The sequence below is a fragment of the Arachis hypogaea genome, chromosome 5 (assembly GCF_003086295.3).
Source record: "Arachis hypogaea cultivar Tifrunner chromosome 5, arahy.Tifrunner.gnm2.J5K5, whole genome shotgun sequence".
NCBI classification, from domain to species: Eukaryota; Viridiplantae; Streptophyta; class Magnoliopsida; order Fabales; family Fabaceae; genus Arachis; species Arachis hypogaea.
Window position 1 is genome coordinate 50,949,288 of NC_092040.1, and position 72,089 is coordinate 51,021,376.

Consider the following 72,089-nt stretch of genomic DNA (forward strand, 5'->3'; position numbering starts at 1 on the left):
AATTGGCTATTGATCAAGATTTGAGAGATTGAATTGCAAGAAATTGTGATTCAATCACTTAAGATTGCCAAGGAGATCAATGAGTGCATTGATTGAGGAAGAGATGAAAATGAAATTGATCCGGAGAATGCAACATCTCCTAAGCCCAATGAACTCCCCATTTCTGATATTACCCATTCTCTTTAATTTCTGCAATTTACTTTTATGAGCAATTCCCCCATTCCCATTTACAATTCTGCTATTTACTTTCAGTCATTTACTTTCCTGCCATTTTAATTTCTGCAATGATCAACTCTATTCATGGATTCGCTCAACTAGATCATTCCTCTAATTAAAGTTGCTTGATCAATCAATCCCTGTGGGATTCGACCTCACTCTATTGTGAGTTTTTACTTGACGACAAATTCGGTACACTTGCCGAATGGGAATTTGTTGAGAGACAAGTTTTACCCCGATCAATTTCCCATGGAGGTTCTGCATCTCCTAAGTTTGCAACCGCTTCTTCCTCTTCAACAATTATGGCTTCCTTCACTTGTTCCAGTACAAAGTCATGCTCCTTACTGTCCACTGGAGTTTTTAGTGTCTCCTTCATGCTACGTTCTTCATTAGATTCTCCACATGAAGCCATGGGGGTTCCTTGAGTGTCCGAATGTCTAGAAGGTAATTAATTTATTGCTTGCTCCAATTAATGAAGGGTTGCATGAAATTGATCTACTGTTTCCTTGATACTATCCCTTGACTCTTGTTCCATTTCAATAGTATAACTGGGATCATCTTGCTCTTGGATTGATGGATGTGGGTGCTCTTCCATGGATGGTGGTGATGGGATGGGTGGTGATGGAATGGGTGGTGATGGAATGGGTGGATCATTATATGGTTGAAAAGGAAGTGCACTAGAGCTTGAGGGTTGATTGTTGAAGGTATTCGGTGGTCCGATTTGGGTGACCAGAGCTTGTATAGTAGAGTTTAAATCGGCAAATACTTTCTCCATGGAGGTTTGGGGTGGATAAGAGGGTTCATTTTGATAATGATAAGGAGATGGTGTATATTAAGGTGGTGGTTCTCTGTATGGTTCATTTGGCTCATAAGGTGGTTGGTATGGTGGATATGGATTAGGGTCATACGGAGGTGTTTGGTGGAAAGGAGCTTGTGAGTATGGTGGTTCAAAATTATATTGAGGAGAGGGTTCATAGGCATATGGTGGTGGTTGTTGATAGTCCATTGGAGGTGGTTGTTGCCATGAGGGTTGATCAAATCCTTGTGGCTCCTCCCATCTTTGATTGTTACAACCTTAATGCATGTTGTCATTATAATCTCCTCTTCCTGCAACATAATTATACCCAGACTCATAGCCAAAGGAGTGAGAGTTCATAGTAGTGAGAGATAATAAAAACAAAAACTAACAAAAAAAGGAAAATTTTTTTTGAAAAATATTTACAATAACCAATAATAAGGCACACGTTTACAATTCCTCGGCAACGGCGCCATTTTGACGTTAGGATTTTTGCTAGTAAAGAATTTTATAAAAATAGTCGCGTTGTAGATATAGATTCTAAACCAACAGAAATCCCTTCGTGCAAACGTTTTGGTTGTCACAAGTAACAAACCCCTTTAAAATTGATAACTGAGTATTTAAACCTCGGGTCGTCTTCTCAAGGAATTGCAGGGAGGTATGTTCTTATTATTGGTTATGAAAAAGTGTGTTTTGGGGTTTTGGATTAAGGTAAAAAGTTAGTTGAATGACAAGTAGAATAAAATAATAATAGCTGTAAAATAAACTCTTGGCAAGGTATGAGAAATTAAAAGTCCTATCCTAGTTATCCTTATCAATTGTGATGAGAATTGGATTTTCCCCCACTTTGTTAACCTCTAACTATGAAGGTAAGTTAAGTAAATGAATTAATTTGAATCCTCAAGTCCCAGTCTTTCCTTGGGAAAAGTTAGAGTTATTGGATCTCGAATTAATTCTTGAAGAATTTCAATTTTCAGTCAACAATGAGTTTGATAACTCAAGAGTTACCAATTAATCAACCAAAGCCAAAAATATAGAAAGCTAAACTGAAATCATAAATATCTGGAATACCTCAAATTATATTGAATGAAAATGTCAATTCTAACACGGACAATATCCATAAGCCAATTGGGCAACATAAACCAAACACAAATAAAAGCTTTAGAGTAAACAAAAATAAAAGAGAAAATAAATAGTAAAAGAAATATTGAACCTGTGATGAAGAAGTTGAAATCCTAATCCTAATCTTAATCCTAAGAGAGAGGAGAGAGCCTCTCTCTCTAAGAACTACATCTAAACTAAAATTATGAATTATGAGAGCATAATCTGAAGTCCCTTTCATTCCTCCACTTTTCAGCCTTTAATCGGTGTTTTCTGGGCTTGAAATTGGGCCGAAAATAGTCCAGGATTCGCTGTTTGCGAATTCTGCCACGCTGATTTTCGCAGATGTGACGTGTCCGCGTGAATGACGCGTTCGCGTCGCCTATCTGTACGGCCACTATGACAAATTATATATTAAATTGAAGCCCTAGACGTTAGCTTTCCAACGCAAGTAGAACCGCGTCATTTGGATCTCTGTAGCTCAAGTTATGGTCGTTTTAGTGCGAGAGGGTCAGGCTGACAGCTTTGCAGTTTCTTCAACTTCTTGTATTCCTTCCACTTTTGCATGCTTCCTTTCCATCCTCTAAGCCATTCTTGCCCTGTAATCCCTGAAATCACTTAACACACATATCAAGGCATCTAATGGTAATAAGAGAGGATTAATAATAAGCAAATATAAGATCAAAGAAGCATGTTTTCAATCATAACACAAAATCAGGAAGGAAAATGTAAAACATTCGAATTGTATGAATAAGTGAGTAAAGAGTTGATAAAAATCACTCAATTGAGCATAAGATAAACCATAAAATAGTGGTTTATCAGAGTCTCTCTTCCATTGGGCTCCTTCCACACAGATATCCATGAGGACTTGGTCCAACCTTTGATCAAAGTTGACCCTTCTTATGAAAGGATGAAGATCTCCTTGCATTATTGGCAAGTTGAATGCCAACCTCACGGTTTCCGGACTGAAATCGAAGTATTTCCCCCGAACCACTGTGAGCCAATTCTTTGGGTTCGGGTTCACACTTTGATTATGATTCTTAGTAATCCATGCATTAGCATAGAACTCTTGAATCATTAAGATTTCGGCTTGTTGGATGGGATTGGTGAGAACTTCCCAACCTCTTCTTCGAATCTCTCGTCGGATCTCCGGATTTTTGTTCTTTTTGAGCTTGAAGGGGACCTCGGGGATCACCTTTTTCTTGGCCACAACTTCATAGAAGTGGTCTTGATGGACCTTTGAGATAAATCTCTCCATCTCCTATGACTCGGAGGTGGAAGCAATTGCCTTCCCTTTCCTCTTTCTAGAGGTTTTTCTAGTCTTAGGTGCCATTAATGGTTATGGAAAAACAAAAAGCAACGCTTTTTCCCACACCAAACTTAAGAGGTTTGCTCGTCCTCGAGCAAAAGAAGAAAGAAAAGAGGAGAAAAAAAGAAATAGAGGAGATAAAGGGGGGTGAGTGGTTCGGCCAAGGGGGTTTTAGGTGGTTATGATGTGTGAAAATGAAGGAGTGAGGAGGGTATTTATAGGGTAAGGGTGAGAGGGAATCCGTGTGAGAAGGGGTGGATTTAGGAGGGAAATGGTTTGAATTTGAATGGTGAGGTAGGTGGGATTTATTTTGGGAAATAGTGAATGGATGTGAGTGGTGAAGAGATTTTGGGGAAGAGGGTAGAATTTGATAGGTGAATGGTGTTTGGGGAAGAGTGTTATGGAAAGGTGTGAAGAAGAGAGAGAGTGAGTTAGGGTAGGTAGGGATACTGTGGGGCCCACAGATCTTAAGGTATCAAGAATTTCTCATCCCTGCACCTTTCTGGCATTTAAACGCCCACTGTGTGCCATTTCTGGCGTTAAACGCCAGACTGATGGCCTTTTCTGGTGTTAAACGCTAGTTTGGCTGCCAATTCTGGCGTTTAACATTAGTCAGACACCAGACACCTTTTTTCTGGCATTAAACGCCAGTCTGGTTGCCATTTCTGGTGTTTAACGCCTAGAATGCTGCCAGACTGGGCGTTAAATGCCCATTTTGCTATCCTTACTGGCATTTAAATGCCAGTAAGCTCGTCCTCTAGGGTGTGCTATTTTTGATGCTATTTTTGATTTCATTTTAATTCTATAGCTGTTTTTGTGACTTCACATAATCATCAACCTAAAGAAAACATAGACTAATACTAGAAAATAAAAATGAGAAAGTGATTAATATAGATAAATAAGATTGTGTTGTCTCCCAATAAGCGCTTCTTTAATGTCAATAGCTTGATAGTGAGCTCTTATAGAGCTTTACAGACACTCAGAGCATGATTATGGCCTCCCAACACCAAAATTAGAGTTTGAATATGGGGGCTCTGTTTGACTCTGCATTTAGAGAAGCTTTTCATGCTTCTTCTCCATGCTTACAAATGAAGATCCTTGAGTCTGAAACACAAGGTAGTCCTCATTCAATTGAAGGACTAACTCTCCTCTATCCACATCAATCACAACCCTTGCTGTGGTTAGGAAGAGTCTTCCAAGGATGATGGATTCATTCTCATCCTTCCCAATGTCTATGATTATGAAGTCAGCAGGGACATAAAGGCCTTCAACCTTCACTAAGACATCTTCTACGAGTCTATTAGCCTATTTCATTGATTTGTCTGCCATCTCTAGTGAGATTCTTGCAGCTTGTACCTCAAAGATCCCTAGTTTCTCCATTACAGAGAGTGGCATGAGGTTGATACCTGACGTTAGGTCACACAGAGTCTTTTCAAAGGTCATGGTGCCTATGGTGCAAGGTATTAAGAACTTTCTGGGATCCGGTTTCTTTTGAGGTAATGTCTGCTGAATCCAGGTATTCAGTTCATTGATAAGCAATGGAGGTTCATCCTCCCAAGTCTCATTACCAAATAACTTGGCATTTAGCTTCATGATTGCTCCTAGATACTGAGCAACTTGCTCTTCAACAGTGTCTTCGTCCTCTTTGGAGGAAGTATACTCATCAGAGCATATAAATGGCAATAGTAAGTTCAATGGAATCTCTATGGTCTCTGTGTGAGCCTCAGATTCCTTTGGTTCCTCAATAGGGAACTCCTTATTGGTTAGTGGACGTCCCTTGAGGTCTTTCTCACTGGGAATCACTACCTTTTCACTCTCTCCAGGTTCGGCCATTTTGGTTATATTAATGGCCTTGCACTCTCTCTTTGAATACTCTTCTGTATTGCTTGGGAGAGTACTAGGAGGAGTTTCAGTAACTCTTTTACTCAGCTGACCCACTTGTGCCTCCAAATTTTTGATGGAGAACCTTGTTTCATTCATGAAACTGATAGTGGTTTTAGATAGATCAAAGACTATGTTTGCTAAGCCAGAGAGGCTCTACTTAGAATTTTCTGTCTGTTGCTGAGAAGATGATGGAAAAGGTTTGCTATTGCCAAACCTATTTCTTCCACCATTATTGTTGTTGAAGCCTTGTTGAGGCTTCCGTTGATCCTTCCATGAAAAATTTGGATGATTCCTCCATGAAGGATTATAGGTGTTTCCATAGGATTCTCCCATGTAATTCACCTCTTCCATTGTAGGATTCTCATGGTCATAAGCTTCTCCTTCAGAGGAGGCTTCTTTAGCACTGCCGGATGCAGCTTGCAATCTAGTCAGATTCTGAGAAATCATATTGACTTACTGAGTCAATATTTTGTTCTGAGCCAATATGGCATTCATAGTATCAATCTCAAGAACTCTTTTCTTCTGAGTCATTCCATTATTCACAAGATTTCTTTCAGAAGTGTACATGAACTGGTTATTTGCAACCATCTCAATGAGTTCCTGGGCTTCTACAGGTGTTTTCAGATGAAGAGATCCACCAGCAGAATGGTCCAATGACATCTTGGACAATTCTGACAGACCATCATAGAATACACATATGATGCTCCATTCGGGAAGTATGTCAGAAGGACACCTTTTGCTTAATTGCTTGTATCTTTCCCAAGCTTAATAGAGGGATTCACCTTCCTTTTATTTCAAGGTTTTGATGTCCACTCTAAGCTTGCTCAGCTTTTGAGGTGGAAAGAATTTGGTCAAGAAAGCATTGACCAACTTGTCCCAAGAGTTCAGGCTTTCTCTAGGTTGTGAGTTCAACCATGTTCTAGCTCTCTCTCTCACAGCAAAGGAAAAAAGCATAAGTCTGTAGACCTCAGGATCAACCCCATTGGTCTTAACAGTATCACAGATCTGTAAGAATTCAGCTAAGAACTAATAAGGATCTTCCAATGAAAGTCCATGAAACTTGCAATTCTCTTGCATTAGAGAAACTAATTGAGGCTTAAGCTCAAAGTTGTTTGCCCCAATGGTAGGAATTGAGATGCTTCTTCCATAGAAGTTGGAAGTTGGTGCAGCATAGTCACCAAGCATCTTTCTTGCATCTCTAGCATTGTTGTTGGGTTCGGCTGCCATGTCTGCTTCTTTTTCGAAATTTTTTGTAAGGTCCTCTCCGGAGTGTTGTGCTTTAGCTTCTTTTAGCTTCCTTTTTAGAGTCCTTTCAGGTTCAGGATCAGCTTCAACAAGAATATTTTTATCCCTGTTTCTGCTCATATGAAAAAGAAGAGAACAAAGGGGGTAGTGGAATCCTCTATGTCACAGTATAGAGATTCTTTGAGGTGTCAGAAGAAAAGAAGAATAGAGGAATAAGGTAGAGAGAAAATGAGAAGAATTCGAACACAGAGGGAGAGAGAGGGTTCGAATTGTTAGCAAATAAATAGAAAGAGATGAGAGAGAGAGAGTATTGAAAAAATTAAAACTAAAATAATTAGTTAATTAAAAAGATTTTTGAAAAAGTGGTTAATGATTTTAAAAAATTGGAAGTGAAAAAGTGGTTAGGTGGTTTTGAAAAAGATAAGAAATAGTAATTAGTTGAAAAAGATTTGAAAATAATTTTGAAAAGAGAAGAAGTTAGAAAAAGATTTTGAAATTAAAATTTTTAAAACAAGATATGATTGAAAAAGATATGATTTGAAAAGATATGATTGAAAAAGAAATTAAAAAGATTTGATTTTTAAAGTTGATGACTTGACTAACAAGAAACTAAAAGATATGATTCGATAATTTAAAGATTGATCATTTCTTAATAAGAAAGTAACAAAGTTGAATTTTTTTTTAATCAAAACATTAATTGTTAGCAAGGATTTTTGAAAATGTGATATGAAAAAGATAAGATTTTAAAATTATGAATTAAAACAATGAAAATTTGAAAGAATTTGAATATAAAAAGAAATTACCTCCCTTGTGTCATCCTGGCGTTAAACGCCCAGACTGCTATCCATTCTGGCGTTTAACGCCCAAAGTGCCTCTTTACTGGCGTTTTATTGCCAGTGAGCTCTTTTTCTCTATGATTCTTCTGCTTTATGTTTTGAATCTTCATTTCTCTATTTTATTTACTTGAAAAGATATATATTTTTGATTTTTTTAAATCTTTTTATGAGGAGTGAGAAAAACAACAAAATGAATCACAACAGAAAACTTAAGATCAAAACTAATAATGCATGCAGGAATACTTTGAATGTCAAGATGAACATCAAGAACACTTTGAAGATCATGATGAATATCAAGAACATATTTTTGAAAATTTTTAAGAAGAGAAAAACATGCAAGACACCAAACTTAGAAATTTTGAATGTTTAGACACTATGAAGTCAAAAATGCATATGAAAAACAACATAAAATACAAAACAAGAAAATCATGAGATTGAACAAAGGAAATCATCAAGAACAACTTGCAGATTACAGAAGAACACAATGCATGTATTTTCAAAAACTTAGGAAAATTAAAAACATGCAATTGACACCAAACTTAGAATTTGACACTAGACTCAAACAAAAAACACAAATTTTTTTGTTATTAATTTTTTTGTATTTTTCGAAAATAAAAATAAAAAACTTAAACATAAAATAAAATTACCCAATCTAAGCAACAAGATGAACCGTTAGTTGTACAAACTCGAACAATCCGCGGAAAAGGTGCCAAAAACTTGGTGCACGAAATTGTGATCACACTTTTCACAACTCCGCACAACTAACCAGCAAGTGCACTAGGTCGTCCAAGTAATACCTTACGCGAGTAAGGGTCGATCCCACGGAGATTGATGGCTTGAAGCAAGCTATGGTCATCTTGTAAATCTCAGTCAGGCAAATTCAAATGGTTATGAGGTGTTGATAATCAAAAGGTAAATAAAACAGAAAATAACATAGAGATACTTATGTAATTCATTGATGGGAATTTCAAATAAGCATTTGGAGATGCTTTGTTGCTTCTGAACCTCTGCTTTCCTATTGTCTTCATCCAATCATGCGTCCTCCCTTCCATGGCAAGTTGTATGATCCTTTTAGTGAAAATGGTCCGGCTACGGTTTCTGTACGGCTAATCAACTGTCGGATTTCTCGTCTCAGATGAAAAATACCAGGCACAGCTACTGCATGGCTAATCATCTGTTGGTTCCCACTTGTGTCGGAATAGGATATTTCTATCCTTTTTCACACTATCACCGTGCCCAACAATATTATTGGTTATGGAAAACAATATTTTGGGTTTTGAAAAGGATTGAACAAGAAAAATAGATTGCAGGAATTGATAAATCAATAGCAAAGAAAAACTCTTGGCAAGGTATGAAATCTGGAATTCCTATCATAGTTATCCTTATCAGATGTGATGAGAATTGGCTTTTAATCTCACTTAGTTATCCCTTATTAAATAAAGGAAATTCAAGTGGAATAATTAAATTGATCCTCAAATCCTAGTCAACCTTTATAGCGATCCAAATCAATTAGCAATTTGCCAATTTCAACTACTGCTGAGTTTGATAACTCAAGTATTACCAATTAATTAACCAAAGCCAAAAGGGAAAATAAATCATAAATAGAGCAGAACAATCATGAGTCTGAAATACCTTAAATTATATTAACTAAGAAAATCTTAACATGAATGGTTCATAAGCCAATTGGGCAACATAAATCAAATACACATAAAAGCATCAGAGTAAATAAAAGTAGAAGAGAAACATAGATGATTGAACCTAGTATGAAGAAACAATCCTAATGACTAAAAAAATCCTAAATCCTAAGATAAATCATAATCCTAAGAGAGAGGAGAGAACCTCTCTCTCTAAAAACTACATCTAAATCCTAAAACTATGTATGAATGTATGTTCTGATCATCTCTTGATTAATGGATGGATTCCCCAATTTATAGCCTTTAATCTGTGTTCTCTGGGCTTGGATCTGGATCAAAATACGGCCCAAAAATCATCTTCAGTGCATTTTGTAATTTCTGTAGATCGCGTAGGTCACGCGTCTGCGTGGGTCACGCGGTCGCGTTGTCTGGAGTTTTGCTCTTTCACACGGTCGTGTCAATCACGTGTCCGCGTCAGTTGTGTTTCGCGCGAGTCACATGTTTGCGTCATCCATATGCTCGCGTCGATGCTCTTTGTGCTAAGCACGTATCCGCGTCATCCACGCATTCGCGTCGCTGCCAGTTTCTTCAAAAACTCTATTTTGTGCTTTCCTTCCATTTTTGTATGTTTTCTTTCCATCCTCTAAGTCATTCTTGCCTTAAAAAGCCTGAAAGTACTTAACACAAAATCACGGCATCGAATGGTAATAAAGGATAATTAAATTTAATATTTTTAAAGCATAGGGAACATGTTTTCTCATATATCATAAAACAAGGAAGGAATAGTAAAACCATGCAATTTACATGAATAAGTGGGTGAAGATCTGATAAAAACACTCAATTTAAGCACAAGATGAATCATAAAATAGGGGTTTATCAACCTCCCCACACTTAAACAATAGCATGTCCTCATGTTAAATCCAAGAGAAAAGAGTAAAGGTAAAATGGTGGAATCTTATGTAATGCAATCTATTCAAAATGCAACTACCTAAATGAGTCATGCAATTCTAGTTATTATTCACCCATATATAAAGCACACATGTAGTTAAATTAATTGATATCTTCAAGGGATCATATATGCACAATTAGGGCCAAATCATGTTAAAGCACAGTCACAATTGAGTTGAGTTAAGATAGTTCACAGCTTGCAAGACAATTAATAATTAAACATGGATATATGAGAATGAGCTATTGAACACTCACTGGATTTTGTGTTTACTCTCTAATCACTCAGTGTTTGGGGTTAATCACTCTCTTCTCTTCTAGTCATATTTTCTAAGACCTTATTTTTTATCTAACCAATCAACAAATATGGAATATAGACATACAAAAATTATGAGGTCTTTTCTCAGGTTGTAATGGGGCTGAGGTAAGGGTAAGGATGTATATATAAGGCTAAGTGAGCTAACAAAGTGAATCCTTGACTAGTCTAAGATCTCACCTAACATATACATATTTTATATAATTTCATAATTCTTCACCTAGCTACCCAAACCTTTCCACTTTTGTGTTACATGCTCATGCATCAAAATTTATTTTTGACTTTTGTCCCATGTGCATTAATTCTTTGTAATTGCATTTTGGGTAATTTTTGTATCCCGTTATTTAAATACTAAAAATATTTTTTTTTCAACACACATGGTAATTTAATTGTTTTGATTTCACATGAGCATGCTTCCCAAATTTTTGAAACATCTTATTTAATACAAATCCCTACTTTGTTTCTGTCATCCCATGTTCCCATAAAATTTCCCATTCTTAAATTTTACAAAATATCTATCTTAAGCTAACCAAGGATTCAACTTGGGATTTTTATTTTGTTTTTCTGCTTAAGGCTAGTAATGTGGTTATAAAATAGAAGATGATTAAAAAGCTCAAGGGGGCTAACAAGGATGGCATAAAAGGTAGGTTTATTTGGGACAAGTGGGCAAAAAATACAAATAATGGCCTCAATTATCTCTTGCTATGCATCTATATTCTATAATTGGACATATAGATTAAAACAAAATAAAGATTGCAAGTATAGAAAAGAAGTGCGAAACACACAGGAATGAAATTTATGGTTTGATGTAACCATACAATTAAGCTCAAAACTCACGGGCTGTGTGTTCTCAAGCTCATAAATCATATATCAGTTATGTATGTCATGCAAGTCGAAATTAAGAGTTTCCATTCAACTCAATGTAAATCTTAAGGTGCCCCTTAAAATCTTAGTGTTTCTCCTTGAAGAACTAACTAACATGTAATGCTATATATACAAGGTGTGTGGATTGTTTTATTCTGTTATGCTAAAGTCTCTAGTTTACTCCTTTTTATGTTCAATTAAACCAAACGATCATATACTAAAAGGGGTAAACTATACTAATTAATCCACTTAATATATAACTAGTAAACTAAAAGTGCAAATTAAGCTAAAATATCTAAGATATATATAGCCCAAAGTGCAAAATACAAAAAAATAACATAAAAATGTAGGAAAAGCAAAAGAAAAATACAGAAAATACAGAAAATGAACAAAATAAGACAAAAGACTTATAGTGGTTCACCAAAAAATATGCCAGAGATGGCAACCTCCCCACACTTAAATAATAGCATCCTCCTCGATACGCACTCAAACTGGGTGTGAGGAAGTGTCATCTCCGGAAGGATGGGCTGCTGGTGTCTCGGTAGTAGGCTGAGGGTCTGCAGTCTCTGTGAGTGTAGGAGGAGCGATCTGCTGAAGCGGAGGCTCTGTCTGTAGAGGAATCTCCGGATCTGTGGCCTGTAGGTGGTGGTGCTCCTCAAGGTATGATGCAGTGTGCTCAAGATGAACCGTCAGTTGTCCATACTCGAACAATCCCCGGCAACGGCGCCAAAAACTTGGTGGACGAAATTGTGATCACATACTCTTTGTATTTGTATGAAATTTAATAATTGGCTCTATTTGAAGTCACAACTCCGTTCAACTAACCAGCAAGTGCACTGGGTCGTCCAAGTAATACCTTACGTGAGTAAGGGTCGATCCCACGGAGATTGTTGGTATGAAGCAAGCTATGGTCATCTTGTAAATCCCAGTTAAGTGGACTCATAAAGTCAAATGTGATTAGATTGGATAAATAAAGATAAATAAAATAAAAAGGGATAGAAATACTTATGTAAATCAATAGTGGGAATTTCAGATAGGCATATGGAGATGCTGTACTCCTCTTGGATCTTTACTTTCTTATTGCATTCATCCAATCCTTCTTACTCCTTTCCATGGCAAGCTGTATGTAGGGCATCACCGTTGTCAATGGCTACATCCCATCCTCTCAGTGAAAACGTTCCTATGCTCTGTCACAGCACGGCTAATCATCTGTCGGTTCTCAATCAGGTTGGAATAGAATCCCTTGATTCTTTTGCGCTTGTCATCACGCCCAGCCTTCAGGAGTTTGAAGCTCGTCACAGTCATTCAATCCCAGAATCCTACTCGGAATACCACAGACAAGGTTTAGACTTTCCGGATCCTCATGAATGCTGCCATCTATCTAGCTTATACCACGAAGATTCTGTTGGGGAATCTAAGAGATATGCGCCCGGCCTAAGGTAGAACGGAAGTGGTTGTCAGTCACGCGCGTTCATGGGTGAGAATGATGATGAGTGTCATGGATCATCACATTCATCAAGTTGAAGTGCAACGTATATCTTGGAATAAGAATAAAAGAGAATTGAATAGAAAGTAATAGTAATTGTATTGAAACTTGAGGTACAGCAGAGCTCCACACCCTTAATCTATGGTGTGCAGAAACTCCACCGTTGAAAATACATAAGTGAAAGATTCAGGCATGGCCGAATGGCCAGCCCCCAAAACGTGATCACAGGATTCAAAATACAATCCAGGATGATAATATGATAGTAAAAAGTTCTATTTATAATAAACTAGCTCCTAGGGTTTACATGAGTAAGTAATTGATGCATAAATCCACTTCCGGGGCCCACTTGGTGTTTGTTTGGGCTGAGCTTGATCTATCCACGAGCTGAGGCTTCTCTTGGAGTTGAACTCTAAGTTATAACGTGTTTTGGGCGTTCAACTCCGGATCATGACGTTTTTCTGGCGTTTAACTCCAGACAGCAGCATGTACTTGGCGTTCAACGCCAAGTTACGTCGTCAATTTCCGAATAAAGTATGGACTATTATAAATTGCTGGAAAGCTCTGGATGTCTACTTTCCAACGTCGTTGAGAGCGCGCCAATTGGAGTTCTGTAGCTCCAGAAAATCCATTTCGAGTGCAGGGAGGTCAGATTCCAACAGCATCAGCAGTCCTTTTGTCAGCCTTTTTCAGAGTTTTGCTCAAGTCCCTCAATTTCAGCCAGAAATTACCTGAAATCACAGAAAAACACACAAACTCATAGTAAAGTCCAGAAATGTGAATTTAACATAAAAACTAATGAAAACATCCCTAAAAGTAGCTTAAACTTACTAAAAACTACCTAAAAACAATGCCAAAAAGCGTATAAATTATCCGCTCATCACTGGGGCAGTAGATGCTGAAGGGGCAGCAAAAGATGTAGCTGCCTTAGCAGAGTCAGTGAGAAAAGGAGGTTGGTAGCCAAGAGCCTGAAACTTCCTACTGTGAGGGATAATCTTCCTGCAATCCACGGTGGATGACTTTTCATCAGCAATTTCCCAAGGTACCTCAGCTCGACGACCCAACTGAGTAATCAGGAATGGAAATGGGAGGGTGCTTCTGACATGGACCCTGGTCATGTAATGCCAGATGAAGCGGGGCAGATATAAGTCCTTACCCTCCATCACACACCAGATAAGGGTAATTATAGCAGCTGGCACCTTTGTCTCATGAGTGCTTGGCATTACGTAATTACTCAAAATCTGCTACCATAGTCGAGCCTCATCATTTAGTTATATTATCCAGATTCCCTTGGGTACCACTGTGCTTTTTCCCATAACCCATGGAACAGTAGGATCAAGAGCTATAGCCCGTTTCACCGCATCCCAGTCAAATATCAGGAATCTCATATCCTCCTCAGCCCTTTGGTAACTGTCTGGCTGATCTGATTTGGGTGGGAGCTACAGGATGTCTTCAATTGCTTCCTCAGTAACCAGAATTTGCTTGCCTCTGAGCTATACTGCATCTAGGGATGTCTTAAAGTAGTTACAGTAGAATTCTCTGACCCGGGATGAGTTGATCTCAGTCAAGTTTCTCTCCAGGAAGAACCAACCTCTCTATTTAATTTGGTCTGAAGTGTACTGCTTGAGTTCTTCTGGAATTTTGAGTGTCCTTTCCAGGTATAGGTTCCTGGATGTGGCAAAAATGGGGTACTTCAACTCACAGTATTTGTTTACAAATTTTACCGGGTCAGCCGGAGGTACCAACTGATAAGCTTTTTTCCTGTGGGGTAAAGTTCTTCTCCCACCAGGAATCATCATGTAAGATGCCATAGATGGACATAAATAATTTGCCTATTTTCCTTTTGCCAGTGGTTGCTTTGCTCTTTCCTTTGCTTTGAGGGTTAAACATCCTAAAAAACAGAAATCCAGGATATAATGGAAGAATAAAAGCAGGAAAACAAGTAGGCAAATAGAATAATAGCAATATCAGCACAAAGTGGCAAAAGAGCAAGAGAAGCATGAAATGAGTTAAATGTATATGCATTGTGGATTGTATGCAAGTGGAAAAGTCTGAAAAATAGAAATCACAATCCAAAATATATAATAAGTGGAAGTCATGTTAATTAGGAAAAACAATGATCATGCCCTGAGTTAGAAAGTTAAAGTAGTCAGGTAAAAATAGAAGTTGGGAAGTTAAAATGGTTAGTAGGTAAAAAGGAAGTTAGAAAGTGAAAATAGAGAGTTAGTAAAAAGACAGTTAAGGTAAGTGGCATGATGATGGGTTTCCTAGTTGACAAGAAATCCAAAAATTTAAAGAACAATCAACTCAAATTCAAGCAAAAATATCAGTTTATTAATGACAATACAGATATGTGCGAAAGTTGCAAGATAGAGATGAAATCATCAATAATGCAATTTGAATAACTAGGGAATCACAAGGGATAAGAATGCTAGCCCATGCAATCATGAATTGGTTTGGTTGTAGCCAAGTAATGCAAAATTCAAAATTTCCAAAACCAATACATGAATGGGAAAAAATGAAATAATTTGCAAAAAATTAGGTAGCATTCCGGCTAAAATGGATGGTCCCAGGTAATAAATAGCAAGAAAAACAGTTCATATAAAAGTTAAATAATGCTGCAAAGAATCAAAAATATAGGAACAGTAAATAACAGCATGAAATACGAAGAACAGTATATGAACAGAATTATTATCACAGCCATATCAAAATTGCAAAATAGATAAAATAGGTAATCAAGAACAGCGCAATTATCATGCCTAAATCCACTAACCACATCCTAGCTACCTAACCACCTAGAATCCACTACAATCATGCATCTCTAACTATCCTAATTTGAACAGAATCTGAAAAAATATGCAACTAACTATTGATGAAAGAGATATCGGTGTTTGGCGGAACCTGGTGTGGGTAGGATCAGAATACGAGATAGAGAGGGGAGTAGTGGCACTGGTGGCTGCACGGCAATGGCACGGTGGTGGCACGACGGTGGCCGAATGGGGGCAAGGGGAATGTAGTACTAGGTTAAGTTGAGGGAGGGGTAAAGAAGGAGGAGGGGGGCGAAGGTTATTGGGGGCGGTGGTGGTCTGCGGGGATGGGAGGCGGCGCGGTGGTGCTCTGCTTGAGGAGGCGGCACGGCAGTGGAGGAAGTGAAAAGGAGGAAGAATGGGGAGAAGAAAGGAGAAGAGATGAAAGAAGAAATAAGAGAGGGGAGTGTCGCCGGGTGTTCTGGGTGGTTGGGGGTGTTGGGTGCGGCGGTGGTAGTGGCTGGTCGGTGGAGGTTGCAGAAAAGGAAGGAGAATGAGGGGGTAATGGGGGTGCGATGGGCTAAGGTTCGCGTGATTTGGGTTTAGTGGATTCAAATCCATGCGAACGCGTGGAGCACGTGATCGCGTGATGGACGCGATCGCGTAGGTTGGGTAAAAGATGAGTGACGAGGACGCGTGAAGCACGCGAACGCGTCGCTGCGAATTGTGCTAGACGCACAGTTCTATCATATTTTAGTGCAACTCTCTGTTTCCATTTAGGGGGCCATAATATTCATGCAACGCGGACGCGTCGCTCATGCTTTCTCGTGGGATGAGTGTTATGCAATTGACGCATTCGCGTCAGGGACGCGAACGCGTGGGCCGTTTTGTGCTAAACGCACACCAGTCGCACGATTCTAGCCCAACTTTCTGGGCGTTGGATCTTTACGCCAATTTCCATACCACGCCCACGCGTGGCCCATGCGCTCACGTGGGGTGATTTTCTCTCTCTTTTTTTATGCAGTATGCAGAATGCAAAATGCCATGAATGTCATGCAAAAATTTCAGGTTCAATCAAAATTCAAAAACAGATTGAACTAAAAAAGGAACGATCATACCATGGTTGGTTGTCTCCCACCTAGCACTTTTAGTTAAAGTTCTTAAGTTGGACATTCTGGTGAGCCTCCTGTTATGGTGGCTTGTGCTTGAATTCATCCAGGAATCTCCACCAATGTTTAGAATGCCAGCATCCTCCGGGGTCCCAAACAAGGCACGTAAAGCCTTTGAGCAGTTTCAAACAGGGTTCCAGAATCCCGGGGTGTTGAATGTCAGAATAGATTCCAGGATCCCAAACCTTACTTTTACATCCGTCCTTGTCTTGATCTGCATTTTTCCAACCGGGTGGTAAGTAATCTGAATTCCCACTGTAGTGACCAAACAGCTCCCGAGACCCATACAATTGAGCTTGACGCCAATCCTTGCACCTCTAATTGAACTGGGAAACCTCATTGAATCTCGCATACCAGCTCTGAGTGCGAGTCATTTCCCTTTTACTCATAAAGGCACAAAGAGCTCTAAGCTGGCCATTTGTTTCAAGTAAACCATATTCAAGTGGAAAAGTAAAGATAAAAGCTAAGGAGTTTACCCACTTGAAGTTTGTATTGGGCAGGGGATAGGTGTTTCCAGTGGTTTTGCAAGCTCTACTCCCTTGTGGTCTTCTGTGAATTCCTCCACTTCCTTGCAAACTTCTTCAATTTCAACCATGTCTGGATCAAAGTCTTCGATATCTTCCTCATCACTTGAGTCATAATTAGGAGGTTAAGAGAAGTCTACCTCTACATCATCTTCGTATTCACTTGGGGAAGATTCTTCTATATCAAAGAATTCACTTGCGGGTGCAAGTTCATTACTAAAAGAACATGACTTGTGATTATCATCATCAAGGAAACTTGCGTCTTGGGTTGTTCCGTTCAGTTCCTCATAAGATACCTACTTTGGGGGTTGTGCACTATCCTCCTTAGCATCAATTGTAACGTCCTTGAGGGAATTCTCCAGAACTCTGGATTCCCATAGCGGTTCAACATCTCCTAAATCTTCAACCAACTGTTCTTCTTCTATAATGACAGCTGCCTCTACTTGTTCCAGTATGAAGTTATGCTCTATACTGTCCACTGGAGTTTCTCGTATCTCCTTCATACTACGTTCTTCATTAGATTCTCCATATGAAACTATGGGAGTTCCTTTAGTGTCTGAATGTCTGGAAGATAATTGATTTATTGCTTGCTCCAGTTGATGAAGGGTTGCATGAAATTGATCTACTGATTCTTCGAAGCAAACCTATGATTCTTTGCTTGATGGATGTGGACATGGTACATAGGGAAGTGGTGGTTCTTGGGAGTGATTAGATTGGAATTGGGGTGGATAAAGATCATACGGTGGTGAATGGTGAAAAGGAGCTTGTGAGTGTGGTGGTTCGAAGCTATGTTAAGAGGATGGTCCATAAGCACAGGGTGGGGCTTGTTGATAATTACAAGTGGGTCCACCATATCTATCAGTTTGGCATGCATTGTAGAATGGTCCTTGTCCAAGATATCTAGGAAGGTGTTGTTGCCTAAAGGGTTGATCATATCCTCTTGGATCCATCCATCTTTGATTGCTTAGACCGTGATGCATAGTCCTGTTATAGCTTCCATTCCTTTCAACAAAATTAGAACCAAACTCAAAGAGAGAGGGGTGAGAACTCATAGTAGTTGAGAGAAATAAGAAGGGAAAAGAAAAACAAATAAACAAGTAAAAGAAAAATATTTACAATAACCAATAATAAGGCACACGTTTGCAATTCCCCGGCAACGGCACCTTTTTGACGATCGGATTTCCTGTCGGTAAAGAAATTCACAAATATAATCGCGTTGTAAGTATAACTTCTAAACCAACAGAAAATTCTTTCATATAAACGTTTGGTTGTCACAAGTAACAAACCCAATAAATTTATAAACCAAAGTATTCAAACCTCGGGTCGTCTTCTCAAGAAATTGCAGGGAAGTATGATTTATTATTGGTTATGGAAAATAATATTGGGTTTTGAAAAGGTTTGAACAAGAAAAATAGATTACGGGAATTGATAAATCAATAGCAAAGAAAACCTCTTGGCAAGGTATGAAAACTGGAATTCCTATCCTAGTTATCCTTATCAGATGTGATGAGAATTGGGTTTTAATGTCACTTAGTTATCCCTTATTAAATAAAGGAAAGTCAAGTGGACTAATTAAATTGATCCTCAAGTCCTAGTCAGCCTTTAGAGCGATCCAAATTAATTAGCAATTTGCCAATTTCAACCACTGCTGAGTTTGATAACTCAAGTATTACCAATTAATTAACCAAAGCCAAAAGGGAAAATAAATCATAAATAGAGCAGAACAATCATGAGTCTGAAATACCTCAAATTATATTAACTAAGACAATTCTAACATGAATGTTTCATAAGCCAATTGGGCAACACAAATCAAATACACATAAAAGCATCAGAGTAAATAAAAGTAGAAGAGAAACATAGATTATTGAACCTGGTATGAAGAAACAATCCTAATGACTAAAAGAAATCCTAAATCCTAAGATAAATCCTAATCCTAAGAGAGAGGAGAGAACCATATCTTTTAGTTTCTTGTTAATCAAGTCATTAACTTTTTAAAAGTTAAATCTTATTAATTTTATCTTTTCAACCATATCTTTTTAAATCATATCTTTTTCAAATCACATTTTTTTTAATTCTAATTTCAAAATCTTTTTATAACTTCTTATCTTTTTTAACTTTATTTCTTATCTTTTTCAAAACCACAACCAATTTTTCAAAAATTTATTTTAAACACTAAAATTCCTCCTCCATTGTCAATTCGAACTCCATCTCTCTTTGTGTGTTCGAATTCTTCCTTTCCTACCTCATCCTTCCATTCTTGTTTTCCTCTGACACCTCAAGGAATCTCTATACTGTGACATAGAGGATTCCATATTTTCTTTGTTTTCTTCTCTTTCATATGAGCAGGAACAAAGATAAAGGCATACTTGTTGAAGCTAATCTTGAACCTGAAAGGACTCTAAAGAGGATGCTAAGAGCAGCTAAAGCACAAAACTCTGAAGAGGACCTCACTGAAATTTTTGAAAAGGAAGCAGCAAAAGAAACAATTATGGTCGAACCAAACAACAATGCAAGGAAGATGCTTGGTTATTTTACTACACCTACTTCCAACTTCTATGGAAGAAGCATCTCAATCCCTGCCATAGGAGCAAACAATTTTGAGCTAAAACCTCAATTAATTTCTCTACTGCAACAGAACTGTAAGTTTCATAGATTTCCATCAAAAGACCCTTATCAGTTTTTAACTGAGTTCTTGCAGATCTGTGATACTGTTAAGACCAGTGGAGTTGATCCTGAGGTCTACTAGCTTATGCTTTTCCCTTTTGCGGTAAGGGACAGAGCTAAAACATGGTTGGACTCACAACCTAGAAATAGCCTGGACTCTTGGGATAAGCTGGTCACGACTTTCTTAGACAAGTTCTTTCCTCCTCAAAAGATGAGCAAGCTTAGAGTGGATGTTCAGACCTTCAGACAAAAAGATGGTGAGTCTCTCTATGAAGCTTGGGAAAGATACAAGCAACTGACCAAAAAGTGTCCTTCTGACATGCTTTCAGAATGGACCACATTAGATATATTCTATGATGGTCTGTTTGAATTTTCCAAGATGTCATTGGACCACTCTACAGGTGGATCCATTCACCTAAAGAAAACGCCTGCAGAAGCTCAGGAACTTATTGAAATGGTTGTAAATAACCAGTTCATGTATACCTTTGAGAGGAATCCTGTGAGTAATGGGATGCCTCAAAAGAGAGAAGTTCTTGAAATTGATGCTCTGAATGCCATACTGGCTCAGAACAAAATATTGACCCAACAAGTCAATATGATCTCTCAGAGTTTGAATGGATTGCAAAATGCATCCAACAGTGCTAAAGAAGTATCTTCTGAAGAAGAAGCTTATGATCCTGAGAACCCTGCAATGGCAGAGGTGAATTACATGGGTGAAGCCTTTGGCAACACCTATAATCCTTCATGGAAAAATCATCCAAATTTTTCATGAAAGGATCAACAGAAGCAAGGCTTCAATAATAACAATGGTGGAAGAAACAGGTTTAGCAATAGCAAACCTTTCCCATCATCATCTCAGCAACAGACAGAGCATTTTGAGCAGAATCCTTCTAGCTTAGCAAACATAGTCTCTGATCTATCTAAGGCCACTCTTAGTTTTATGATTGAAACAAGATCCTCCATTAGAAATTTGGAGGCACAAGTGGGCCAGCTGAGTAAAAGGGTTACTGAAACTCCTCCTAGCACTCTCCCAAGCAATACAGAAGAGAATCCCAAAGGAGAGTGCAAGGCCATTGATATAATCAACATGGCCGAAACCTTAGAGGAGGAGGATGTGAATCCCAATGAGGAAAACCTCTGAAAATGTTAAGTGGCCAGTAAGGAATACCCTAATGAGGAACCAAAGGAATCTGAGGCTCATACAGAGACCATAGAGATTCCCTTGGACCTCCTTTTACCATTCATGAGCTCTGATAACTATTCATCTTCTGAAAAGGATGAAGACATTGTTGAAAGGCAAGTTGCCCAATATTTAGGAGCAATCATGAAGCTGAATGCCAAGCTATTAGGTAATGAGACTTGGGAGGAAGAGCCTCCATTGCTCACCAATGAACTGAATACATTGGTTCAGTAAAATTTACCTCAAAAGAAACAGGATCCTGGTAAATTCTTAATACCCTGTACCATAGGCACCATGACCTTTGAAAAAGCTCTGTGTGACCTGGGGTCAGGGATAAACATGATGCCACTCTCTATAATGGAAAAATTGGGAATCTATGAGGTACAGGTTGCCAAATTCTCATTGGAGATGGCAGATAAATCTATGAAAAAGGCTTATGGACTAGTAGAGGACGTGCTAGTGAAGGTTGAAGGCCTTTACTTCCCTGCTGATTTCATAATCCTAGACACTAGGAGGGATGTGGATGAATCCATCATCCTTTGAAGACCCTTCCTAGCCACAGCAAGAGCTGTGATTAATGTTGACAGAGGAGAGTTGATCCTTCAAGTGAATAAAGAATGCCTTGTAGTAAAGACTCAAGGTTCTCCATCTGTAACCATGGAGAGTAAGCATGAAGAGCTTCTCCCAATACAGAGTCAAACAGAGCCCTCACATTCAAACTCTAAGTTTGGTGTTGGGAGGCCACAATCAAACTCTAAGTTTGGTGTTGAGAGATCTCAACTATACTTTGATCATCTGTCAGACTCCATGAGAGCTCACTGTCAAGCTATTGACACTAAAGAAGTGCTTATTGGGAGGCAACCCAATTTTATTTTAATCTATATTATTTTGTTTTCTTTTAGGTTGATGATCATGTGAAGTCACAAAGACAATTACAAAAATAAAGAAAAAAATCAAAAACAGCATGGAAAGCAGAACACCCTGGAGGAAGGACTTACTGGCGTTTAAACGCCAGTAAGGGTAGCAAAATGGGCATTTAAACGCCCAATCTAGCACCTTTCTGGGCGTTTAAACACCAGAACAGGGCAACAAACTAGCGTTTAGACGCCAGAACAGGAAGGAAAACTGGCGTTTAAATGCCAGAATAGTACAGCAGACTGGCGTTTAAATGCCAGAATTGCACTCTAAGGTGTTTTGAACACCCAATTGGAGCAGGGATGAGAATTCCTTGACCCCTCAGGATCTGTGGACTCCACAGGATCCCCATCAACCTCAACTCACTCTATCTCCTCTTCACACCTTTCTACAACACTCTTCCCCAAATACCCTTCACTAATCACCTCCATATCTCTTCCCCAAATACCCTTCACCAATTACTTCCTTAACTCTTCCCCAAAAACCCCCACCCACCTTCAAAATTCAAAACCATTTTCCTCCCAAACCCACCCAAACCTTTCGGCCACTCTCCTTCCCTTTTCCTATAAATACCCCACTCCACTCTTTCATTTTCACACATCATACACACCTTCCCCTCCCCTTGGCCGAAACACAAACACCTTCCATCTCCTCCATTTTTTTCTTCTTCTACATCTTTCTTTCATCTTTTGCTCGAGAACGAGCAAATATTTTAAGTTTGGTGTGGTAAAAGCATTGCTTTTTATTTTTTCATAACCATTTATGGAATCTAAGGCCAGAGAAACCTCTAGAAAGAGGAAATGGAAGGCAACTGCCTCCACCTACGAGTCATGGGAATTAGAGAGATTTATCTCAAAGATCTATAAAGACCACTTCTATGAAGTTGTGGCCAAGAAGAAGGTGATCCCTGAGGTCCCTTTTAGGCTCAAAAAGGGCAAATATCTGGAGATCCGACAAGAGATCTGAAGAAGAAGTTGGGAAGTTCTTGCCAACCAATCAGAATCTTAATGGTTCAAGATTTCTATGCAAACACATGGATCACAAGGAACCATGATCAAGGTATGAACCCAAACCCAAAGAATTGGCTTACAATGGTTCGGGGGAAATACTTAGATTTCAGTCCGGAAAATGTGAGGCTAGCGTTCAACTTGCCAACGATGGAAGAAAACGCACACCCCTACACCAGAAAGGTCAATTTTGATTGTGGGGGCTCTTTTTGACTCTGTTAACATCTGTTACAGCACCTGCTGTGACTAGGAAAGGTTTTCCAAGGATGATGCATTCATCCTCTTCCTTCCTAGTGTCTAAGATTATGAAATCAGCAGGGATGTAAAGGCCTCAACCTTTACTAACACATCCTCTACTAATCCATAAGCTTGTCTTACTGACTTGTCTGCCAATTGTAATGAGAATAAGGCAGGCTGTACCTCAATGATCCCTAGTTTCTCCATTACAGAGAGTGGCATAAGATTTATGCCTGACCCCAGGTCACACAGAGCGTTTTCAAAGGTCATGGTGCCTATGGTACAGGGTATTAAGAATTCCCCAGGATCTTGTTTCTTTTGAGGTAGAGTTTACTGAACCCATGTATCTAGTTCACTAATGAGCAAGGGAGGTTCACCTTCCCAAGTCTCATTACCAAACAACTTGGCATTCAGCTTCATGATAGCTCCTAGATATTGAGCAACTTGCTCTCCAGTCATATCTTCATCCCCTTCTGAGGAAGAATAGTCTTCAGAGCTCATGAATAGCAGAAAGGGATTTAGTGGAATCTCTATGGTCTCTATATGAGCCTTAAATTCCTTTAAGTCTTCAATAGGGAACTCCTTCTTGCTTGAGAGACGTCCCAGGAGGTCTTCCTCACTAGGATTTTCGTCCTTCTCCTCCCTTGTGCATTCGGCCATATTGATTACATCAATGGCCTTGCACTCTCCTCTTGGATTTTCTTCTGTATTGCTTGGGAAAGTACTGGGAGGAGTTTCAGTGACTTTCTTACTCAGTTGGCCCACTTGTGCCTCCAAATTTCTGATGGAGGACCTTATTTCACTCATGAAACTTAGAGTGGCCTTAGACAGATCAGAGACTAAATTTGCTAAATTAGAGGGGCTCTGCACAGAATTCTCTGTCTATTGCTGAGAAGATGATGGAAAAACCTTGTTATTTCTTAGCCTGTTTCTTCCACCATTATTAAAGCCTTGTTGAGGCTTTTGTTGATCCTTCCATGAGAAATTTGGATGATTTCTCCATGATGAATTATAGGTGTTTCCATAAGGTTCACCCATGTAATTAACCTCTGCCATTGCAAGGTTCTCAGGATCATAAGCTTCTTCAGAAGCTGCCTCTTTAGTACTGTTGGATGCATTTTGCCATCCATTCAGACTTTGAGAGATCATGTTGACTTGCTGAGTCAACACTTTGTTCTGAGCCAATATGGCATTCAGAGCATCAATTTCAAGAACTCCCTTCCTCTGAGGCGTCCCATTATTTACAAAATTCCTCTCAGAAGTGTACATGAATTGGTTATTTGTAACCATGTCAATAAGTTCTTGAGCTTCTGCAGTCGTTTTCTTTAGGTGAATGGATCCACCTGCAGAATGGTCCAATGACATCTTGGAAAACTCAGATAGACCATAATAGAATATATCTAATATGGTCCATTCTAAAAACATGTCAGAAGGACACTTTTTGGTCATCTGCTTGTATCTTTCCCAACCTTCATAGAGGGATTCACCATCTTTTTGCTTGAAGATCTGAACATCCACTCTAAGCTTGCTCAGCTTTTGAGGAGGAAAGAATTTATCCAAGAAGGCCATGACCAGCTTATCCTAGGAGTCCAGGCTATCTTTAGGTTGTGAGTCCAACCATGTTCTAGCTCTGTCTCTTACAGCAAAAGGGAAAAGCATGAGCCTGTAGACTTCAGGATCTACTCCATTCGTCTTTACAGTCTCACAAATCTACAAGAACTCAGTTAAAAACTGGTAAGGATCTTCAGATGGAAGTCCATGAAACTTGCAGTTCTATTGCATTAGAGCAACTAATTGAGGTTTCAGCTCAAAGTTGTTTGCTCCAATGGCAGGAATTGAGATGCTTCTTCCATCAAATTTGGAAGTTGGTTTAGTGAAATCACCAAGCATCCTCCTTGCATTATTGCTGTTGGGTTCGGCTGCCATCTCCTTTTCTCGTTCGAAAATTTCAGAAAGGTTGTCTCTGGATTGTTGTAATTTAGCTTCTCTTAATTTCCTCTTCAGAGTCCTTTCAGGTTCAGGATCAGCTTTAACAAGAATGCCTTTTTCCTTGTTCCTGCTCATATAGGGAAGAAGAGAACAAGAAAAGAAAGAAGAATCCTCTATGTCACAGTATAGAGATTCCTTTATGTTAGTAGAAGAAGAAAGGGAATAGGAGTGAAGAAGAGTGAATAGGTAGGGGCAGTGATTTGAGATGGAGGTGAAGAGAAGTGTTAGCAAATAAATAAATAAATAGAAAAAGAGAAAGGATAGAGAATTTCGAAAATAATTTTGAAAAAGTAGTTAGTGATTTTCGAAAATTAAAGATAAGATATAATTAAAATTAAAATTTAAAACAATTAAAAAGAATTTTTGAAAAAGAGATGAGATATTTTTCGAAAATTAAAGAGGGAAAAGTAGTTACGTGGTTTTGAAAAAGATAAGAAACAAACAAAAAGTTAGTTAGTTAATTGAAAAAGATATTAAATCAAATTTGAAAAGATAAGAATATAAGAAGTTAGATAAGATATTTTGAAATCAAATTTTTTTTAAAAAAAGATAAAATTTTGAAAAAGATATGATAAAAAGATAAGATAAGAAGATATGATAAAAAGATAGGATTGAAAAAGATTTAATTTTTAAAATTAAAATTAATTACTTAACTAACAAGAAACTAAAAGATATGATTCTAGAATTTAAAGATTAAACCTTTCTTAACAAGAAAGTAACAAACTTCAAATTTTTGAATCAATCACATTAATTGTTAGTGTAATTTCAAAAATTAAAGATAAAATTAAGAAAAAGATTTTTGAAAAATATTTTAAAGAATTTTTGAAAATTAATAAGAAAAATGAAAAAGATTTGATTTTTGAAAAAGTTTTGAAAAGATAGGATTTTTAAAATTGAAAATTTGACTTGACTTGTAAGAAACAGCTAATTTTAAAATTTTTTTGACTAAGTCAACTCAAATTTTTGAAAATTTGGAGAGAAATAAGGAAAAGATATTTTTCTGATTTTTGAATTTTTTATGAGGAGAGAGAAAAATGCAAACATGACCCAAAACATTAAAATTTTGGATCAAAACACATGATGCATGCAAGAACACTATGAATGTCAAGATGAACATCAAGAACACTTTGAAGATCATGATGAACATCAAGAACATAATTTTGAAAAATTTTTTATGCAAAGAAAACATGCAAGACACCAAACTTAGAAATCCTTAATGCATGGACTCTAACAAACGAAAAATGCATATGAAAAATAACAAACAACACAAAACAAGAAGACATCAAGATCAAACAAGAAGACTTACCAAGAACAACTTGAAGATCATGAAGAACACTATGAATGCATGGAATTTTCGAAAAATGCAAGAAAACTTTTTAAAGCATGCAATTGACACCAAACTTAAAAATTGACTCAAGACTCAAACAAGAACATAAAATATTTTTGGTTTTTATGATTTTCTAATTTTTTTGTATTTTATTTTATTTTTTTTTGAAAATATTCTTTAGAAAAGTGAAAATAAAGAAAATTTTTTTGAAAGATTTTTGAAAACTTTTTGAAAAGAAAATTACCTAATGTGAGCAACAAGATGAACTGTCAGTTGTCTATACTCGAACAATCCCCGGCAACGGCGCCAAAAACTTGGTGAGCGAAATTGCTACTCATGCTTAAATTGTTGTTCAAAATTGATTGTCCCTGGTGATGGCGCCAAAATCTGGTGCGTACTACCATGGTCCAAACATAACTTCACAACTTCGCACAACTAACCAGCAAGTGTACTGGGTCGTCCAAGTAATAAACCTTACGTGAGTAAGGGTCGATCCCACAGAGATTGTTGGTATGAAGCAAGCTATGGTCATCTTGTAAATCTTATTCAGGCAGATAATAATTGGTTATGGGAAATATAAAGAGATACTTGCTTAATTAATAAAGGATAGAAATACTTATGTAAATTAATGGTGGGAATTTCAGATAAGCGTATGGAGATGCTTGTCCCTGTTGAATCTCTGCTTTCCTACTGCTTTCATCCAATCCTTCTTACTCCTTTCCATGCAAGCTGTATGTAGGGCATCACCGTTGTCAATGGCTACATCTCATCCTCTCAGTGAAAATGGTCCAAATGCTCTGTCACAGCACGGCTAATTATCTGTCGGTTTTCAATAAGGCTGGAGTAGAATCCCTTGATTCTTTTGCGTCTGTCACTAACACCCAGCCTTCAGGAGTTTGAAGCTCGTCACATTCATTCAATCCCGGAATCCTACTCAGAATACCACAGACAAGGTTAGACTTTCCAGATTCCCATGAATGTCGCCATCAAGTCTGGCTTATACCACGAAGATTCTGATTAAGGAATCCAAGAGATATGCGCCCGGTCTAAGGTAGAACGGAAGTGGTTGTCAGTCACGCGCGTTCATAGGTGACAATGATGATGAGTGTCACGGATCATCACATTCATCAAGTTGAAGTGCAACGAATATCTTAGAACAGGAATAAATCAAATTGAATAGAAAATAATAGTAATTGCATTGAAACTTAAGGTACAGCAGAGCTCCACACCCTTAATCTATGGTGTGTAGAAACTCCACCGTTGAAAATACATAAGTGATGAAGGTTCAGGCATGGCCGAATGGCCAACCCCCAAAACGTGATCACAGTATCAAAAATACAATCCAGGATGTCTAATACAATAGTAAACTATCCTATTTATACTAGACTAGCTACTAGGGTTTACAAGAGTAAGTAATTGATGCATAAATCCACTTCCAAGGCCCACTTGGTGTATGTTTGGGCTGAGCTTGATCTATCCACGAGCTGAGGCTTCTCTTGGAGTTGAACGCCAAGTTGTAACATGTTTTGGGCGTTCAACTCCGGTTCGTGATGTGTTTCTGGCATTTCACTCCAGACAACAACATGGAACTGGCATTGAGCGCCAGTTTACATAGTCAAATCACGAATAAAGTATGAATTATTATATATTGCTGGAAAGCGCTAGATGTCTACTTTCCAACGCCGTTGAGAGCACGCCATTTGGAGTTCTGTAGCTCCAGAAAATCCATTTTGAGTGCAGGGAGGTCAGATTCCAACAGCATCAGCAGTCCTTTATCAGCCTCCTTATCAGAGTTTTGCTCAGGTCCCTCAATTTCAGCCAGAAAATACCTGAAATCACAGAAAAACACACAAACTCATAGTAAAGTCCAGAAATGTGAATTTAGCATAAAAACTAATGAAAACATCCCTAAACGTAACTAGATCATACTAAAAACTAACTAAAAACAATGCCAAAAAGCGTATAAATTATCCGCTCATCAGACATATGTGTAGAAGGAGCAACAAAGACAAGGAAGAGACATAGAAGAGCTCAAAAGCACCATTGGTTCTTCAAGAAGAGGAAGACGCCACCCTCACTAAGGTGGACTCATTCCTTAATCTCCTTGTCTATTTATTTTTCTATTTTTCGGCTTTATATTGTATGTTCTATCCATGTTTGTGTCTTCACTATATGATCATTAATGTCTAATGTCTATGTCTTCAAGCTATGAATAATTCCATGAATCCTTCACCTCTCTTAAATGAAAAATGTTTTAAAAACAAAGGAACAAGAAGTACATGAGTTTCGAAATTTGTCCTTGAAATTAGTTTAATTATATTGATGTGGTGACAATACTTTTTGTTTTCTGAATGAATGCTTGAACAGTGCATATTTTTTATCTTGTTGTTTATGAATGTTAAAATTGTTGGCTCTTGAAAGAATAAGGAAAAAGGAGAAATGTTATTGATAATATGAAAAAAATCATAAAAATTAATTCTTAAAGCAAGAAAAAGCAGTAAAAAAAGAGAGTAGCGAAACAAAAGGGAGCAAAGAAAAAGAAAAAGCAAGCAAAAAAAGCCAATAGCCATTTAAACCAAAAGGCAAGGGTAAAAAGGGTCCAAGGCTTTGAGCATTAATGGATTGGAGGGCCTAAAGGAATAAAATTCAGGCCTAAGCGGCTAAATCAAGCTGTCCCTAACCATATGCTTGTGTCATGAAGGTCCAAGTGAAAAGCTTGAGACTGAGTGGTTAAAGTCATGATCCAAAGCAAAAAGAGTGTGCTTAAGAACTCTAGACACCTCTAATTGGGGACTTTAGCAAAGCTAAGTCACAATCTGAAAAGGTTCACCCAGTTATGTGTCTGTGTCATTTATGTATCCGGTAGTAATACTGGAAAACAAAGTGCTTAGGGCCACGGCCAAGACTCATAAAGTAGCTGTGTTCAAGAATCAACATACTGAAATAGGATAATCAATAACGCTATCTGAATTCTGACTTCCTATAGATGCCAATCATTCTAAACTTCAAAGGAAAAAGTGAGATGCCAAAACTATTCAGAAGCAAAAAGCTACAAGTCCCGCTCATCTAATTAGAACTAAGCTTCACTGATATTTTGGGATTTATAGTGTATTCTCTTCTTTTTATCCTATTTGATGTTTAGTTGCTTGGGGACAAGCAACAATTTAAGTTTGGTGTTGTGATGAGCGGATAATTTATACACTTTTTGGCATTATTTTTAGGTAGTTTTTAGTAGGATCTAGCTACTTTTTGGGATGTTTTTATTAGTTTTTATGCAAAATTCATATTTTTAGACTTTACTATGAGTTTGTGTGTTTTTCTGTGATTTCAGGTATTTTCTGGCTGAAATTGAGGGACCTGAGCACAAATCTGATTCAGAGGCTGAAAAAGGACTGCAGATGCTGTTGGAATTTGACCTCCCTGCACTCGAAATGGATTTGCTGGAGCTACAGAACTCCAAATGGCGCTCTCTCAATGTCGTTAGAAAGTAGACATCTAGAGCTTTCCAGCAATATATAATAGTTCATACTTTATTCAAGATTAGACGATGCAAACTGGCGCTCAACGCCAGTTCCATGTTGCATTCTAGAGTCAAACGCCAGAAACACGTCACGAACCAGAGTTGAACGCCAAAAACACGTTACAACTTGGCGTTCAACTCCAAGAGAAGCCTCTGCACGTGTAAAGCTCAAGCTCAGCCCAAGCACATACCAAGTGGGCCCCGGAAGTGGATTTCTGCATTAATTACTTACTTCTGTAAACCCTAGTAGCTAGTCTAGTATAAATAGAACTTTTTACTATTGTACTGGTGTCTTTTTGACCACATCTTTGGTCACAGTCTTAATCTATTATTCATCTTAGGAGACTATTGATCACGTTCATGGGGTTGGCCATTCGGCCATGCCTGCACCACTATCACTTATGTATTTTCAACGGTAGAGTTTCTACACACCATAGATTAAGGGTGTGGAGCTCTGTTGTACCTCGAGTTTTAATGCAATTACTACTATTTTCTATTCAATTCAATTTATTCCTGTTCTAAGATATTCGTTGCACTTCACCATGATGAATGTGATTATCCGTGACACTCTTCATCATTCTCACCTATGAACGTGTGACTGACAACCACCTCTGTTCTACCTTAGACCGAGCGCATATCTCTTGGATTCCTTAATCAGAATTTTCATGGTATAAGCTCGAATTGATGGTGGCATTCATGAGAATCCGTAAAGTCTAAACCTTGTCTGTGGTATTCCGAGTAGGATTCAGGGATTGAATGATTGTGACGAGCTTCAAACTCGCGATTGTTGGGCTTGATGACAAACGCAAAAGAATCAATGGATTTTATACCGACATGATCGAGAACCGACAGATGATTAGCCATGCTGTGACAGAGCATTTGGACCATTTTCACTGAGAGGATGGGATGTAACCATTGACAATAGTGATGCTCTACATACAGCTTGCCATGGAAAGGAGTAAGAAGGATTGAAGGAAGGCAGTAGGAAAGCAGAGATCCAACAGGGACAAAACATCTCCACACACTTATCTGAAATTCTCCCAATGATTTACATAAGTATTTCTATCTTTATTTTTTGTTTATTTATTATTATTATTTGAAAACTCCATAACCATTTATGATCCGCCTAACTGAGATTTACAAGATGACCATAGCTTGCTTAATACCAACAATCTCCGTGGGATCGACCCTTACTCACGTAAGGTTTATTACTTGGACGACCCAGTGCACTTGCTGGTCAGTTGTGCGGAGTTGTGAAGAAAAGTGCTGAGTTAGTAGATGCGCATACCAAGTTGAATGCCATTATTAGAGATCACAATTTCGTGCACCATGTTTTTGGCGCCGTTGCCGGGGATTGTTTGAGTTTGGACAACTGATGGTTCATCTTGTTGCTCAGATTAGGTAATTTTCTTTGTGTTTTATTTTCAAAAATTTTTCAAAAATCTTTCAAAAAAAAATTGTCCTTTTGTTTTCAAAAATTATTCTAAATTTTTAAGAATGAATTCTAGAGTTTCATGGTAACATGTTGAAGCCTGACAGGCTGTAAAGCCATATTCAAATTCTTTTGGATTGAGGCTTCCACTTGTCAACATAAAAGGCATGTATTTGGAGTTGGATGAAGTATCAGCTGTTGCATGCCTGATTTATATCCTAAAGCTGGCTGGCTATTAAGCCATGTCCAACCCCTGGATTGGAGCTTTAGGCTAACATTGAAAGATTCCTGGAATTCTTATTAAAAATTTTGAATTTCTTATCTTCTTTTTCCTATAAAATTTCGAAAAAAATATACAAAAATTTAATAAAATCATAAAAACCAAAAATATTTTGTGTTTCTTGTTTGAATCTAGAGTCAAGTCACAAGTTTGGTGTCAATTGCATGTTTTAATTTCTAAAAAAATAATAATAATAATATTTTAAAATTGCATGCATGCATAGTGTTCTTCATGATCTTCAAGTTGTTCTTGATGAATTTTCTTGTTTGATCTTCATAATTTATTGTTGTGTCTTTTGTTGTTTTTCATGTGCATTTTTGCGTTCATAGTGTCTAAGAATTAAAGATTTCTAAGTTTGGTGTCTTGCATGTTTTCTTTGCATTAAAAATTTTTCAAAAATATGTTCTTGATATTCATCATGATCTTCAAAGTGTTCTTGGTGTTCATCTTGACATTCATAGTGTTCTTGCATGCATTAAGTGTTTTGATCCAAAATTTTCATGCTTTGGGTCATATTTGTGTTTTTCTCTCTCATCATTAAAAATTCAAAAATAAAAATAAATTATCTTTTCCTTATTTCTCTCAAAATTTCGAAAATTTGAGTTGACTTAGTCAAAAATTTTTTAAAAAACTTAGCTAATTCTTATAAGTCAAGTCAAATATTCAATTTTAAAAATCTTATCTTTTCAAAACTTTTTCAAAAATCAAATCTTTTTCATTTTTCTTACTATTTTTCGAAAATTTTTAATTTGAATTTTAAAATCTTTTCCTTATCTTTAATTCATGATTTTCAAAAACTTCACTAACAATTAATGTGATTGATTCAAAAATTTGAAGTTTGTTACTTTCTTGTTAAGAAAGGTTCAATCTTTAAATTCTTGAATCATATCTTTTAGTTTCTTGTTAGTCAAGCATTTAATTTTAATTTTAAAAAAAATTAAATCTTTTCCAACCATATCTTTTTAATCATATCTTTTTATCATATCTTTTTTAAATAATATCTTTTTCAAAAATTTGATTTCAAAATATCCCTTCTAACTTCTTATATTCTTATCTTTTCAAAATTGATTTTCAAATCTTTTTCAACTAACTAATTGACTTTTTGTTTGTTTCTTATCTTTTTCAAAACCACCTAACTACTTTCCCTTCTCTAATTTTCGAAAATTCCTCACCCCTTTTTAAAATTCTTGTTTTATTAATTAATTGTTTCAAATTTTAATTTTAATTTTATTTCTTCCTTAAATTTTCAAAAATCACTAACTTATTTTTCAAAATTAATTTTCGAACACTCTTCCCTTTCATCTTCTTCTATTTATTTATTTATTTACTAACACTTCTCTTCATCTCAAGAATCTGAACCTATCTTCACCCTTGTGTTTGGATTCTTACCTTTTCCTTCTTCTATTCCCTTTTTTTCTCTACTAACATAAAGGAATCTCTCTACTATGGTAAAGAGGACCCCTATTATTATTTTCTGTTCCCTCCTTTTTCATATGAGCAGGAGCAAGGACAAGAATATTCTTGTTGAAGCATATCCTGAACCTGAAAGGACTCTGAAGAGGAAACTAAGAGAAGCTAAATTACAACAATCCAGAGACAACCTTACAGAAATTTTCAAAAAGAAGAGGAGATCGCAGCCAAAAATAATAATGCAAGGAGGATGCTTGGTGATTACACTATACCTACTTCCAAGTTTGATGGAAGAAGCATCTTAATCCCTACCATTGGAGCAAACAATTTTGAGCTAAAACCTCAAGTGGTTGCTCTAATGCAACAGAACTGCAAGTTTCATGGACTTCCATCAGAAGATCCCTACCAGTTTTTAACTGAGTTCTTGCAGATCTGTGAGACTGTTAGGACTAATGGAGTAGATCCTGAAGTCTACAGGCTCATGCTTTTCCCTTTTGTTGTGAGAGACAGGGCTAGAACATGGTTGGACTCACAACCTAAAGATAGCCTGGACTCCTGCAATAAGCTGGTCGCGGCCTTCTTGGCTAAGTTCTTTCCTCCTCAAAAGCTGAGCAAGCTTAGAGTGGATGTTCAGACTTTCAAACAAAAAGATGGTAAATCCCTCTATGAAGCTTGGGAAAGATATAAGCAGATGACCAAAAGGTGTCCTTCTGACATGCTTTCTGAATGGACCATTTTGGATATATTCTATTATGGTCTATCTGAATTCTCTAAGATGTCACTAGACCATTCTGCAGGTGGATCCATTCACCTAAAGAAAACGCCTGCAGAAGCTCAAGAACTCATTGACAAGGTTGCAAATAACCAATTCATGTATACTTCTGAGAGAAATTCCGTGAGTAATGGGACGCCTCAAAGGAAGGGAGTTCTTGAAATTGATGCTCTGAATGCCATATTAGCTCATAACAAAATGTTGACTCAGCAAGTCAACATAATTTCTCAAAGTCTGAATGGATGGCAAAATGCATCCAACAGTACTAAAAGAGGCATCTTCTGAAGAAGAAGCTTATGATCCAGAGAACCCTGCAATAGCAGAGGTAAATTATATGGGTGAACCTTATGGAAACACCTATAATTCATCATGGAGAAATCATCCAAATTTCTCATGGAAGGATCAACAAAAGCCTCAACAAGGCTTTAATAATGGTGGAAAAAATAGGCTCAGCAATAGCAAGCCTTATCCATCATCTTCTCAGCAACAGACAGAGAATTCTGAGTAGAGCACCTCTAATTTAGCAAACTTAGTCTCTGATTTGTCTAAGGCCACTTTAAGTTTCATGAGTGAAATAAGGTCCTCCATCAGAAATTTAGAGGCACAAGTGGGCCAGCTGAGTAAGAAAGTCACTGAAACTCCTCCTAGTACTCTCCCAAGCAATACTGAAGAGAATCCAAAAAGAGAGTGCAAGGCCATTGACATAATTAACATGGCCGAACCTAGGGAGGAAGGGGAGGACGTGAATCCCAATGAGGAAGACCTCATGGTACGTCTCTCAAGCAAGAAGGAGCTCCCTATTGAGGACTGATGACATGTCATCATATACCTATTTTTCTATGCTTTTTCATACAAGAAATTGATGATTAGTGCTTAAATATTGCATTCTTTTGTACTTAATTGGAAGATTTTCTTGATATTTTAATTTTATAAATCTTGTAGAAAATAAGAAGAAAAAGAAGCAAAGAAGCACAAAAAAAGGAGAAAAAAAGAGCTTTGGGGTACACTTTGAAGTTGGGGTACACTTTGGAGCCTTAGGCCACGCTTTTAAAAGCGTGGCCCATGACCAAATCAAGGAAGGAAGCAGCCAGCACGCACACTGCCCTGCCCTTGCCAAGGGCAGGGCAGAATCGTGATGCACATTGAGGTTGGAAGCAAGAATTTCGCTAAGTTAAAATCTGGCCGCTCACAGCATGACCATGCCTACTTCAAAGGGCTATAACTTGAGCTACAGACGTCCGATTGATGTGCTTTCAGTTGCGTTGGAAAGTTGACATTCAAAGCTTTCCAACGATATATAGCAATCCCTATTTGGCGTACAATTGAAGCAGGAACAAAAGGCATCTTTAAGGGCCAAAAATAAGCAAAAAGAAAGCCAAGGAAATTAAGTAGCGTGTGTTTTGGCCATGGTTCGAACTTGGGACATCAAAGTGAAAACACTGCCCTGCCCTCCGCGAGGGCAGGGCAGCATTTTGTTGGTGCACAATTCTGGCGCACCAAGGCACCCTTCTGGCGCACCGCAGCATCATCTGGCAGCACCAGCAGCGCACCGTGGCACAATTCTGGCGCACCAATTTTTTCTGCCCTGCCCTCCGCGAGGGCAGGGCAGCATCCTGCAGCACCAACTCTCACCAACAAGCACGCACCAAGGGCGCACGAACATTTTCTGCCCTGCACTCCACAAGGGCATGGCAGCCTCCTGGGAGTGTCATGGGCCAAAATCAACCAAAATTCAATTTAATTCAATGCCTTACCAAATTGAATCAAGGCCATCCAAGACCCATTTCTCCTCAAATCCAAAGCAAGCAAAGCCCACATCATCACTCAAAGGCACATGGATCAATTAAATTAGGATTTTCATTTTTGTAATTTGTTTTAATTTCATTTTGTAAAGCCTATATAAAGGCATCAATTAGAGCTCGGAGGGGGAGCTCCATGAGAGAGAGGCGAGACCCACTAGGGAATATTAGGATTTGAGAGCTCTCTCCTTTAAGTTTTCCTTTCTGCTTTAAATCTTGGGTAGAGAATTGAAGAAATTCTATTTCAATCTCACCTTGAGATCTCTTGTTTACTTTTTCTGCATAATTGAAATTCACATACTGCTTCATCTTCTCTTTTAATTCTGTAATTCATTTTTCTTCTTTCTTCTGCAAATTGTTCTCTGAATTGATCAAGGAAGGGCTTGAGATCTAGACTTGTTCTCTAGTCTCATTGATTCCCTGAGATCTTGAATTTCTTTTCTGAGATTCACAATTGAGTTGAATTTTGTTTCTGTCTTGGTCAAGTGAGCAATTGAGCTCTTGGCTTTCCTTCTGTTTTTACTGTTTCATTGAAATTGTTAGTTTCACTTTGAGATTTGAAAAATGATCTATGTCTCTTTGTTGCATCTCATTGCTCCCAATTTAATTTCCTGCACTTGTGTTCTTCTACAATTTACATTTAAGCTACTGTGACCTTGAATTTACTTTTCCTGCAATTTAATTTCCTTGCAATTGTTCTAAGCTTGGATCTACTGCTTCCATTTAATTTCTAGCACCCCAGTCCCCTTTACATTTGATGCAATTTATATTTCTTGCAATTTAAGTTTCAGCTATTTTACTTTCTTGTTCTTTAAGTTTCAGCAATTTAATTATTCTGCACTTTTAATTCCCTGCCATTTACTTTCTGTTGGCTACACTTCATCCAAATTCACTTCAATGTTAGCTTGACTAAACTAATCACTCACTAAAATTGCTTGATCCATCAATCCCTGTGGGATCGACCTCACTCTTGTGAGTTATTATTACTTGATGCGACCCGGTACACTTGCCGGTTGGATATGTGTGTTGGAAATTCATTTTTCCACAAAAACACCATCAAGTTTTTGGCGCCGTTGCCGGGGATTGATTAGATCAACAATGATTAAGTGGGTGAGAAGTCTAGATCAAGCATTTTCTTTATTTTTGTTTTCTGTTTTAGATTGAAACCAAGGTGTTTGAGTTATTGCCTCACTAAGAAATTCTCATCTCTGATATGAGTAATTTCAATTTTCCTTGGTGTTGTGTTTTCCAAAATTTAAATGGAGTTCAACTCATCTTATGATCGAACAAATTTTATGGGATATTACCCACCATCACCAATCTCTAATGGTGGTTGGGAATATCACCAAGAAGATACAAATTCTGAGCACTCCAATCCATGGAGATTTGCTTCAGAACCCCAAGATGAGCAAGAAAATTTTGAGGGATACCAACCACCACCACAAAATGATTCATATCATTATCCTCATGGTGGATGGGAGTATCAACAAGGAATGAAGGAGTATGAACAATCAAGTGAAATGAACTATTTCCCAGAGCCACAAAGTGACTCATACTATTATGGCACGTACACAAAAGATGGCTGGGAAGGGAAATGCAATGATTCACATTCTAATTATTTAAGAACATTATCACTTGATTGTGCTGCCAGAGCATACTTGGAAGAGTGTTCATCATTTGATTATGCCTCAACACAAAATTCCCTCCAAGATCCATACAACTCATCTCACCAACCACAAAATTACTCTCAACCTTTATCCTTTGAGCTAGTGGCTGAGGATCCCCTTCAAAAGTCCAGAGAATTATTGGAAAGACAAGAACAAATTATGGAAGAACAAAAACAATGTTGGACAGAACAAGAATTCCTCCTCAAGAAAACAGAAGGGCATGTAGAGCAAAGGAAGATTCATTCAGGATCACCAAGTGTTAAGGATGAGGAACAATCTGTGAGTGAAGAAGAGGAAGAAGAGGTTCCTATATCAATTGAAATTTCAATGGAGGAAGAGCAAGATGAGGAGGCTACTATATTAAGTGAACTTTCAATGAAGAACGAGGTGGTTGAAAATGAAATTGCACTTGAGATGACAAGGGAACATGAAGACTCACAACCCTCACAAACTTCCCTTGAATCTGAGATCGAAAAATATGAAGAGGAGATGAAGAAAGCTTGGGAAGATCAACAAACCTCCTCCATGAAAGAGCTATTAAAGCAAATGTTGAGTGTAAAAGAGGAAGTGGAAGAACAAGCTAGTGAGGAGGATACTCAAGAGAAGTCAAACTCAAGTGAAGCAGAGAAGTACATAGAAGAAAAACTCATGGAACCACCAATGCAAAAAGCCCTGGATGAATACAAAACTCCAATAATCACACAGCAAACAAGTCTTGAATTCAAAGAAGTGAAGGCAACTAACAAGAGTACCAATTCTGTCCCTAATCCAGCAAGCAAGATCAATCAAGCCATTTGCAAAAGGAAGCTTGCTGAGGAAAGGCCAAGGCAAGGGACTTTAGCTGAATCTTCTCCCCATCTGAGGTCATTCCTCTTAACAAACTGGAAGAAGAGGAAGAAAGTGAAGAGCAACATGTCAAGCTAATGACACTAAAAGAGCACTTGTTGGGAGGTAACCCAACTGTAGGTACATTTCTTTCTATGCTTTGTTTAAATTCAATAAATTGGCATATGGTTACATTCTAAGTTTGGTGTTGCCTTGCAACAAATTGTTTTCAATCTTTTTGGATGATTGCATCAAATTAAAAATGAAAGTGACACACCAAGATTTTAAGTTTGGTGTGCCACTTATTTTCTATGCAATTCATTCAAGCAACACCACTTGTCTGCATAACTATAATGTCTTTGCAGTGTTAATTTTCTTTTGGTTTGATATTTTGTTATTCTGTTTACTTTAGCTAATTCTTTGTTTTTAATGCTTTCATTTTAGTTTGCTTATTTACTGTGTTTGTTAATACATTACCAAGAGAGCTTTATTCATGACAGATTATTGGCTTGGTGATTGTCTTTAACATACAACAGTTTCATTTAGTTTTGTTTTAAATAAAATTGACATATGATTGCATTCTAAGTTTGGTGTTGCTATACAACAAAATTTGGTTCCAATATCTATTAGATACTTGCATCAATTCCAAGTGAAAGTGTCACACTAAGTTTGGTGTGCCACTTATTCTTTATGCAAAGTATTGTGCACACCTTCTTATGCTTGCAATCAAATGTCGCTGTCTCTTGTGCCTTGATTGTTATTTTTCATTTTTGCTTGCTTAAAACACATGTGCTACTAACATTTCATTGTGTAAGACATTCATGATCCATCTTAGCCCCATAGCCACTGTGTAAGACATTTCATTAGTTGCCAAGGGCAGGGCAGAATCGTGATGCACATTGAGGTTGGAAGCAAGAATTTCGCAAAGTTAAAATCTGGCCGCTCACAACATGACCATGCCTACTTCAAAGGGCTATAACTTGAGCTACAGACGTCCGATTGATGTGCATCCAGTTGCGTTGGAAAGCTGACATTCAGAGCTTTCCAACGATATATAGCCATCCCTATTTGGCATACAATTGAGGTAAGAACGAAAGGCATCTTTAAGAGCAAAAAATAAGCAAAAAGAAAGCCAAGGAAATTAAGTAGCGTGTGTTTCGGCCATGGTTCGAACTTGGGACATCAAAGTGAAAACACTGCCCTGCCCTCCGCAAGGGCAGGGCAGCATTTTGTTGGTGCACAATTCTGGCGCACCAAGGCACCCTTCTGGCGCACCGCAGCATCATCTGGCAGCACCAGCAGCGCACCGTGGCACAATTCTGGCGCACCAATTTTTTCTGCCCTGCCCTCCGCGAGGGCAGGGCAGCATCCTGCAGCACCAACTCTCACCAACAAGCACGCACCAAGGGCGCACGAACATTTTCTGCCCTGCCCTCCACAAGGGCAGGGCAGCCTCCTGGGAGTGTCATGGGCCAAAATCAACCAAAATTCAATTTAATTCAATGCCTTACCAAATTGAATCAAGGCCATCCAAGACCCATTTCTCCTCAAATCCAAAGCAAGCAAAGCCCACATCATCACTCAAAGGCACATGGATCAATTAAATTAGGATTTTCATTTTTGTAATTTGTTTTAATTTCATTTTGTAAAGCCTATATAAAGGCATCAATTAGAGCTCGGAGGGGGAGCTCCATGAGAGAGAGGCGAGACCCACTAGGGAATATTAGGATTTGAGAGCTCTCTCCTTTAAGTTTTCCTTTCTGCTTTAAATCTTGGGTAGAGAATTGAAGAAATTCTGTTTCAATCTCACCTTGAGATCTCTTGTTTACTTTTTCTGCATAATTGAAATTCACATACTGCTTCATCTTCTCTTTTAATTCTGCAATTCATTTTTCTTCTTTCTTCTGCAAATTGTTCTCTGAATTGATCAAGGAAGGGCTTGAGATCTAGACTTGTTCTCTAGTCTCATTGATTCCCTGAGATCTTGAATTTCTTTTCTGAGATTCACAATTGAGTTGAATTTTGTTTCTGTCTTGGTCAAGTGAGCAATTGAGCTCTTGGCTTTCCTTCTGTTTTTACTGTTTCATTGAAATTGTTAGTTTCACTTTGAGATTTGAAAAATGATCTATGTCTCTTTGTTGCATCTCATTGCTCCCAATTTAATTTCCTGCACTTGTGTTCTTCTGCAATTTACATTTAAGCTACTGTGACCTTGAATTTACTTTTCCTGCAATTTAATTTCCTTGCAATTGTTCTAAGCTTGGATCTACTGCTTCCATTTAATTTCTAGCACCCCAGTCCCCTTTACATTTGATGCAATTTATATTTCTTGCAATTTAAGTTTCAGCTATTTTACTTTCTTGTTCTTTAAGTTTCAGCAATTTAATTATTCTGCACTTTTAATTCCCTGCCATTTACTTTCTGTTGGCTACACTTCATCCAAATTCACTTCAATGTTAGCTTGACTAAACTAATCACTCACTAAAATTGCTTGATCCATCAATCCCTGTGGGATCGACCTCACTCTTGTGAGTTATTATTACTTGATGCGACCCGGTACACTTGCCGGTTGGATATGTGTGTTGGAAATTCATTTTTCCACAAAAACACCATCAAGGACCCAAAGGGATCTAAAGGTTATATAGAGACCATAGAGATCCTATTAAACCTCCTTCTGCCATTCATGAGCTCTGAAGACTATTCTTCCTCCGATGAGGATGAAAATGTAACTGGAGAGCAAGTTGCTCAATATCTAGGAGCCATCATGAAGCTGAATGCCAAATTGTTTGGTAATGAGACTTGGGAGGGTGAACCTCCCTTGCTCATTAGTGAACTAGATACATGGGTTCAGCAAACCTTACCTCAAAAGAGACAAGATCCTAGAAAATTCTTAATACCTTGTACCATAGGCACCATGACCTTTGAAAAGGCTCTGTGTGACCTAGGGTCGGGCATAAATCTTATGCCACTCTCTGTAATGGAGAAGCTGGGGATCATTGAGGTACATCCTGCCATATTCTCATTATAAATGGCAGATAAGTTAGTAAGACAGGCTTATGGATTAGTAGAGGACATGTTAGTGAAGGTTGAAGACCTTTACATCCCTGCTGATTTCATAATCTTAGACACTAAGAAGGAGGAGGATGAATGCATCATCCTTGGAAGACCTTTCCTAGCCACAGCAGGAGCTGTGATAGATGTTAACAGAGGAAAATTAGTCCTTCAATTGAATGGGTACTACCTTGTGTTTAAAACCCAAGGGTGTTCTTCTGTATACATGGAGAGGAAGCATGAAAAGCTTCTCTCAGTATAGAGTCAAACAAAGCCCCCACAATCAAACTCTAAGTTTGGTGTTGAGAGGCCACAGCCAAACTCTAAGTTTGGTGTTGAATCCCCACATCCAAACTCTAAGTTTGGTATTGGGAGTCTACAACATTGACCTGATCACCTGTGAGGCTCCATGAGAGCCTACTGTCAAGCTAGTGACATTAAAGAAGCACTTATTGGGAGGCAAACCAATTTTTATTTATCTAATTTTATTTTTATTTTATTGTTATTTTATGTTTTAGTAGGTTCATGATCATGTGGAGTCACAAAATAAATACTAAATTTAAAAATAGAATGAAAAATAGTAGAAAAAGAAGCACACCCTGGAGGAAGGCCTTACTAGCGTTTAAACGCCAATAAGGAGCATCTGGCTGGCATTCAACGCCAGAACAGAGCATGGATCTGGTGTTGAATGCCAGAAACAAGCAACATCATGGCGTTTAAACGCCAGGATTACACCCTGAGGAGAGCTGGCGCTGAACACCAGAAACAAGCATGGAACTGGCGTTCAACGCCAGAAACATACTACAAATAGGCGTTGAACACCCAAAACAAGCATGAAGCTGGCGTCCAACGCCAGAAACAAGCATCAATCTGGCGTTGAACGCCAGGATTGCATGCAGAGGGCATTTTACACACCTCATTGGTGCAGGGATGATAATCCTTGACACCTTAGGATCTGTGGACCTCACAGGATCATCTCAGGATCTGTGGACCCCACATGATCCCCACCTACCTCAACTCACCTTCTCTCATCTTCACACAATCCAATAACACTCTTCCCCAAAAACCCTTCACCAATCACCTCAATCTCTCTTCCCCATCACCTCTTCACCACTCACATCCATCCACTCTTCCCCATAAACCCCACCTACCTTCAAAATTCAAAATCCCTTTTCCCACCCAACCCACCCAATATGGCCGAACCTTAAGCCCTCTCCCTCCACTATATAAACCCCTCCATTCTTCTTTATTTTCACACAACACAACCCTCTCTTCTCCTCTTTGGCCGAAACACAACCCTCTCTTCTTCTCCTCCATATCTTCTTCTTCTTCTTCATCTATTCTTTCTTCTCTTACTTGAGGGCGAGCAATTTTCTAAGTTTGGTGTGGTAAAAGCATAGCTTTTTTTGTTTTTCCATAACCATTGATGGCACCTAAGGCCGCAGAAACCTCTAGAAAAGGGAAAGGGAAGACAAAAGCTTCCACCTCCGAGTCGTGGGAGATGGAGAGATTCATCTCCAAAGCCCATCAAGACCACTTCTATGAAGTTGTGGCCAAGAAGAAGGTGATCCCCGAGGTTCCTTTCAAACTCAAGAAAAATGAGTACCCGGAGATCCGACATGAGATCCAAAGAAGAGGTTGGGAAGTTCTGACCAACCCCATTCAACAAGTCGGAATCTTAATGGTTCAAGAGTTCTATGCCAATGCATGGATCACTAGGAACCATGATCAAAGTGTGAACCCAAATCCAAAGAATTATCTTACAATGGTTCGGGGGAAATACTTAGATTTTAGTCCGGAAAATGTGAGGTTAGCATTCAACTTGCCCATGATGCAAGGAGATGCACGCCCCTACACTAGAAGGGTCAACTTTGATCAAAGGTTGTACCAAGTCCTTATGGACATATGTGTGGAAGGAGCTCAATGGTAAAGAGACTCCAAAGGCAAGCCGGTTCAATTAAGAAGACTGGACCTCAAGCCTGTGGCTAGAGGATGGTTGGAGTTCATCCAACGCTCTATCATCCCCACTAGTAACCGATCTGAAGTTACTGTGGATCGGGCCATCATGATTCATAGCATCATGAATGGAGAGGAGTAGAAGTTCATGAAGTCATCTCCCTTGAATTCTAAAAAATAGCCGAAAAGTCCTCCACCATGGCAAGGCTAGCTTTTCCTCATCTTATTTGCCACCTATGTTACTCAGCTGGAGTTATCATAGAAGGAGACATCCCCATTGAGGAGGATAAGCCCATCACTAAGAAGAGGATGGAGTAAACAAGAGAGCCCACTCATGGATCCCAAGAGACGCATGAGGAAGCTCATCACCAAGAAATCCCGGAGATGCCTCAAGGGATGCACTTTCCTCCCAACAACTATTGGGAACAACTCAACACTTCTCTAGAAGATTTGAGTTACAATATGGATCAATTAAGGGTGGAACATCAAGAGCACTTCATCATTCTCCATGAAATTAGAGAAGATCAAAGAGCAATGAGAGAGGAGCAACAAAGGCAAGGAAGAGACATAGAAGGGCTCAAGGACATCATTGGTTCTTCAAGAAGAAAGCGCCACCATTACTAAGGTGGACTCACTCCTTGTTCTTATTTCTCTTTTTTTTCAGTTTTTTATGCTATATGTTTGTTTATGTTTTGTGTCTCTACTTCATGATCATTAGTATGTAGTAACTATGTCTTAAAGCTATGAATAATTCCATGAATCCTTCACCTCTCTTAAATGAAAAATGTTCCTAATTCAAAAGAACAAGAAGTACATGAGTTTCGAATTTATCCTTGAAATTAGTTTAATTATATTGATGTGGTGACAATACCTTTTGTTTTTTGAATGAATGCTCGAACAGTGCATATTTTTTATCTTGTTATTTATGAATGTTAAAATTGTTGGCTCTTGAAAGAAGGATGAACAAAGAGAAATATTATTGATAATCTGAAAAATCATAAATTTGATTCTTGAAGCAAGAAAAAGCAGTGAATAGTAAAAAAAAGTGGCGAAAAAAATAGAAAGAAAAAGAAAAAGCAAGCAGAAAAAGCCAATAGCCCTTAAAACCAAAAGGCAAGGATAAAAAGGATCCAAAGCTTTGAGCATCAATGGATAGGAGGGCCCAAGGAAATAAATCCAACCCTAAGTGGCTAAATCAAGCTGTCCCTAACCATGTGCTTGTGGCATGCAGGTCCAAGTGAAAAACTTGAGACTGAGTGGTTAAAGTCGTGATCCAAAGCAAAAAAGAGTGTGCTTAAGAGCTCTGGACACCTCTGACTGGGGACTTTAGCAAAGCTAAGTCACAATCTGAAAAGGTTCACCCAATTATGTGTCTGTGGCATTTATGTATCCGGTGGTAATACTGGAAAATAAAGTGCTTAGGGTCACGGCCAAGACTCATAAAAGTAGCTGTGTTCAAGAATCAACATACTTAACTAAGAGAATCAATTAACACTATCTGAATTCTGAATTCCTATGGATGCCAATCATTCTGAACTTCAAAGGAAAAAGTGAGATGCAAAAAACTGTTCAGAAGCAAAAAGCTACAAGTCCCACTTATTTAATTAGAACTAATCTTCATTGATATTTTGAGATCTATAGTATATTCTCTTCTTTTTATCTTATTTGATTTTCAGTTGCTTGGGGACAAGCAACAATTTAATTTTGGTGTTGTGATGAGCGGATAATTTATACGCTTTTTGGCATTGTTTTTAGGTAGTTTTTAGTAGGATCTAGCTACTTTTAGGGATGTTTTCATTACTTTTTATGCTAAATTCACTTTTCTGGACTTTACTATGAGTTTGTGTATTTTACTATAATTTCAGGTATTTTCTGGCTGAAATTGAGGGACCTGAACAAAACTCTGATAAAAGGCTGACAAAGGATTGCTGATGCTGTTGGAATCTGACCTCCCTGCACTCGAAATAAATTTTCTAGAGCTACAGAAATTCAAATGGCGCGCTCTTAACGGCGTTGGAAATTCGACATCCAGAACTTTCCGGCAATATATAATAGTCCATATTTTATTCAAGATTAGATAACGCAAACTAGCGCTCAACGCCAGTTCCATGTTGCATTCTGGAGTTAAACGCCAAAAACATGTTACAACTTGGCGTTCAACTCCAAAAGAAGCCTCTACACGTGAAAAGCTCAAGCTTAGCCCAAGCACACACCAAGTGGGCCCCGGAAGTGGAATTCTGCATTAATTACTTACTTCTGTAAACCCTAATAGCTAGTCTAGTATAAATAGAACTTTTTACTATTGTACTGGTGTCTTTTTGACCACATCTTTGGTCTCAGTTTTAATCTATTATTCATCTTAGGAGACTATTGATTATGTTCATGGGGGCTGGCCATTCGGCCATGCCTAGACCACTATCACTTATGTATTTTCAACGGTGGAGTTTCTACACACCATAGATTAAGGGTGTGGAGCTCTGCTATACCTCGAGTTTTAATGCAATTACTACTATTTTCTAATCAATTCAGTTTATTCCTGTTCTAAGATATTCATTGCACTTCACCATGATGAATGTGATTATCCGTGACACTCATCATCATTCTCACCTATGAACACGTGACTGACAACCACCTTTGTTCTACCTTAGACCGAGCGCATATCTCTTGGATTCCTTAATCAGAATCTTCTTGGTATAAGCTAGAATTGATGGCGGCATTCTTGAGAATCCGAAAAGTCTAAAACTTGTCTGTGGTATTCCGAGTAGGATTCAGGGATTGAATGACTGTGATGAGCTTCAAACTCGCGATTGTTGGGCGTGATGACAAACGCAAAAGAATCAATGGATTCTATACCGACATGATCGAGAACTGAGAAATGATTAGCCGTGCTGTGACAGAGCATATGGAACATTTTCACTGAGAGGATGGGATGTAGCCATTGACAACGGTGATACTCTACATACAGCTTGCCATGGAAAGGAGTAAGAAGGATTGAAGGAAGGCAGTAGGAAAGCGGAGATCCAACAGGGACAAAGCATCTCCATACACTTATCTGAAATTCTCCCAATGATTTACATAAGTATTTCTATCTTTATTTTCTGTTTATTTATTATTATTATTCGAAAACTCCATAACCATTTATGATCCGCCTAACTGAGATTTACAGGATGACCATAGCTTGCTTCATACCAACAATCTCCGTGGGATCGACCCTTACTCACGTAAGGTTTATTACATGGACGACCCAGTGCACTTGCTGGTTAGTTGTGTGGAGTTGTGAAGAAAAGTGCTGAGTTAGTAGATGCGCATATAAGTTGAATGCCATTATTAGAGATCACAATTTCGTGCACCAACTAAGCGTACGCGTGGATCAAAAAATTTCACCCTCCATACATCCACCTGAGAGTTATGCCTGAAGTGTGCTATAGCACAAGTTAATCCACGTGTATGCGTCACACCATGCGTACGCGTCGATGCTATCTGAATAACACACCACGCGTACGCGTGATCGATTCCATTTTACCACCCCACGCGCACGCATTGCTCCACGCGTACGCGTGGGTCGCTTTGCCTCAACACTCCTCTTCTCTTCTCTTCTTTCCATTTCTTTCCTTTTCCCTTCTTCTTCCTTTCTCTTACTTCTCATCCAACACTACCAAGCACCATTTATAACCATTTCTTTTAGTTAGTTAGTTGTTTGGTTAGTTTTATTTTTGTTTAATTTTTCTGTTTTCATTATAAGTGTTGGATTATTAATTTGGTTTACTATTTATTGCTGTTGATCACTGATGAGATACTGGTTTAACATCACTGTTGTTAATTTTCATTGTTGGATCTCTTTCTTGAAGTTACAATTCATTACTTGGTTTTGAATTTGTCATGCTTAACTTTTGTGAATACCAAGTGAATGAGATTGCTTTTAGAGCATTTTAAATCTTTTAAATTGCATGATTTGGCCACCATGTAATTTGAATTCTTTTCTTTGATTAGGTGATTTCTTGATGGATGTTGAGCATTTATCTTAATGCATTGTGTTTTTTTATCATATGCATCCATATGTTATATATTTGCTTGAATGCTTTCATGCTTCTTTATTGCTTGTTTAGTTGTCTTAACCTACAAGTTAAAAGTATTTCAAGCACACTAGAATGAGTGAAGTGCATGCTTCTCTTGTGACATAGCTTTTATGCTAATGTGTCTTCTAAAGGGCGCCTAATTTAGAACTCACACACTCTTTTCTTCAGTGTCACACTAATTCACTCACTTCTTTCTGGTGATTATTACCTCATTCCAAAAACTTATGCATCCGTGCTTTTACATTTACTTTTCTTACTATCCTACCTTTTGATTTCAGGATGAGTCATCTTAAGCAAAAATGGAAGCGGGAGAAAAAACATGCAGCAACCGGTTGATCTACCAGCTGAAGGTGGCAACCCGGAGAGTCGCCGTACCCCCTTGCTCATTTTCAGATGCACCCAGGACGGTGCAAACTTTTAAGTGTGGGGAGGTCATCCGATCAGTCGGCGTTTTTGGGTGACAAATTTCTTATCCCAACACTTTTGCGTTTCATTTTTTAGGTCTTTTAGGATTTTAGTTGTATTCTCTTATTTTCTTATTTTGCATATATATACATAATAAGCTTAGTCATAATAATTATATTTTTCAAGAAAATTGCCTATAGGACATTGACATCCCAATTGATTTGAGTAAAAAAAAATTTTCTATTGAACTTGCTTGAATTATATGCATTGTGGATCATGTCTTTGAGCTAAGAACACACAACCTTGTGAGTCTTGAGCCTAATTGTGTGGTTACATCTTGTAACCACTTATTTTCCTTCTTGTGTGTAATATTCTCTTTCTATGATTGTGATCTTTGATTTGTATGATTATTTATGTCCATTATTTTGTGTATCCATGCATTTATATGATTGAGGCCATCATTTCATTTAGCTCACTTATCCAAATAGTCTTACCTTTTATCTTCCATTGTTAGCCAATTTTGAGCCTACGATTAACCCACTTTGTTAATAATTTTAGCACATTACAAGCCTTAAAGCGAAAAACAATAAATGTCCTTTATCTAGATCCTTGATTAGCTTAGGCTAGTGAGTGTGTGTTTGATTCAAGTGTAGGGAAACTTGGGACATTGGTTTGGAAAAGGGTGTGTGTTGTACCTTTATTGAAGATCTTGGGAATTGGGTAGATACTCATGTGTCAATTAAACATAAAGCCATATGCATCGATACTTTTGTAAAAAGAAAAAAATAAAAAAATAAAATAAAATAAAATATTTATGAAAAGAAAAAAATAGAAAAAGAAAGAAAAAGAAAAAGAAAGCAATAAGAAGGGGACAAAATGCCCAAAGCGAAGTCCAATAATAATAAATGCATATGAGTTGTGATCAAGAAAAGAATGCATGAGTATGTGAAAAAGTGAAGAATGGGTAGTTAGGTTAGCTTTGAAATTGCATAGGTTGTCATATAGGCTGGGTGGGAAGTTTAAGTTGATCAAAGATTCAAATTTCAAGCTCACTTAACCAAATATACACCCTACCTTGACCCTAACCCCAATACAACCTATGAAAAGACCTCATGATATATGTATGCATGCAGAGAATAATTGTTGATTGTTAGATGAAAAACAAATCTTGGAAAGCATGATTAGAGAGGAATTGAGTGAATCAACCCTAAACACTTGAGCGATTAGAGCGGATACACATCTGGTGAGGGTTTGATTGCTCGATTACATGTTTTCATCCAGAATCAACACTTTTCTTGCTTGTTTGTTTAATCTTTAATAACTCAATTCAATTGAGGTTTGGCTTGGTTGTTAATACCTTTAGCCCTTATGCTTATATTAGTTTTCTTGGGAATCGATTTATTTTGACCAAGTAATTGCATCCATAAAGATAGTTGCATTCATTTAGATAGGTTGCATTTAATTAGTTTACATTGAATAAATGTTGATACCCTTTGTTTCTTTCTTGGTTAAGCATGAGGACATGCTTGGTTTAAGTGTGCAGAGATTTGATGCACCACTATTTCGTGGTACATCTTGTGCTTAATTTAGGTGGATTTTATTAACTTTTCTCACATTTATTCAATGAAATAGCATGGTTTTGTAAATTCTCCTTTATTTGTGCTTAAGTGTGAAAACATGCTTTTTAGGCCTTTAATTGGTTAATTTTAATTCACCTTTAATTCCACTAGATGTCTTGATGTGCTTGTTAGTAAATTTAGGTTGAAAAGGCTAGGAATGAAGAGAAAAGCATGCAAAGTGGAGCAATGGACAATTCTTGTCACCATTGAGGAAGATAATGAGGATAGGATTTCTAGTTCTCATTCCTTGCCAAGAGCTTTCTTAGCTATTAGTTTTATTCTTGCAATTTACTTTTCTACTCCTTTATCCAAAATCCCAAAATATACATCTCATAACTAATAATAAGAACACTTCCTTGCAATTCCTTTGAGAGACGACCCGAGGTTTGAATACTTCCGTTATTTTTATTGGGGTTTGTACTTGTGACAAACAATTTTTTTGCATGAAAGGATTATTTGTTGGTTTAGAAACTATACTTGCAATGAGATTTCATTTGTGAAATTCTTTACCATCAAAACTCCATTCATCAATTGTCTTGAACTTCCTTGCAGAGGTTTTCAAGCAGGGCTTCAGTCTGGGAGATTCTGTCCTCAGATGGTGAAGGTAAGTTGGAAATTGGGGGTTGAGATTGGCTATTTGATGCTTGATATGGAGGCTAGAAAGAGTTATTGTGTGAGGGTTGATATGATCTTTGATTGGGGTGTTGGTAGGTGGGATTGTGATATTGGTTGGAGTTTTGTGTTCTATGATCTTGGTTCTAGTTTTGTTGGTTTCCCCACCCAAAGTTTAGGTGGTTCTTCCTTCCAGGGTTATAGGTTTTGGAGTATAGATCATAGGGTTGTCTTGATAAGTGACAAAGACCAAATTTCATTGGCTTGGATTTTCGCACTAAAAATAGGATTGACGTTGCAAGTATAGTCCAAACCCAACAATTGATCATCAATCAAATGTTATCACAATTCAAACCAAATATAAACCGAGAGTAATTAAACCTTGGGTCGTCTTCCCTAGGAGTTGTAATTAAGTGATCATCATTGGCTATGAGAGAGCATGGGGAATTGGGATTGCAAGAAAAGCAAGGAATTAAAAGCAAGCAATTAAAAATAATGAAAATGAAAATTAAATACTAAGAAGAGCTCTTGGTGAGAATTGGGGAATCTAGGTTTTATATCCTAGTTGTGGACCACAAACATGGTAATTGTGTGTGAATTAATCCCAATTAGTCAACCCTAACATCGAGAATTAGTCAAAAGGGTATAATTGATTCCAATCCCTAAGTCCTAGTCAACACTAGTGGGTCACTTAGTGTGAAGGGAAACCAAACCAATTAACAATCTTCACACAATACGGAATGGACATCCACAACTCAATTTCACCCAAACACCCGATTTCTCAATCAAGAGTGTGAAAACTAAACATGCAAGAAATTAGACATCAAAACAATAAAAATCAAAGTAATAAAATGCAAGGAAAGGAAGATCCAAATGCAAGAAACCTCTTGGCAAGGATTAAAAGCTAAGGTTACCTATCCTAGCCATTGACCACAAATACATGATGATTATGAAGAGTTAATCCTACTTAGTCAACCCTACATCGAGGATAAGTCAAATAGGCATAGTTGATTTCAATCCCTAAGTCCTAAATCAACACTATTGGGTCACTTAGAGTCAAGGGAAACCAAATCAACTAACTACTCTAATATATCAAACAATAATGGACATCAATGACTCAAGGGTCACCAAAGTCATCAATTCCAAGCCAAGAGTGAAGAAAAACTATTTAAAAACTAAGCCAAGTATTTTATCAAACACTTGGTGTGCATGAAAATAAAATCAAATTAAATAACAATAAAAATAAATTCTATAACTACCAAAAGCAAGAAAATAACAATAACAATTAAAGGAAGCTAGAATTAACATGAAAACATAAATGGCATTAATTGAAAATTAAAGTGACAAGAATGCTCATAAACATAAAAGTAACTAAAATGAGAAATTAACAAGATAAACTAAGGAAATTAAGACAATAGATGAAAACAAGAATTAAAAGTAGAAATTACAAAGAAATTAAACTAAAAATCCTAGGTTCTAGAGAGAAGGGAGAGTTTCTCTCTCTAGAAAATAATCTACATGATGCTAAACTAACCCTAATTTCTTCCCCCTCACATGGAAGGAGGCCCTCTTTGATATAGCACTCAATCAGCCTCAGAAGGTCCAAAACTGGGCTCTGGAGGCCCAAAAATCGCCCCCAGCGATTTGGATTAAATGAGTCACGCGCTGGGACCTGTGCGTACGCACACTTGCTGATTTTCTTCTTGTGCATATGCACAAGGAGTTGTGCGTATGCATACATGGCTTTGTGGTTCTTGTGCGCACGCATAGAAAGTTGTGCGTATGCACATGCCAGTGTGTGCTTCTCCTTTGATTTCTTCATATCTTCTCCCAATTCCATGCTTTTCTTCCATTCTTATCAAGCCATTCCAACCTATTACACCTGAAATTACTCATCAAAACCATAAAGGCATAGAATGGAATGAAAGTGGGATAAAATTGATTAAATTAAGCACAAATTAGCATGTTTTCACAATTGGACATAATTTAGAAAGAAAACACAAAAGCATTCTATTTAGGTGAATAAATGTGGGTTTATGTGATGAAATCCACTCAAGTCTATCCAAAATATATCGTCAAATATGGATTCATCAATTCTCCCACACTTAAACAATAACATGTTCTCATGCTAATCACACTCAAAGGAGAATGATCAAAGGGTAAGAAATTTATTCAATGCAACTAAATACATGCAAGAAACTATGCTAAATGCTATCTATCTATATATATACTATGATTCATATGGAGTTTGGTAAAAACAAACAATATAATCTCAATCAATCCAAAACAAAACCTTAGGGCCAAGACAAAAAATATAGAAATATAATCAATGTCCAAAGATTTGATTTGAAGTTTTCAAAAATTACTTACAACAACTAGCAAAAAGACATAAGATAAGTAATGGAATCATAGAATTAAGCGATTGAATCCCTCATCGGATGTGTTTACACTCTAATTGTGTAGTGTGTAGGGTTTAATCACTCAATTCTCCTTTCATCATGTTTCTCAAAGATTTGCAAGTCATTTAACAATCAACTAATATTTGATGATTGAATGCAAATATCATGAGATCTTTTGTGGAATGTAATGGGGCTAGGGTAAGGGTAGGATTAATATGGTTAAATGGGCTAATAGATTGGATCTTTAATTAGCTCAAGTATCCCACCTAATCCTATATCGACCTATGTATACATAACAAAACAATCTAACTACCCATTTATTTCTTTTCTCACATTCACTCATGCATCTTTCTTTCCAATTCAACCACATATGCATCCCTTATTTACATTATTATTATTATTTCTTTATATATATATATATATATATATATATATATATATATATATATATATATATATATATATATATATATATGCAAAGTATGTACACCAAAATTTTTCTTTCATCATATAAAAGAGATGCATATGTTTTAAGTAATGAATGCATGAGTGCTTACCCATTTTTCCAACTATTCTCAATGAACATCCAAAGTAAGATAACTACCAATGTTTCCCACAAATTCTCTCCCACACTTGATTAACACACACATACACTCAAACCCAAGCTAATCAAAGATATAATTCATGGACATTAATGGTCTTTCGCTTAGGGTAAATGATGTGCTTAAATTAGAACAAAGGGGAATTAAAGGCTCAAAAGTGGTTTACAAAGGTAGGTGTAAGGGTTGGCCATATGGGTTAAGCGAGTTCAATTAAAAAAAATGGCCTCAATCATACTAAATGCAATTCAAAACATCAAATATAGGACATAAAGATTCAAGCAAATCTAAGATCATAATCATAAAAGGAGTATAGCACACAAGAACAAACTTTTGTGGTTGAAAATATGCAACCACACAATTAAAGCTCAAATCTCACTTGGTATTTGTTCAAGCTCTTTTCTATGTTCCATAAAAATTCTTCATGCAAGTTCAAAAATAAGTTTTCAAATTTAATCAATGGAACACCCAAAAAGAGATTTCCTGAAAATTATTTATTATTTTACCAAACTTATTTACTATCTAGGCAAAATGCAAGTATAGCTATAATAAAACTATAAGCAAACTAAGATATATACAAGCAAGCCAAGCAAAGCATAATGCAATACTAACAAATATTCACAAAAACACGACTATTAAAATAAGAAAATAGTGCAAGGTGTTGAGAGAAAGAAATTTACGCCCCAAAAGTGGTGAATCCTCCCCACACTTAAGCATTACACGATCCTTCATGCACGAATACAATCCGGAGGGTGAAGAGATGTGAGGCTCCGCCTTCAGTTGGTGGGCACTGGGGCTCTGGGTTGCTATATAAACATAGAAACAACAATTGAGGAAGAAGTCATAGTAGTGTGATATGAGAAAATGCAATGTGCGTATTTTAAACGCGTACGATTTTGAACACACACAATGGTTGGGTAAAAATGATAACCACCTAAGTAAAAGAAATAGCATGGTCCTCAATCAAGTGGCCTAGGTTTCAAGTAAAGCATAAGCAAGAGCGAATGCACAAATATCCCTAGGTAACCACAACTAAAGTGAGTTGGGTATTTGAGATGTTGGATATTGAAATTGTGCAAGTGAAAGCTCAAAATTAATAGAAAATGGCACAATTAACAATAACCAATTCAATGATGAAAAGAGACTACTTATTCATCCTTAGGAATAATGAAATAATCACAAGTATAAGGTGCTTGTTACAAAAAGTGATAAGTCTTGATAAGAATCAAGTTGCTTAAAGATTATCTAAGGATAAGCAATTTGCCCGCTTTGCAGACTATCTAAGGACTCTTGAAATAAAGATTCCGTTTGCAGAGGCATTGAGCAAATACCTTCTTATGCCAAGTTCATGAAAGAGATCATAAGTCATAAGAAGGATTGGAGAGAAACTGAAAAAGTTTTTCTCACTGAAGAATGCAGTGCAATCATATTAAAGAGCTTACCAGAGAAGCTTAAAGATCCTGGAAGCTTTATGATACCATGCACATTAGAGGGTACTTGTACCAAGAAAGCTCTATGTGATCTTGGGGCAAGTATAAACCTAATACCTGCATCCACTATCAGAAAGCTTGGCTTGACTGAAGAAGTCAAACCAACCAGGATATGTCTCCAACTTGCTGATGGCTCCATTAAATACCCATCAGGCATAATTGAGGACATGATTGTCAAGGTTGGGCCATTTGTCTTTCCCACTGACTTTGTAGTGCTGGAAATGGAGGAGCACAAGAGTGCAACTCTCATTCTAGGAAGACCTTTCCTAGCAACTGGACGGACCCTCATTGATGTCCAAAAAGGAAAATTAACCCTGAGAGTCAATGAGGATAAGTTCAAGTTGAATGTTGTCAAAGCTATGCAGCATCCAGACACATCAAATGACTGCATGAGCACTGATATCATTGACTCTTTGGTGGAGGAGGTCAATATGACTGAAAGTCTTGAATCAGAGCTAGATGACATCTTTAAAGATGTTCAGCTTGATCTGGAGGAACTAAAGGAAATAAAAGAAATTCTGAAAATTCCTCAGGAAGAAGATAAGCCTCCTAAACCCAAGCTCAAGCCACTACCACCATCCCTGAAATATGCATTTCTGGGAGAAGGTGACACTTTTTCAGTGATCATAAGCTCTGCTCTAAATCCACAGGAAGATGAAGCACTAATTCAAGTGCTAAGGACACACAAGACAGCTCTTGGGTGGTCCATAAGTGATCTTAAGGGCATTAGCCCAGCAAGATGCATGCACAAGATCCTATTGGAGGATGATGCTAAGCCAATGGTTCAACCACAAAGGCGGCTAAATCCAGCGATGAAGGAGGTGGTGCAGAAAGAGGTCACTAAGTTACTAGAGGCTGGGATTATTTATCCTATTTCTGATAGCCCCTGGGTGAGCCTTGTCCACGTTGTCCCTAAGAAGGGAGGCATGACAGTGGTTCATAATGAAAAGAATGAACTAGTTCCTACAAGAACAGTTACAGGGTGGCGCATGTGTATTGACTACAGAAGGCTCAATACAGTCACCAGAAAGGATTATTTTCCTTTACCATTCATAGACCAGATGCTAGAGAGACTAGCAGGTCATGAATACTACTGCTTTTTTGACGGCTACTCAGGTTACAACCAAATTGCAGTAGATCCTCAGGACCAAGAGAAAACAGCATTTACATGTCCTTCTGGAGTATTTGCTTACAGAAGGTCTGTGCAATGCACCTGCAACATTTCAGAGGTGCATGCTCTCTATCTTCTCAGATATGGTAGAGAAATTTCTGGAAGTCTTCATGGATGACTTTTCAGTATTTGGAGACTCATTTAGCTCCTGCCTTAATCATCTAGCACTTGTTCTAAAAAGATGCCAAGAGACCAACCTAGTTTTAAACTGGGAAAAATGTCACTTTATGGTGACTGAAGGGATTGTCCTTGGGCATAAAATTTCAAACAAAGGAATAGAGGTGGATCAAGCTAAAGTTGAAGTAATTGAAAAATTACCACCACCTACCAATGTTAAGGCAATCAGAAGCTTTCTGGGGCATGCAGGATTCTACAGAAGGTTTATAACGGATTTTTCAAAAATTGCCAAACCTCTGAGTAATCTGCTAGCTGCTGACACTCCATTTATTTTTGATAATGAGTGTCTGCAGGCGTTTGAGACTCTGAAAGCTAAGCTGGTCACAGCACTAGTCATCTCTGCACCAGACTGGGAATTACCATTTGAACTAATGTGTGATGCTAGTGACCATGCCATTGGTGCAGTATTGGGACAAAGGCATGGTAAGCTTCCACCTCCAAGCTATGGGAGACGGAGAGATTCATCTCAAGGGATGCACTTTCCTCCGCAAAACTATTGGGAGCAAATCAACACCTCCCTAGGAGCAACAAAGGCAAGGAAGACATTGAGGAGCTCAAGCACTCCATAAGATCTTCAAGAGGAAGAACAAGCTGCCATCACTAAGGTGGACCCGTTCTTTAATCTCCTTGTTCTTTATTTTCTATTTTTCGAATTTTTATGCTTATGTTTATCTATGTTTGTGTCTTATTACATGATCATTCGTATCTTAGTGTCTTTGCCTTAAAGCTATGAATGTCCTATGAATCCATCACCTTTCTTAAATGAAAAATGTTTTTATTACAAAAGAACAAAAAGTACAGGATTTCGAATTTATCTTTGAAACTAGTTGAATTAGTTTGATGTGGTGACAATACTTTTTGTTTGCTGAATGAATGCTTGAACAGTGCATATGTCTTTTGAATTTATTGTTTAAAGAATGTTAAATTTGTTGGCTCTTGAAAGAATGATGGAAAAGGAGAAATGTTATTGAGGATCTAAAAAAATCATCAAATTGATTCTTGAAGCAAGAAAAAGCAAAAAAAAAAAGAAGAAGAGAAGAAGAAAAAGCAAGCAGAAAAAGCCAATAGCCATTTAAACCAAAAGGCAAGGGTAGAAATAAAAAGTAATCCAAGGCAAAAAGAGTGTGCTTAAGAACCCTGGACACCTCTAATTGGGGACTCTAGCAAAGCTGAGTCACAATCTAAAAAAGTTCACCCAGTTATGTGTCTGTGGCATGTATGTATCCGGTGGTAATACTGGAAGACAGAGTGCTTTGGGCCACAGCCAAGACTCACAAAGTAGCTATGTTCAAGAATCATCATACTTAACTAGGAGAATCAATAACACTATCTGAATTCTGAGTTCCTATAGATGCCAATCATTCTAAACTTCAAAGGATAAAGTGAGATGCCAAAACTGTTCAGAAGCAAAAAGCTACTAGTCCCGCTCATCTAATTGGAGCTAAGTTTCATTGATATTTTGGAGTCTATAGTATGTTCTCTTCTTTTTATCCTATTTGATTTTCAGTTGCTTGGGGACAAGCAACAATTTAAGTTTGGTGTTGTGATGAGCGGATAATTTATACACTTTTTGGCACTATTTTTAGTATGTTTTTAGTACATTTTAGTTAGTTTTTAGTATGTTTTTATTAGTTTTTATTTAAAATTCACTTTTCTGGGCTTTACTATGAGTTTGTGTGTTTTTCTGTGATTTCAGGTATTTTCTGGCTGAAATTGAGGGACCTAAGCAAAAATCTGATACAAAGGCTAAAAAGGACTGCAGATGCTGTTGGATTCTGACCTCTCTGCACTCGAAATGGATTTTCTAGAGCTATAGAAGCCCAATTAGCGCGCTCTTAATGGCGTTGGAAAGTAGACATCCTGGGCTTTCCAGAAATGTATAATAGTACATACTTTGCTCGAGATTTGATGGCCCAAACCGGCGTTGCAAATCAGCTTCAGAATTCCCGGCGTTTAACGCCGGAACTGGCATAAGAATTGGAGTTAAACGCCCAAACTGGCATAAAAGCTGGCGTTTAACTCCAGAAAAAGCCTCTACACATAAAAGCTTCAATGCTCAGCCCACGCACACACCAAGTGGACCCCGGAAGTGGATTTTTATGTCATTTACTCATTTCCGTGTACCCTAGGTTACTAGTTCACTATTAATAGGATTTTTTGACATTGTATCTACACCTCATGACACTTTACACGTTTCTCATTGTATCTTCTACGGCACGAGTCTCTAAACTCATGGTTGGGGGTGAGGAGCTCTGCTGTGTCTTAATGGATTAATGCAATTACTACTGTTTTTCATTCAATCATGCTTGCTTCCATTCCAAGATATCACTTGTTCCTAAACCTGATGAATGTGATGATCCGTGACACTCATCATCATTCTCAACTATGAACGTGTGCCTGACAACCACCTCCGTTCTACCTTAGATTGAGTAGATATCTCTTGGATTCCTAAATCAGAATCTTCGTGGTATAAGCTAGAATTGATGGCGGCATTCAAGAGAATCCGGAAGGTCTAAACCTTATCTGTGGTATTCTGAGTAGGATTCAAGGATTGAATGACTGTGACGAGCTTCAAACTCCTGAGGGCTGGGCGTTAGTGACAGACGCAAAAGAATCACTGGATTCTATTCCAACCCGATTGAGAACCGACAGATGATTAGCCGTGATGTGACAGAGCGCGTTGAACATTTTCACTGAGAGGATGGGAGGTAGCCATTGACAACGGTGAAACCCTATATACAGCTTGCCATGGAAGGAGCCTTGCGTGCTTGAAGAAGAAGACAGTAGGAAAGCAGAGGTTCAGAAGATAGAGTATCTCCAAAACCTCAACCTGTTCCCCATTACTGCAAAACAAGTACTTATTTCATGTTCTTTTGCTTTTTACAATCAACCCTGATAATTATTGATATCCTGACTAAGAGTTACAAGATAACCATAGCTTGCTTCAAGCCGACAATCTCCGTGGGATCGACCCTTACTCACGTAAGGTATTACGTGGACGACCCAGTGCACTTGCTGGTTAGTTGTGCGGAATTGCAAAGGTGTGATTGCAATTTCATGCACCACTATGGTTAAATGCTATCTGGGGTTAGAACTCACACGGAACCCATGTAGAACAACGATGATTGTCACGGGTCATCATCAATTCATGAGATGAAGAACAAAAATGTACAAGAGAATAGAATCAAACGTGTATTGAAATAGAAACGGTAATATTATTAATCCATGAAAATCAGCAAAGCTCCAAAACCTAACTTAGGAGGTTTAGTTGCTTATGCTTTACAGAAAACAACGGTGAAATTTACGAATGGTAAAGATGAGGCAGAAGATCCTAAATATGGGTGATCTTCTCCTTTAAATACTAATCTAATAAATAAGAAGTACACAAAGTATGATAGACTAGGCTAGAGGTGCGAAAATCCATCCTTGGGCCCACTTTGCTTGAGTACTTGGGCTGAGCTTGGCGTCCAACTTGAGGGATGGGCGTTGAATGCCCATTGGGGTATGATTGGCGCTGCCTTACTTCTTGGTGGGCATTGAACGCCCTAAACGGGGTAGCTCCTTGGCGTTCAATGCCCAATATGGGCAGGTTACTTTGAAGAAAAGTATAGAGCATTATATATTGCTAGAAAGCTCTAGAAATTAGCTTTTCAACACCATTGAGAACACATCATTTGGATCTCGGTAGCTCCAGAAATGTTCGTTTGAAGGCATGGAGGTTAGATTCCGACAGCATCTGCTACGCTTTCCTTGCCTCTGAATCAGACTTTGCTAAAGCTCCTCAATTTCAGCCAGAAATTACCTGTAATCATCATAAAACACAACAACTCAAAGTAGAATCTAAAAATTTGAATTTTGCATTAAAACCTATGAAAAAATAATAAAACTTAAACCAAACATAACTAAAACACTATGAAAATGATGCCTGATGAACGGATAATTTATACGTTTTTTGGCATTATTTTTAGGTAGTTTTTAGTATGATTTAGTTAGTTTTTAGTAAATAATTATTAGTTTTTAAGCAAAATTCACATTTCTGGACTTTACTATGAGTTTGGGTGTTTTTTTGTGATTTCAGGTATTTTCTGGCTGAAATTGAGGGACCTGAGCAAAAATTTGATTCAGAGGCTAAAAAGGGACTGTTGATGCTGTTAGATTCTGACCTCCCTGCACTCGAAATGGAGTTTTTGGAGCTATAGAAACCCAAATGGCGCGCTTTAACTGCGTTGAAAAGTAGACATCCAGGGCTTTCCAGCAATATATAATAGTTCATACTTTGCTCGAGTTTTGACGACACAAACTGGCGTTCAAACGCCAGTTTCCTACCCTATTCTGGCATTAAACGCCCAAAACAAGCTGCAAATTGGCGTTTAACTCCAAGAAAAGTCTCTACACATGAAAGCTTCAATGCTCAGCCCAAGCACACACCAAGTGGGCCCGAAAGTGGAGTTCTGCATCATTTACTTATTTCTGTAAACCCTAATAACTAGTTTAGTATAAATAGGACCTTTTACTATTGTATTAAACATGCTGGGATCTTTTGATCATCTTTTGATCTCTTGATCACATTTTGGGGGCTGGCCTCACGGCCATACCTGGACCATTATCACTTATGTATTTTCAACGGTGCAGTTTCTACACACCATAGATTAAGGTGTAGAGCTCTGCTGTTCCTCGAGTATTAATGCAATTACTACTATTTTCTATCCAATTCATGCTTATTCCTGTTCTAAGATATCCATTCGCACACATGAACATGATGAATGTAATGATTATGTGACGCTCATCACCATTCTTACTTATGAATGCGTGCCTGACAAACACTCCTGTTCTACATGCAAACAAGCTTGAATGCTTGTGGACGAAATTGTGATCACTTGTTATGTATTTATAAAGGATGTATACTCTGAGGGCATTGTTTATTTTCTTCACAATCTCGTTCAACTAACCAGCAAGTGTACTGGGTCGTCCAAGTAATAACCTTACGTGAGTAAGGGTCGAATCCACAGAGATTGTTGGTATGAAGCAAGCTATGGTCACCTTGCAAATCTCAGTTAGGCAGATTAAAATAGTTTATGGGTTTTCGAATAATTAATAATAAAAAGAAGAAATAAAAAAAGGGATAGAACACTTATGCAGATTCATTGGTAGAGGTATCTTTTAAGTATATACAGCTGCTGCATGGCTCAAGCACGCCTGCTCTCCTACTGCTTCTACTCAATTCTTCTTACTCCTTTCCATGGCAAGCTTTGTATAGGGGTTCACCATCAACTGTGGCTACTTTCATTCCTCACGGGGAAATAACCTGTGCGGCTGTCACTCGCACAGCTAACCAGTCTGGAGGCATCACCCATGGCTGATGGCTACATCCCATCCTCGCAGTGAAAACTATGCAAACGCACTCTGTCACAGTACGGCTAATCACCGGTTGGTTCCCGCTCCTACTGGAATAGAATCCCTCTTTTGCGTCTGTCACCAACGCCCAGCAGGTTAAAGTTTGAAGCACGTCACGGTCACTCATGATCGGAATCCTACTCGGAACACCACAGACAAGGTTGGACTTTCCGGACTCCCAGGATCCTACTCGGAACACCACAGACAAGGTTGGACTTTCCGGATCCAGATGAATGCCGCCAACTATCTAACTTATACCACGAAGATTCTGTTGGGGAATCTAAGAGATACGCATTCAAGCTCTGTTGCATGTAGAACGGACATGGTTGTCAATCACGCGCATTCATAAGTGAGAATGATAATGAGGGTAATCTGACTCATCACATTCATCATGTTCTTGGGTACGAATGAATATCTTGGAATAAGAATAAGAGATATTTGAATAAAAGAAGATAGAATTTCATTAATACTTGAGGTACAGCAGAGCTCCACACCCTTAATCTATGGTGTGCAGAAACTCCACCGTTGAAAATACATAAGCAAAAGGTTCAGGCATGGCCGAATGGCCAGCCCTCTCCATGATCAAGTGACCGAATCAAAAAGACTAAGAATGGTCAAAAGATGGTCAAAAGATGTCTAATACAATAGATAAATGTCCTATATATACTAGACTAGCTGCTAGGGTTTACATGAGTAAGTAATTGATGCATAAATCCACTTCCGAGGCCCACTTGGTGTGTGCTTGGGCTGAGCTTGATGAATTCACGTGCTAAGGCATATCTTGGCGTTGAACTCTGAGTTATGACGTGTTTTGGGCGTTCAACTCCGGATCATGACGTTTTTCTGGCGTTTAACTCCAGACAGAAGCGTGTACTTGGCGTTTAACGCCAAGTTACGTCGTCATTCTTTGAATAAAGTATGGACTATTATATATTGCTGGAAAGCCCTGGATGTCTACTTTCCAACGCCGTTGAGAGCGCGCCAATTGGAGTTCTGTAGCTCCAGAAAATCCATTTCGAGTTCAGGGAGGTCAGATTCCAACAGCATCAGCAGTCCTTTTGTCAGCCTTCTTCAGAGTTTTGCTCAAATCCCTCAATTTCAGTCAGAATTTACCTGAAATCACAGAAAAACACACAAACTCATAGTAAAGTCCAGAAATGTGAATTTAACATCAAAACTAGTGAAAACATCCCTAAAAGTAGCTTAAACTTACTAAAAACTATATGAAAACAATGCCAAAAAGCGTATAAATTATCCGCTCATCAAATGCGTACCAAGTTGTTGGCGCCATTGATATCACAATTTCGTGCACCAAGTTTTTGGTGCCGTTGACGGCGATTGTTCGAGTTTGGACATCTGACGGTTCATCTTGTTGCTTAGATTAGGTAATTTTCATCTTGTTTTAACCATTATTTTATTTTCAAAAAGTTTCCAAAAATCTTTCAAACATTTTTCTTTTTTTTCATTTTTTCCAAAATAATTTTAGGAAAAAAATCCAAAAAATTAATAAAATCATAAAAACCAAAAATTTTGTGTTTCTTGTACGAGTCTAGTGTCAAAATGTTTAGTTTGGTGTCAATTGCATGCTTTTATTTTCCTAAAAAATTTTGAAAACTCATGCATGGTGTTCTTCATGATCTTCAAGTTGTTCTTGGTAAATCTTCTTGTTTGATCTTCATATTTTCTTGTTTTGTGTCTTTTGTTGTTTTTCATATGCATTTTTGCATTCATAGTGTCTAAACATGAAAAATCTGTAAGTTTGATGTCTTGCATGTTTTTCTTTTCTTAAAAATTTTTCAAAAATAAGTTCTTGATGTTCATCATGATCTTCAAAGTGTTCTTGGTGTTCATCTTAACATTCATAGTGTTCTTGCATGCATCATTTGTTTTAATCCAAAATTTTTATGTGTTGAGTCATTTTGTGGTTTTCTTCTTTCCTCATTAAATTCAAAAAAAAAAATATATCTTTCCCTTATTTCTCTCATAAATTTCGAAATCTTTGGGTTGACTTAGTTAAAATTTTTTAAAATAAGTTATTTCTTGTTAGTCAAGTCAAGATTTCATTTTTAAAAATCTTATCTTTTCAAATCTTTTTCAAAAATCAAATCTTTTTCATTTTTTTCTTAATATTTTTGAAAATTTTAAAAATTGATTTTCAAAATCTTTTTCTTAATTTTATTTCAAATTTTCAAAAACTTTACTAACAATTAATGTGATTGATTCAAAAATTTCAAATTTGTTACTTTCTTATTAAGAAAGGTTCAACCATTAAATTCTAGAATCATATCTTTAGTTTATTGTTAGTCAAGTCATCAACTTCAATTTTCAAAATCAAATCTTTTTTTAAATTTCTTTTTCAAATCTTTTTCAAAATAAATTTCAATCATATCTTTTTAATCATATATTTTCAATCATATCTTTTCAAACATATCTTTTTCAAATCACATCTTTTTCAAAATCAATTTCAAAATCTTTTCTAACTTCTTATCTTTCCAAAATTGATTTTCAAATATTTTTCAATTAACTACTTAAATGTTTGATTTTAAAAATTCTTATCTTTTTCAAAACCACCTAACTACTTTTCTCTCTCTGATTTTCGAAAATCATTAACTTCTTTTTCAAAATTCTTTTTAATTAACTAATTGTTTTAAATTTTAATTTTTTTCTATTTCTTCTCTTAATTTTCGAATTCTAACAAAATTTTAAAATAAAAACAAAAATATTTTCCTTTTTTTTTAATTATTTTCGAAAACTCTCTCTCTCTCATCGCTTTCTATTTATTTATTTTAATCACTAACACTCTTCTCTTCTTCTCATAATTCGAACCCTCTGCTCTTCTCTCTATGTGTTCGAATTTTTCCTCCTCTATTCTTCTTCTCTTCTACTCACATAAAGGAATCACTATACTGTGACATAAAGTATTCCTCTTCTTTTCTGTTCTCTTCTTTTTCATATGAGTAGGATCAAGGACAAGGACATTCTTCTTGAAGCAGATCTTGAACCTGAAAGGACTTTGAAGAAGAAGCTAAGAGAAGCTAAAGCACAACAATCCAAAGAAAACCTTATAGAGAATCTCAAAAAAGAAGGAGACATGGCCGAACCCAACAACAATGCAAGGAAGATGCTTGGTGACTTCACTGCACCAAATTCCAACTTCCATTGAAGAAGCATCTCAATCCCTGCCATTGGAGCAAACAAATTTGAACTAAAGCCTCAATTAGTTTCTTTGATGCAACAGAATTGGAAGTTTTATAGACTTCCATCAGAAGATCCTTTTTAGTTCTTAACTGAATTCTTGCAGATCTGTTATATTGTTAAGACCAATGGAGTTGATCCCGAGGTCTATAAGCTTATGCTTTTCCCTTTTGTTGTAAGAGATAGAGCTAGAATATGGTTGGACTCTCAACCTAGAGATAGCCTGAACTCTGGGGATAAGCTGGTCACGGCTTTCTTAGCCAAATTCTTTCCTCCTCAAAAGCTGAGCAAGCTTAGAGTGGATGTTCAAACCTTCAGGCAGAAAGAAGGTGAATCCCTCTATGAAGCTCAGGAAAGATACAAGCAACTGACCAAGAAGTGTCCTTTTGACATGCTCTCGAAATGGACCATCCTGGATATATTCTATGATGGTCTGTCTAAATTGACTAAGATGTCATTGGACCATTCTGCAAGTGGATCTATTCACCTCAAAAAATGCATGCAGAAGCTCAGGAACTCATTGAAATGGTTGTAAATAACCAGTTCATGTACACTTCTAAAAGGAATCCTGTGAATAATGGGACGCCTCAAAGGAAGGGAGTTCTTGAAATTGATGCTCTGAATGCCATATTAGCTCAGAACAAAATGTTTAATCAGCAAGTCAATATGATTTTTCAGAGTCTGAATGGTTTGCAAAATGTATCCAACAGTACTAAAGAAGCATCTTCTGAAGAAGAAGCTTATGATCCTGAGAACCCTGCAATGGCAGATGTGAATTACATGGGTGAAGCCTATGGAAACACCTATAATTCCTCATGGAGAAATCATCCAAATTTCTCATGGAAGGATCAACAAAAGCCTCAACAAGGCTTTAATAATGGTGGAAGAAATATGTTTAGCAATAGCAAGCCTTTTCCATCATCCTCTCAACAACAGGCAGAGAATTTTAAGCAGAGCCCCTCTAGCTTAGCAAACATAGTCTCTGATCTATCTAAGGCCACTCTAAGTTTCATGAATGAAACAAGGTCCTCCATTAGAAATTTGGATGCACAAGTTGGCCAGCTGAGTAAAGGAGTCACTGAAACTCCTCCTACTACTCTCATAAGCAATACAGAAGAGAATCCAAAAAGAGAGTGCAAGGCCATAACCTTACTTGGTGTGGCCGAACCTAGAGAGGAGGAGGAGGACGTGAATCCCAGTGAGGAAGACCTCATGGACGTCCTCTAGACAAAAAGGAGTTCCCAATTGAGGAACCTAAGGAATCTGAGGCTCATCTAGAGACCATAGAAATTTCATTGAACCTACTTCTGCCATTCATAAGCTCTGATGACTATTCTTCTTCTAAAGAGGATGAAGATATTACTGAAGGGCAAGTTGCCCAGTATTTGGGAGCAATCATGAAGCTGAATGCCAAGCTATTTGGTAATGAGACTTGGGAGGATGAACCTCCATTGCTCATTAATGAACTAAATACTTGGGTTCAGCACACTTTACCTCAAAAGAAGGAGGATCCCGGAAGGTTCTTAATACCTTGTACCATAGGCACCATGACCTTTGAGAAGGCTCTGTGTGACCTGGGGTCAGGTATAAACCTTATGCCCCTCTCTGTCACGGAGAAACTGGGAATCTTTGAGGTTTAAGCTGCAAGAATCTCACTAGAGATGGCAGACAAATCCATGAAAAAGGCCTATGGACTAGTAAAGGACGTGCTAGTGAAGGTTGAAGGCCTTTACGTCCCTGCTGATTTCATAATCCTAGACACTAGGAAAGATGAGGATGAATCTATCGTCCTTGGCAGACCTTTCCTAGCCACAGCAAAAGTTGTGATTGATGTTGACAGATGAGAGTTGGTCCTTCAATTGAATGAGGACTACCTTGTATTCAAGACTCAAGGTTCTCCTTCTGTACACATGGAGAAGAAGCACGAAAAGCTTCTCTCAATACAGAGTCAAACAAAGCCCCTACATTCAAACTCTAAGTTTGGTGTTGGGAGGCCACAGCCAAACTATAAATTTGGTGTTGCGAAGCCACAACGAAACTCTAAGTTTGGTGTTGGGAGGCCCCAACCATGCTCTAAATATCTGTGAGGCTCCATGAGAGCCCACTGTCAAGCTATTGACATTAAAGAAGCACGTGTTGGGAGGCAACCCAATTTTTATTTATCTATGTTATTTTATGTTTTCTTTAGGTTGATGATCATGTGGAGTCACAGAAACAACTACAAAAATCAAAGCAAAATCAAAAACAACATTAAAAATAGCACACCCTGGAAGAAAAACTTACTGGCATTTAAACGCCAGTAAGAGTAGCAGAATGGGGGTTAAACGCCCAATCTGGCACCATTCTGGGCGTTTAACGCCAGAAATGGGCACCAGACTGGCGTTTAACCCCAGAACAGAGCATCCAGTTGGCGTTAAACGCCAGAAACATGCAACAGCTTGGCATTAAACGCTAGAAAAGGTATAAAAGCTGGCGTTTAACGCTAGAAACAAGTAGTACTCTGGCGTTAAATGCCAATATTGCACAATAAGGGCGTTTAGCATGCCTAAATGGAGCAGGGATGAGAAATCCTTGACCCCTCCGGATCTGTGGACCCCACAGGATCCCTACCTACCACACCTCTCTCTCTCCCCTCACACATCTCTATAACACTCCACCCAAAACACCACTCACCAATCAAATCCTATCCTCTTCCCTATATTCTCTTCATCAATCACCTCCATATCTCTTCTCCAAAAACCCCACCTACCTCACTTTCAAATTCAAACACTTTTTCCTCTCAAACCCACCCAATTCCATTCGGCCACTCTCCCTTTCTTTCCCTATAAATACCACTCTTCACTCCTTCATTTTCACACATTACAAACCCTCTCCTACCCCCTTGGCCGAACCTACCTCTCCCCCCTTCTCCTCCATTTTCTTCTTCTTCCCCTTCTTTCCTTCTTTTTTTTTGCTCGAAGATGAGCAAACCTTCTAGGTTTGGTGTGGAAAAAGCGTTGCTTTTTATTTTTTCATAACCATTTATGGCACCTAAGGCTGGAGAAACCTCTAGAAAGAGGAAAGGGAAGACAGTTGCTTCCAACTCCGAGTCGTGAGAGATGAAGAGGTTCATCTCAACAGCCCATCACTAGAAAGAGGATGGAGCAAACAAGAGAGCCCACTCATGGACCTCAACAAGAGCATGAGGAATTCCCTCATCAAGAAATCCCTGAGATGCCTCAAGGGATACATTTTCCTCCATACAACTATTGGGAGCAACTAAGGATAGGAGCACCAAAAGCACTAAGGATGGAAGAACAAAGGCAAAGAAGAGACATTGAGGAGCTCAAGCAATCCATATGATCTTCAAGAGGAAGAACTAGCCGCCATCACTAAGGTGGACCCATTCTTTAATTTTCTTGTCTTATTTTTTCTGTTTTTCGGCTTTATGCTTTATGTGTTATCCATGTTTGTGTCTTCACTACATGATCATTAGTGTCTAGTGTCTATGCCTTAAAGCTATGAATAATTCCATGAATTCTTCACCTCTCTTAAATGAAAAATGTGCCTAATTACAAAAGAACAAGAAGTACATAAATTTCAAATTTTATCTTGAAATTAGTTTAATTATTTTGATATGGTGGCAATACTTTTTGTTTTCTGAATGAATGCTTGAACAGTGCATATTTTTTATAGTGGAGTTTATGAATGTTAAAATTGTTGGCTTTTGAAAGAATGATGAACAAAGAGAAATGTTATTGATAGTCTAAAAAATCATGAAATTGATTCTTGAAGCAAGAAAAAGCTGTGAAAAAAAAGAATAGCGAAAAAAAGAGAAAAAGAAAAAGAAAAAGCAAGCAGAAAAAGTCAATAGCCCTTTAAACCAAAAGGCAAGGGTAAAGAGGATCCAAGGCTTTGAGCATTAATGGATAGGAGGGCCCAAGGAAATAAAATCCAGGCCTAAGCGGCTAAATCAAGTTGTCCCTAACCATGTGCTTGTGGCATGAAGGTGCAAGTGAAAAACTTGAGACTGAGTGGTTAAAGTCGTGATCCAAAGTAAAAAGAGTGTGCTTAAGAACTCTGGACACCTCTAAGCGGGGACTTTAGCAAAGCTGAGTCACAATCTGAAAAGGTTCACCCAGTTATGTGTCTGTGGCATTTATGTATCCGGTGGTAATACTGGAAAACAAAGTGCTTAGGGCGACGGCCAAGACTCATAAAGTAGCTGTGTTCAAGAATCAACATAATGAACTAGGAGAATCAATAACACTATCTAAAATTCTGCATTCCTATAGATGCCAATCATTCTTAATTTCAAAGGATAAAGTGATATGCCAAAACTGTTCAGAAGCAAAAAGCTACTAGCCCCGCTCATCTAATTGGGACTAAGTTTCATTGATATTATCAGATTCATTGTATATTCTCTTCTTTTTATCCTATTTTGTTTTCAGTTGCTTGGGGACAAGAAAAAATTTAAGTTTGGTGTTGTGATGAGCAGATAATTTATACGCTTTTGGCATTGTTTTTAGGTAGTTTTTAGTATGATTTATTTAGTTTTTAGTAAATAATTATTAGTTTTTAAGCAAAATTTAAATTTCTGGACTTTACTATGAGTTTGTGTATTTTTCTGTGATTTCAGGTATTTTCTAGCTGAAATTGAGGGACCTGAGCAAAAATCTAATTCAGAGGCTGAAAAAGGACTGCTGATGCTGTTGGATTCTGACCTCCCTGCAATCGAAATGAATGTTTTTGAGCTATAGAAACCCAAATCGCACGCTCTCAATTGCGTTGCAAAGTAGACATCACGGACTTTCTGACAATATATAATAGTCCATACTTTGCTCGAGTTTTGATGATGCAAACTGGCGTTCAAACGCCAGTTTCTTGCTCTATTCTGGCGTTAAACGCCAGAAACAGGTTACAAGCTAGAGTTAAACGCCCAAAACAGGCTGCAAACTGGCGTTTAACTCCAAGAAACGTCTCTACACATGAAAGCTTCAATGCTCAGCCCAAGCACACACCAAATGGGCCCGGAAGTGGAGTTCTGCATCATTTACTTATTTCTGTAAACCCTAATAACTAGTCTAGTATAAATAGGACCTTTTACTATTGTATTAGACATGCTGGGATCTTTTGATCATCTTTTGAACTCTTGATCACGTTTTGGGGGCTGTCCTCAAGGCCATGCCTGGACCATTATCACTTATGTATTTTCAATGGTGGAGTTTCTACACACCATAGATTAAGGTGTGGAACTCTGCTGTTCCTCGAGTATTAATGTAATTACTACTATTTTCTATCCAATTCATGCTTATTCCTGTTCTAAGATATCCATTCGCACACAAGAACATGATGAATGTGATGATTATGTGATGCTCATCACCATTCTCACTTATGAACACGTGGCTGACAAACACTCCCATTCTACATGCAAACAAGCTTGAATGCGTATCTCTTAGCCTTCTGGTTCACGATCAGAGTCTTCGTAGTATAAGCTAGAATCAATTGGCAGCATTCTTAAGATCCAAAAAGTCTAAACCTTGTCTGTAGTATTCCGAGTAGGATCTGGGATGGGATGACTGTGACGAGCTTCAAACCCGCAAGTGTTGGACATAGTGACAGACAGAAAAGGATCAATGGATCCTATTCCAACATGAGTGAGAACCGATAGATGATTAGCCGTGCGGTGACAGCGTATTTGGACCATTTTCACTGAGAGGACGGACGGTAGCCATTGACAACGGTGACACCCAACATACATCTTGCCATGGAAAAGAGTATGAAGGATTGGATGAAGGCAATAGGAAAGCAGAGATTCAGAAAGAACAACGCATCTCCATACGCTTATCTGAAAGTCCCACCAATGAATTACATAAGTATCTCTATCTTTATTTTATGTTTATTTATCTTTTAAATTATTAAAACTCCATAACCATTTGAATCCGCCTGACTGATATTTACAAGATGACCATAGCTTGCTTCAAGCCGACAATCTCCGTGGGATCGACTCTTACTCACGTAAGGTTTATTACTTGGATGACCCAGTGCACTTGCTGGTTAGTTGTGCAAAGTTGTGAAAAAGAGTTGAGATTACAATTGTGCGTACCAAGTTGTTGGCGCCATTGAGATCACAATTTCGTGCACCAATGCCAAAAAGCGTATAAAATATCCGCTTATCAGAATACCAAACTTAAAATGCTACTTGTCCCCAAGCAACCAAAACAAAGTATGATTAGAAAGAAGAGAAGGATGCAATAAATCTCAGAGTTTTCAATGAAGCTCAGTTCCAATTGATGAGCGGGGCTTGTAAGTATTTACTTCTGAACAGTTTTGGCATCTCACTATCCTTTGAAGCTTAAAAGTGTTGATGTCTTTAGGAATTCCGAATCCGGATGATATTATGGACTCTCTTAGTTTAGTTCTTTTTTACTCTTGAACACAGCTTCTTTTAGAGCCTGGCCGTGACCCTAAGCGTTTTGTTTTTCCGTATTACCACCGAATACATAAATGCCACAGACGCTTGACTGGGTGAACCCTTTTGGATTGTGATTCAACTTTGCTAGAATCCCCGACCAGTGGTGTCCAGAGTTCTTAGGCACACTCTTTTGCTTTTTAGATCATGACTTTAACTGCTCAATCTCAAGCTTTACACTTGACACCTTCACACCACAAGCATTTAGTTAGGGGAAGGAGCTCATTTGAACTTTTTAGGCTAAGATTTTGTTTCTTTTAGGCCCTCCTAACCATTGATGCTTTTTGCTGCTTTTTCTTGCATCAAGAATCAATTATTGGATTTTTCAGATTACCAATAATACTTCACCTTTTGCATCATTCTTTCAAGAACCAACACACTAAACTTCAACATCAAATATGCACTGTTAATTCATGTATTTAGAAAGAAAAAGCAATGCCACCACATCAAATAATTGGACCATTCTTATATAACTCGAGTTCATGCATCTTACTTCTCCTTTTCAAATAAATTTTTTTCTTTTAAGTATGGTGAGAGTTGCATGAAATATTTCATAGCATAAGACAAGACAAAGGATGATCATGCACTTAGAAACAGGAAACAGACAATGAAACACAATTGAAAACAGAAAAATAACATAAGCAAAGAGGGTAATAGAACGTGACCACCTTAGTAATGGCGGTTACTGCTTAGTCTAGCGAATCCAATGGAGTGCTTGATTTCTTCTATGTCACGCCCCTGTCTCTGTTGCTCCTCCCTCAGAGCTCTTTGATCTTCTCTTATTTCATGGAGGATGGTGGAATGCTCTTAGTGTTCCATCATTAACTGATCCATGTTGGAGCTTAATTCTCCTAGAGAAGTATTCAGTTGATCCCAATAACCTTGGGGAGGAAAATGCATCACTTGAAGTATCTCAGGGATTTCTTGTTGAGGTAGTTCCATATGCTCTTGTTGTGATTCATGTGTTGGCTCTCTAACATGCTCCATCCTTCTTTTAATGATGGGCTTGTCCTCCTCAATGGGGATGTCTCCTTCTATGACAATCGCAGCTCAATTGCATAAGTGACATATGAGGTGAGGGAATGCCAACCTTCCTTGGATGGAGGGCTTTTCTGCTACCTTGTACAGCTCTTGAGGTAACACCTCATGTATCTCCACCTCATTCCCAAGCATGATGCAGTGAATCATGATGGTTTGGTTAATGGTCACTTTGGACTGGTTGCTAGTAGGGATGATAGAGCGTTTGATGAATTCCAACCATCCTCTAACTACGGGCTTGAGGTCAAGCCTTCTTAGTTGGATAGCCTTGCCTTAAGCATCCCTTCTCCACTGTGCTCCTTCCATACAGATGTCTAAAAGGACTTGGTCCAGCCTCTGATCAAAATTGACTCTTCTAGTGTA